Here is a 72,089-nt window from a genome sequence, read left to right on the forward strand (position 1 = left end):
CAAATCATGCAAATCAACACAATAATAGTCCTGAAAAGGTGCTCAATAATTCCCAGTGCCAATGGAAAGAATGCAAACTAACCAGAAACGCATTTGAAATACGCATGTGTGTAAGAAATCCTGGAGATTCCCCTCTCTCCAGGATTTCTTACACACATGCATATTTCAAATGCGTTTCTGGTTAGTTTGCATTCTTTCCATTGGCACTGGGAATTATTGAGCACCTATTCAGGACTATTATTGTGTTGATTTGCATGATTTGATCATTTTACAGCGCTGCATTTTTATATATATATGTTTTACTGAGGATTTTTACATGCGTTTATCCTGGATGTTCAGCTGCTGTTTTCTTTGAGAGCGCTCACTGTGTGTCCTTTACCTATAAAGTAAAGGTTTGTTTTGTTATATGGAACACCTAGGAGCAGGGGCGGACTGACAACTCATGGGGCCCCCGGGCACTAGGGGATCATGGGGCCCCTGTGTCCTTGCCCGCACTCAAAACACACCCAAAAAAGCCTATAAAAAGGTACCAGGGTCATTTTATGGGGCCCCCTACTGACCCCGGGCCCTCGAGTGCTCGAATGGTCAGCCCGCCACTGCCTAGGAGTGTTAGTAGAGTGTAAGCAGTGCTCTAAAAAATTGGCTTTAGCTGTATATCTAGAGTGTGAGAAGCAGAGGCTAGTCTCACCAGATTTTAAGTGAGATTTTCAGTGAGATTGTAGTCACTGTTGTGCTGCTCACTGTTTTCGGTACTGGAGAGGAAGCTGCACCTGAGGACTTACAGCTCAAGGATATTCGGGTTCTGCTCTATCTATTCTGTGGATCTGTGCTTCCTCTACCTCCCCTGCTATTTCCAGTCAAAGGGGACAGCTCTAACATGATGAAGCGAATCCCTGACTTTATAAAGATGGCGCCTCCACACAGAGACAAAGTGAAGTACAAGATATGGTAAGTCATTGATGGGAAGACCACGGGCAATACTGGTGTCCATCCTGTTGTCCTCTGTTCTTTTTTTGCGCACAGCTTACACAATTCAATCTCTCTTTAACAGTAACCCTAAGCACAAAGTAGCAGTCTTGGGAGCTCTCAATATCTTATTACACATCTACATCTCTATCTACACTAACAGGAGTCTGCAGTTTCAGTCTGATTCATGACAGATGACTGATTATTTTAGGCACCTGTCAATAACCACTTACAATAAAACCATCTCAAACCTCTGGGGCAATTAGGTAACAGAGATCCAGCATGTTCTGAAGGGAGGGGAGACACTAGAGGTGAAGACCTCATTTGTTACATGTACTGATGTCTACTTCACTGTAGGTCAGTCATCACAATTCAGGAAAGTAAGACTGTTGACTTTCAAAACTAAGTAGAATTATTGTAAGTTATTGTTTTATGCAAAAATAAAAGGGAAAAACAACTACTTGTAGCACTACCCCCAGAGGAGCCACTGAATTGTTTTGTGATTTCTCTGCACACCTGAAGATGACCCACCTTGCTTACCCAGCACTTACCAACATGCCTTGAGGTAAATCAAAGATTTTATTAGGCCAAGCATAACCTAAAAGAAGAAAGGATTAGCAAGTAGACTTATACAAACAATCAATAAGACAATAACTTTAAACATCTTCAGTATTCCGACTAACAGTAATTACCAGAACTGATATGCATTTGCCCAGCAACAGTTTATTATTATTATTATTATTATTATTATACAGTATTTATAAAGCGCCAATAGTTCGCTCAGCGCTGTACATTACAAAGGGGGACAGAACATGTGACAGAACAATAACAATACAATGCAAAACATGAGGGGATTGAGGGCCCTGCTCCTTGGAGCTTACAATCTAGGAGGAAGGGGATGGTGGTACAGGAGGAGATAGCTGTGGGGGATGGAGTGGTAGGAAGAGTGGAGGAGGTTGGCAAGTTAGCAGGGGTTGGGGTAGGCTTCCCTGAAGAGGTGGGTTTTCAGGGTGCGCCTAAAGGAGAGGAGAGTAGGTGATAATCTGATGGGTTGGGGCAGGGAGTTCCAGAGGATGGGTGACACCCTGGAGAAGTCCTGGAGGTGGGCATGGGAGGAGGAGACCAGGGAACTAGAGAGAAGGAGGTCTTGTGAGGAGCGGAGTGTGCGTGTTGGGTGGTACTTTGATATTAGGTCAGTGATGTAGTACGGGGCAGTATGGTGGACAGCTTTGTACGTCAGTGTTAGGATTTTGAATTTGATCCGTTGCGCAATCAGAAGCCAGTGGAGGGATTGGCAGAGGGGGGTGGTGAAGATGGAACAGTTGGAAAGGTGAATGAGTCTAGCAGCCGTATTCAGGATGGACTGAAGCGGGGATAGCCAGCGGCGAGGCAGGCCAGTGAGGAGGGAGTTGCAGTAGTTGAGTCGTGATATGATGAGGGAGTGGATGAGCTGTTTAGTGGTTTCTGGGGTTAGGAACGTATAACATAGTATATAAAAGATAGTCCTAGCTAGCCCACCATTGATTTAAAAAAAACTGTTGTCCGGAAAAATTGGGCCCCTTGAAGACAACACCCCAGTTGCCCACAGACAACAGATGAACTTGTACAATGTTAGTCTTTTACCACAACCAGGGTGCCCTCTTCTGGGTCTCCAGAAACATGCTCTGGTTTCAAGGCCTCAGACAGGAAGAACGTTGCTGTGATCTTCTTCCAATCCTGCTGAGACACTCCCTCTTTTCCTTTCTTATAAGTGGTAGGAGTGCTCTCTCTAGTACAGTCTGATCGCTCACCCTCCCATGGAGGAGGTTCACAGACTCTGAGGCAAGGTCCTGCATAATGAGCAGTCTCTTTGTTTCTCTCAGGTCCCACTCAGTTATGGTCAGCTATGGCAGATTTCTAATCAGCTCAGCTATGGGTAGTACTGAAGCGTCAGAGGACTGATGCACAGTGGGGATCATCTCTTCTGAACTGTTGCCCTGTGAGTCACATGTAAACCTTCATGAAGGTCGTACCATTCTCTTGACCCTGCTATTTCTCGGGTTCAGATGGCTCTGGGCTAGAATTTACTTGTTCAGGCTTGGGTGACTCTAAGAAGGGGATTTCCCTTTCGTGCCCATGGCACACAGGAGAAGATACTGAAGAAGATGCTGAAGATTGGTTCTGGTATCTGTCCAAGGAATTCTTTTGGAGTCTCTTCTTCTGAGTCCCTCAGTTCTTCTTCGTCTTCTGTGGCAGAAATCCCAGGGCTTCAAGGCTAAGTACACTTGAACTAAACCTAGCAGCAGAGGAGGATGCAGTGGCATCCACAGAATAAAAAGGCCACATCCAATCTATATCTAAGTCATCATCACTGTCACCTGCTTCATGTTCTGCTTCAGCAGGTGGAAATGCTTGAGACTTAGTGAACTTGCCTAAAAAAGGTCTTGGTGATGGCATCTCATTTCTTGCAAGTACCCTGTCCTCCTATCAAGATGGATTTGGTACACAGGAAGGTCAGACAGTTGATTAAAAATGATATAATACTGAGAGCTCCACCAGTCAGTAAACGTTTGCTTTCTAGGAGGTCCAAGATTTCTAAGCAACACCCTGTTTGTTGGCTGTAAGTCATGTACTTGAACTCTCAGATCATACCTCCTCTTGTTTTGCAGACCTCTGGCATCAGAAGCTTCTGGAGCATTCTTATAGGCCATCTTTGGGTTCTTCCAGAGCCTGTCCCTATATCCTTTGTGAGTTATTACTGACATTCTGTCTATAGAGATGACAAAGGCAAATTCCACTGGTAGACAAGCTTCTCTCCTGGACAGGGAGGGGAAAATCCAGTCCCATTGTTCTCAGTGTTGTTGTAAGCATGCACCACAGTGAAGATGTGTCTGCTCCAAGCTGTTTTCTTTCTGAAGAAAGGGTCACTAACATATCAAGGAAGGTGTAATTAAACCTCCCTGGTTGTGGATTCCATTGAGGTGTCATTCTTAACTTCTTAAAGCCCAACAAATCAAACAGGTGTTTAATTAGCCTGCTCTTGAAATCTCCTCCTTGATTATAGTGGATTATCTGGCCAATGTGTTAGAAGTCTCTGGTCATCCTACCATCAGGGGATTGAATTCAAGCTTAACTGGGAGGTACCCATGATTGCAGAGCTTTTTAGTCCCTATAACCCTGATTTCTAGATCTACCTTCCGTAGGGGCAAGTGCTTCAGGTGTTTGTCATAGAAGTTGCGGTATATCAGAGTCACTTAGGCCCCAGTGTACAGAAGGGCTTTCACGTATACACCGTTCACCTAAACAGTCACTATAGGAAAAGAGCTCACTAGCTTGTCAGTGAACTTGCTTGGAGCTGGTGACTTGTTCTAATAATTGAGCTTGAAACCCTCTTTTAGTCTGATGGCAGTTCTGTTGCTGCCTAGACTGACGGTTTTGGGGTCCACTGATCTCCAATGATCTGAGACCTGTAACAGATATTTATGTTCTGTGAGCACATGTGAGCACATGGGCTCCCAGGAAGTGGATTGTACCAGCCAGGCTGGAGGCAGGCTCACCTCACCTGGCACTTGCCAGGTGGGTGACCCGAGGGCCCGGAGTTAGAAAGAATGACCCTGGTTGTACAGTAGGCTGACCGAGGGGAGCTGTCTGCCAAAGCTCTGTCTGGTATCACTGGAGAGAGAGATGCTTGGAAGATTGGAAGGAGGCAACCATTCTGCCCTTGGGCCTTGTGAGTACAAACACTGAGAGATCTTGGGGACTCTGTGTACTTTGCTACCTCTCTGGTGCTTCATAGTCAGAGTGGGTCTGCGAAAAGGGAATACTGGCTGGTGTTCTGAAGAGCTTGTCCAAGCATTGCGATTTTTCTCAATGCTAAACTACTTGTTGTTACAATCTAAGTCTGCTATCTGCTTTCAGCTGGGATTTCAGCAGTGCTCAACTAAGAGATCAGTTAGATGTCCTCAGCAGGGGCGTATTTACCACAAGGCAAACAAGGCATTTGCCTAGGGCGGCATTTTTCAGGAGGGCAGCACCCCTCCAGGAAGAAGGGACATATGCGCATTGGGGACCAGGTGGGATCTGAAGGAGGCTGCGGGGTGCTTGATGGTGTAAGCAGAGCCCGATTCTCGTTCCCGGGGATGTCCGGAGCTGTGAAGGCGAGTGTCTTTCTCCCTGTTGCCGGGAAAGGGGGTTTTGGTGGAAGACTCTGTCAGGAATGGACTTGCCAATAGTGGTGGGACTCACCTGCCTTGTGGGCTGCAGTACCAGGGCTGGCCAGCGGGTGCTCTCAACAACCAGAGGTTCACTTTGGCAATTAGCCATCACCTGGGGCTGATTGCAGGTGTATTTAAGGGATGGCCAGACCTGCAGTCTGTGCCTTGGTGTGTGTTTTTCCATGGGCCCCTGTACCTTGTAACCTGCATTCCTGTTCCTGTTTCTGCCTGACTTGTTGCCGACCCTGCCTGATCCTGACCTCTGCTGACTTCTCCTGTTTGATCCCTGGCTTGTGACCCTGACCATTCTCTCCGCCTGCTCCTCCTGTACCTACCTGCCCAATAGTTATCGACCCGGCCTGCCTGACTACGTTGTGCTCTATATGTGTATGTACCTGTGTATCTATATCAGTTTAGGTTTGGGTTTGTTTCACCTTGTTGTATGTATTTGTGTTAACTTGGGGTTTGGTGCACTGCGTTTATATTTGTATTGTTAGTCTCAAAAAATTATATTATTTACTATATCTGAAGCCTACGTTTTCCTGTGTCAGTCCACACACTTCTGGTCACACCCGCATCCTTGACAGGCTCTCTTAGGTGGGGGGGGGGTGTTGGTGGAAGGCTCTCTTGGGTGGGTGGGGGGGGGGGGTTGTAGGGGGTGTTGGTCGGTGTCAGGCTATCTCCACTGGGGGGAGTCTGGTTTTTGTGTTGCCTAGGGCAGTAAAAAACCTAAAGACACCACTGGTCCTCAGTGTGAATAGTTCTAATCTTGGAGTATTCTACTAAAATCCCCGATCCCTGTCCCCAGTTCTACAATAAAACTCCAAAAACCTTCCCTAGACTGGTCACTGTAGACGAGTGAAAGAGAGTGTGTGCCTGGCTGTGGAAAATACTTTGTGCCTGTCTGACAGCAAGGGGAGACCTGGTCAAAAATACAAGTGGCTCCTATGGGGGTAGCGCTAAACTTAAAACCCAACTCCAAGAATTGGTAGAGGAAACTGTTCCAATATTTATCTTGCATCTTGCTCCAGCAGGCTCTGACACTCTTCTCTTCTCTGGGGTGTAGGCAGTCCCTTGTTATCCTCACATACAATGTACGGCTATTGGTTCTGCATTGTACTTGATGATGTCAACCCTGAGCATCTTATAGAAGAGGTTTAGGGATTTATTTTCTAAAGCTGGAGAGTGCAAAATCAGGCTCACATCCGCTCACATCTGCTTTCAGGTTTTATTGCCAAAGCTTAATTGAACAAGCTGAGGTTAGAAGATGATTGGTTTCTATGCAGAAGTCAGCATGATTTTGTTCTCTCTGCTTTAAATAAATAAACCCCTTAGTGTCCTAATAAACCAGTAAGCTGCAATATATTACATTTATTCAGCATACACATTAAAGTGGTATTAGACCCAAAACCAAAAAAATTAATGTATTGCAGCTTTCCAATCATTAGATGTGATGGCTGCATTTGTTTCCTTTTTTAGGCCTCTTTTTCCTTTATTTTCACCTGGTGATCTGGCCAGTAACATACTTTCTCTCCTAGAATGTCTCTACTCTGGATGGAGGAGCAACAGACATACCTGTGGAGAGCAGTATTGTCAGTCTTGGGGCAAGGTTTTGGTAGATACACTCGCAAATGTTTTAGATGGATTTGACCTAACAAATTAAAGCTGAGCTCCAGCTAACAGTTACAACAACAGTTTTTCTTTCCTTTTGGGATAAAGGTTTTATATAAATAGATATATTGTAAGCACCCCTCTCAGTGATAGATGTTTTGTGTCAACCCTCTAAATCAATGGTCTCCAAACTGTGGCCTGGTACCACATTTGGAGGCCTAGATTTGCCCTTTGCTTGCCTTTTTTCTGGTCCTTAAGACACTATTCAATCAACTGACACCAATGATGGGGCACTACTCTTCCCATTGACACCAATGATGGGGCACCATTCCTCCCACTAACACCATTGATGGGGCACCATTCCTCCCACTGATACCAATGATGGGGCACCATTCCTCCCACTGACACCATTGATGGAGCACTATCCCTCCCACTGATACCAATGATGGGGCACCATTCCTCCTACTGACACCATTGATGGGGCACCATTCCTCCCACTGATACCAATGATGGGGCACCATTCCTCCCACTAACAACATTGATGGAGCACTATCCCTCCCACTGATACCAATCATGGGGCACCATTCCTTCCACTGACACCATTGATGGGGCACTATTCCTCCCATTGATACCAACCAATAATGGGTAATTGCCTGCTGACGCTGGGGCATTTTCTACTCCCACTGGGCAAAGGTTGGCCCTTAAGGTCTGAAGGACAGCAAACTGACCCTTTACTTACACATTTGGGTACCCCCTGCTCTTACTGCTACTTCTGCAGTTCAGCTTGGTCTTTTGAAAAACAACGGATTTACTGGCAGGATCACCAAGTGAAAATAAAGGAAAACAGTTTAGAAAGGAAAGATAATACAGCCACAACATCTACTGATTGAATGAAGCTGCAGTATATTAGGTTTTGTTTTTTTCTTTTTTTTTGGGGGGGGGAGGGAATACCACTTTAAGTTTACTAGACGTGTTTGTTCCTGAACATAATTTCCACAGGCATTCTCATTAAAATCATTTTGGGATGGATGTTTCCTTAGTCATTCTTAATGTTGTGCCAAATGGCTAACAAATGAATATATTAGGTTAATGCAGGCCTCTGGCAATCACCTGACCTTTTCCTTTCATGGGTGTAATGGATTAGCACAAAGATCATTGAACTTCCTACTTTAAATACAGAGGGCATCTCTCCGGTGATGTGACCTGGCTGAGCAAGAAGCGCTGTGTCATTATTCTTTATCTGGAGGAGAAAATGTCATTATCGTGGAGCTCTACAACACCCTGCAGCTCAGGAATGGGGAGAGATGTCGGAGCTGACAGCCGTCTGTTGTGCCGCATGCTGCTATTACTGGGAGGAAAATACAAATATAGAACAGAGGTAAGCAAGAATGTGATCAGTAATTAGTCTCATGATTCCTCCTAGGCACAGCCGGTGAGCATGGGGGCTGTTTGCTTGAGATTGGAGAATGGTGATCTGAAATTACAACTCAACTCCAGCTAAATACACTGATGAAATGCATATATAATGTATACAGGGGCGGACTGACCAATCGTGCACTCTGGCACTGCCCAAGGGCCCAGGGTCAGTAGGGGGTCCCATGAGATGCCCCTGGTACCTTTCATAGGCTTGTTTGGGTGTGGTTTGACAAGGACACTGGTGCCCCGTGATCCCCTATTGCCCGGGGGCCCCCTGACTGTATAGATGCTGCTTACTCAAGGAATTTACATTTCTGTCCTTTCTCGAGATTTACACATCTCTGCAAAACAGTGCAGGAAGGTCAGTGGCTAGTCTTTTCTCCACTGATAAGACACACCCCTCTGTACCTAGACTATGACTGAACAGTGAAGGAGAACTAATGTAAGGGCAGCGGATTGGCTGAGTGGTTATCAATAGGGATGAGTCAAACATACCTGTATTTAGTTCAGAGCCAATTTTCCAAATCTTAACCCAACTGAAGTCAATGGGAAATGAATCTTAGAAATTAGTAATGGACATTTTTTGGGTCAGTGGTCTCCAAACTGTGGCCCATTGGCTGGATGCAGTCCTTTTCTTGCCTTTATCTGGCTGTTGGGGCACTATTCCTTCCATTGACATCAATCATGGGTACTATTCCTCCCACTAATACCAATGATGGAGCACTATTCCTCCCACTAATACCAATGATGGGGCACTATTCCTCCCACTGATACCAATGATGGGGAATTATTCCCCCCACTGATATCAATGATGGGGCACTACTCCCCCCACTGATACCAATGATGGGGCACTACTCCCCCCACTGATACCAATGATGGGGCACTACTCCCCCCACTGATACCAATGATGAGGCACTATTCCTCCAACTGACACCAATGATGGGGCACTATTCCTGCCACTGATACCAATGATGGGACACTATTCCTCATACTGATACCAATGATGGGGCACTATTCCTCCCACTGATGCCAATGATGGGGCACTATTCCTCCCACTGTTACCAATGATGGGCACTATTCCTCCCACTAATACCAATGATGGAGCACTATTCCTCCCACTCATACCAATCATGAGGCACTATTCCTCCCACTGATACCAATGATAGGGCATTATTCCCTCCCCCCCCCGATACGAATGATGGGGCACTATTCCTCCCACTAATACCAATGATGGGGCACTATTCTCCCCTCTCATACCAATGATGGGGCACTATTCTCCCCTCTCATACCAATGATGGGGCACTAATCCTCCCACTAATACCAATGATAAGGCACTCTTCCCCCCACTGATATCTATGATGAGGCATTACTCCCCATACTGATACCAATGATAAGCCACTATTCCTCCCACTGATATAAACCTTTGGGCACTAATCCTCCCACTAACACCCACAAGGCAGCACTATTCCTCCAACTGATACCAACAAAGGGTCACTATGCCTCTCACAATTACCAATGATGGGGAATGTGCCCTCCTCCTACTGACCAGAGGCATTATGTAATTTTTTTCACTCCCATTGACCACCAAGCCTGAGTGATCTTTTATTCCCACTGACACTGGAATTTTCTACCCCCACTGGCCACTGCATGGATCTCTAAAGTTTGAAGGATAATAAACTAACCCTTTGTTTAGAAAGTTTGGAGACTTCTGTTCTAGGATAACAAGCAAGGGATTGTCAAACAAACGATAAGGATGGATGGTCACTGCCCTGGGACCATAAAAAAAAAATTCAAATCCTGTTTGATTCTAAAAATGCTTAAAGTGAAACATAAAAAATATAAATTTCCTTTAAATAACATGCCTGGGGGATGCCCTGACCATGCCTGTGAAGTGGGGCATCTCTACACTGTATGCAATAGAGGGGATTTACTAAAACTGGTGCACTCAGAATCTGGTGCAGCTCTGCATGACAGCCAATCAGCTTCCTACTTGTTCAATTAAACTTTGGCAATAAAACCTGGAAGCTGATTGGTTTCTATGCACAGCTGCACCAGATTTTGCACTCTCAAGTCTTAGTAACTAAAACCCCAAAGCAGACAACCTACTACAGCAAAATATAATATTTATGTAGCACTACCCCCTTAGAAGCTGCTGAAGATTTGGATCCCCCTATAGTCCTGCACAGCCAGGCAACACACCTCTTCCACAGACTTGAACTCCAAAGACAGTACACAGTCCTTGAGCTTGTTTTTTAAGTTTTATTAGGGGAATTTAACTTGCATGGGGTTGAGGGGTTTATGGGATGCCCAGGAAACAGTAAACTGAGGACAACTTCCTGGCGACTATGTACAAGTCTTTTTACAACAAAAGTTGTGTACCACCCCAGACCCCAGATACATCCTCTTCTTTACCCAACTATCTGGAGAAATCCCTGGACAAGGGGATCCAGTGCCTGCCACTTTAAGATGAACATTCCTGGGTAAGGAGGTAGTCAGGTTTCCCATCAGAAGGCTCTTTTCCCCTTAGCTGGCCCGGGGGGGTGTAGGATTACTCACTCATTCTCTTTCCTGCAAGCTGCTTTAAGTAGGTGGCTGCCTTCAGGCCTTCTGCTGGGCTGGTGCCTTTCCTGGCTCCACAGGTAGTCCTCCCTCTGGGGACTGGTGAGGCTGAGTGATCCTCCTGTTCAGGTCCTAGCCTGTAGGTTGGCTGCTTCCCATTGTTCCCCCTCCCAGGTTCCTGCATCTCTTCATCTTCCAACCAAACTCTCCTGATGCTGAACAGGCTCAGTCATACTTAAGGACTGTCCGGACTCCATGCCAAGCCTGGGGATTGGTCAGGATCCCCTAAGTATGCAGATCAGCCCCTTCCCACTCCTTCTTACTGCTTCTAGAATCTTCTCCAAAATTCTAGAGCAGAGGGAGATATCAAGGAACTGATCTGCAGAGTCTCTCAGCCCTGGACCAAATTTGACCCTGCTGACTTTTCCCAGTCTATTGCTCAGCCTTTCTAACTAAACTTTGATAACTAGCTCCACCTGGCTATCTAAAGGGATGCTACATTTCAAATAAAATTTCATACCTAACCTGACACCTTGTCCCCCTGTCGATGAGCAGAAGTGCCTCCTCCCCAGTACCTTGCCCTGGTGGTTTTGGGGGTCTGTGGGTAGGAATCTTATTGAAATCTGACAGCTCCCTTTAAAAATAAGGATACCTACTGATACAACCCCCCCCCTTACATAGTATCCCTACTTGTTAAATAAAGATACAATCTTTTTAACAAAAAAATAAGAGCCTCATGTTGTAAGTCCATTCCAGTCCATCATCTTGTCTATTTGTGAAGATCCATATCCATCATGATAAACGACACCCATTGACCCTACAAAAGAAAAGAAACTGTTGCCACATTCGCTGTGAATACCCCTGGTCCCCAGACGGTAAATGTAAATAAAGGAGTAGGGTCTTCTATGTAATGTTATTGACCACATATGGACCTTTTTCTTTACATCCTTAGTTTGCAATCCTGCTTAGGAACACTGTGATTCCTAGTTCGAATCCCAGTCAGAGCACTGTCTGCATGAAGCTTGAATGTTCTCCCTGTGCTTGCATGGATTTCCTCCCACACTCCAAAGACATGATCGTAGGTTAGCTGGCTCTTTTCCAGATAAGCCCTAGTATGCATGTGGACAGGATTGTTAGACTCCCCACCCCACAGCTGCATGTATACAAAGGGGCAGGGATGCTCATGCATACCCTGGCAGAATTGGTGAAATTTTGGCATTGATAGTAAATATATAACTCAGCGGCTAGACTCATCCACCTCACCAACTGCTCCACATCTGCCTCCCCCCTCTGCCAATCCCTTCATTGGCTCCCGATTGCCCAACGCATCAAATTCAAACTGCTAACTCTGTCCTACAAAGCCATTCACAATGCCGCCCCGAACTACATAACTGACCTGATACCCAAATACTACCCTACCCGTGCTCTCCGCTCCTCACAGGACCTCCTACTCTCTAGCTCCCTGGTCTCCTCCTCCCACGCCCGATTGCAGGACTTCTCTAGGACTTCCCCCATCCTCTGGAACTCCCTACCCCAATCCATCAGACTGTCACCTACCCTCCTCACCTTTAGGCGCACCCTGAAAACCCTCCTCTTCAGGGAAGCCTACCCCGACCTCACCTAACACCTGACTTCACCTAACAACTAACCTCCTCCACTCCTCCCACCACCCCATCCCCCACAGCCATTTCCTCCTGTACCACCTTCCCTTCCCTCCTAGATTGTAAGCTCGAAAGAGCAGGGCCCTCCAACCCCTCATGTATTGTATTGTTACTGTCTTGTCTCATGTTCTGTCCCCCTTGCTACTGTACAGCGCTGAGCATACCCTTTGGCGCTATATAAATACTGTATAATAATAATAATGTCAAAAAACTGTCTTCTATTTAAGGATAGTAATCATATGAAGCCATTTATTATCACATAGTTGTTTGGCTCCTTTTTACAATGTAATGGAAGACAGTACGGTTACAATACAAGAAGGTTAAATGTGCCCCCATAGAGCTTACAATCTAATTTATTATAAGTACTTACCATATTTTTCGCTCCATAAGACGCACCTGACCATAAGACGCACCTAGGTTTTAGAGGCGAAAAACAAGAAAAAAAAATATTCTGAACCAATGGACTGCAGACACAGTACAGGAGATGACCAGAGACTGCGGACACAGTACAGGAGATGACCAGAGACTGCGGACACAGTACAGGAGATGACCAGAGACTGCCGACATAGTACAGGAGACGACCAGAAACTGCAGACAGTACAGGAGATGACCAGAGACTGCGGACACAGTACAGGAGATGACCAGAGACTGCGGACACAGTACAGGGGATGGCCAGAGACTGCGGACACAGTACAGGAGATGACCAGAGACTGCGGACACAGTACAGGGGATGGCCAGAGACTGCGGACACAGTACAGGAGATGACCAGAGACTGCGGACACAGTACAGGAGATGACCAGAGACTGCAGACACAGTACAGGAGATGACCAGAGACTGCGGACACAGTGCAGGAGATGACCAGAGACTGCGGACACAGTGCAGGAGATGACCAGAGACTGCGGACACAGTGCAGGAGATGACCAGAGACTGCAGACACAGTGCAGGAGATGACCAGAGACTGCAGACATACTACAGGAGATGACCAGAGACTGCAGACATACTACAGGAGATGACCAGAGACTGCAGACATAGTACAGGAGATGACCAGAGACTGCGGACACAGTGCAGGGAATGACCAGAGACTGCGGACACAGTGCAGGGAATGACCAGAGACTGCAGACAGTGCAGGGAATGACCAGAGACTGCAGACAGTGCAGGGAATGACCAGAGACTGCGGACACAGTGCAGGGAATGACCAGAGACTGCAGACAGTGCAGGGAATGACCAGAGACTGCAGACAGTGCAGGGAATGACCAGAGACTGCAGACAGTGCAGGGGATGACCAGAGACTGCAGACAGTGCAGGGGATGACCAGAGACTGCATACAGTAAAGGAGATGATCAGAGACTGCTGACCTTTGGCGAGGGAGGGGGAGCAGGTACCTGAATTTGACAGGTACCCGCTCCCACTTCCGCGGAGTTGTCCTTCCCTCTTCTTCCCGGGCCGGCTTCTGTGACAGCCGGGTGCCCACTGCGCATGCGCGAGAAGCGCGGTGCTTTGTGAATGGCCCGGAGCCTTCTGGGACCTGTCATGTGTCCCAGAAGACACCGGATCATTCACAAAGCACAGCACATGCGCAGTGGGCACCCGGCTGTCACAGAAGCCGGCGCGGGAAGACTGTGCAGCGGTGGAGCGAGGAACAGTAAGGCCCTGCAGGAGAGAACAGCTGAGCGGCCGGCCCGGTGTTCTGACATGGTGGCGGCAGAAATACCGGACCGGCCGCTTTATATTCGCTCCATAAGACGCACTGACATTTTCCCCCCTTTTTTGGGGCGAAAAAAGTGCGTCTTATGGAGCGAAAAATACGGTATATAGCACCATCAATTTCTGCAGTGATTTACATATATATTGTACATTCACATCAGTCCCTAACCCTCAAGGGGCGTACAATCTAAGGTCTCTAACTTAGATTCATACATACACATACTAGGGACAATTTAGACAGGAGCCAATTTACCTACCAGCATGTCTTTGGAGTGTGGGAGGAAACCCATACAAGCACAGGGAGAACATGCAAACTCCAGGCAGGTGATGCCATGGTTGGGATTTCAACCAACAACCCTAGTACTACCAGGTGGAAGTACTAACCATTTAGCCACTGTGCTGCCCAATAGACTGTCCTGAATATTTCATGTTTACCTGGGTAAAAAAAAAAAATGACAAAATAAATGTTAATTGTATATAAGAGCAAAAAGATTTATAAATATTGAGTACAATGTTCAGTACATCTTCGCAAAGTGTAATTTCTTTTTTTCAGATGTTGCGAATGAAGAAAAAAAAAAAGACTTGCAACACTGGATTACCATCCTCCTGATATATGACTTTTGTATTTGAGCCAGATGGAGCGCCTTCCAGTTATATATGATTATGTGTATGTATTTTGTACATATAGAAGGAATAGATGTGTAATAATATTCCTTTTTATGCAATTATAGAAATTAATTTTGACTTGAACCAGGATAGCTTTTGACAACCGGACTGTTTTTTTTTCTTTTTCATCTCAGGGAAAAATGATATTAAGCTGCCTTGTACTGAATACATACAGTATAGCATGCTTACCTCCTTTCATAAATACATGCAATGATCAATATATTTCTCTAGAAAAAGAAACTCTCATAGCACCAGCTTATTTTGCCATCAAACTTTTATTCAATCAAATTTATGCAATTTTACTGGTTTTCTTTGCTGGTATTAAAAAAAAAAAGATGATTTAGATATTCTTTTATGCTTTTGGAAACTACTTTGGAAAAAAGTCTTGACTCGGATAACTATTATCAATGGGCAGCAGCCCTCCAGGTTGGGACCTTGTTCTCTTGTACAAGAAGAAGACTTCTCAAGACCGCAGACTATTTATGTGCTCTGCAGCCACCTACTGGGCATGCCTACCCAGGGATTGACCGAGACCCCAGAAATATTCAGACTACTCATTTGACTGGCTCCACTCCTATAATCTGGAGCCTTCCAGAAGGCAGAGAGAAGCAATCCAGCCTGCAGCCTGTGAGACCCTGATCAGTCGAAAACAATCAGCAGCGGACAGAAGGGGGCGCCAATCTGAGTGTAGAGGGTTAAGAATTTATTAGTAACATAAGGAATGAAAACGACTCACAAACGTAAGAAGTACTTCTTATGTTTGGGAAGTGTTTTCATACCTTATGTTACTAATAAATTATTAATCCTCTACACCACGGGTGTCAAACTGGTGGCCCTCTAGCTGTTGCCAAACCACAAGTCCCATAAGGCATTGCAAGATTGACAGTTACAAGCAGGACTCCCAAAGGCAGAGGCATGATAGGACTTTTTTTGCAACAGCTGGAGGACGGCCAGTTTGACACCCCTGCTCTACACTCAGATTGGTGCCCCCTTCTGTCTGGTTTTATCTCCTGCAGCGTACTGCTTCACTCTACGGGGAGCTGCCTTCACCTATTGTTCTTTCTCTCCAATCTAAGCATTGAAAGTGTGATCTCTGTAACTTACAGTTGTGATGAGATAGCGATAACTCCAATCTTAGTTAAATATCACAGGCAGTGACTCAATCAGATGACACCTTGTAGATCTTATGAAGTTTATTCCATAAACTGGGAGAATCTTACAACGATGAACATTCGATAGGTCAAAAGATCATAATGTGATCTGCTTCCATAAGACATGAGGCATGAAGCTGAAATGCATTTCTGGGGAAAGGGGTGGGGCTATCTATACAGCAAGAACTAAACCAGAGGAAAGGGAGGAGCAGAGACAAAATACAAAGAACACTTAAAGGTATATGATAGTTATGTGAAACATGGCACCTACCATACTTTACCTAGGATCCCTGGATTATGGACTTTTATGTCTTGTTTGCCATTTTTCATCATATTACCGCTACTATTGGTTTTACTATTATTGTTATTTTTATATATTTTTTATTTCTTCTTTTCTTTATTCACATTGATCATCAACTATATTTAGATATGTATATGGTCCCCTCCCAGCACCGATTTGTTCCTTGTTTTCTAAAAACAATCAGCAACTGCTCCGCTGGTTACAGAAGAACCCAGAAAGAACTAAATTTACCTTTTAGCCTAACACCTAACTAGGAGGATACTACAAGAACAGCAAAAAAAGCAGCCTTTAGTAGCATTTTAAGAAGAATACATGTTATTTATTCACTAACAGTAAACCACGTAAAACATTTTCCCCCAAGATGTACAGACCTTTCACCTTTACTTCAAATTTATAAATGCAAGATTCCATTAAATTGGACCCTTCATATAGTTTGTCATTTTTCTTCATATTACCATTACTATTGGTTTTACTAATATTGTTATTTTATATATTTTTTTTATTTCTTCCTTTTTTTATTCACATTGATCATCAACTATATTTAGATATGTATACGTATGGTCCCCTCCCAGCACCGATTTGTTCCTTGTTTTCTAAAAACAATCAGCAACTGCTCCACTGGTTACAGAAGAACCCAGAAAGAACTAAATTTACCTTTTAGCCTAACACCTAACTAGGAGGATACTACAACAAGAACGGCTAAAAAAGCAGCCTTTAGTAACAGTTTAAGCAGAATACATTTATTTATTTTAGGTACTTATATAGCGCCGTCAATTTTACGCAGCGCTTTACATATATATTGTACATTCACATCAGTCCCTAAGCCTCAAGGGGTGTACAATCTAAGGTCCATAACTCACATTCATATAGTAGGGCCAATTTAGACAGGATCCAATTAACCTACCAGCATGTCTTTAGAGTGTGGGAGGAAACCAGAGTACCCAGAGGAAACCCACGCAGGAACAGGGAGAACATGCAAGCTTCAGGCAGGTGGTGCTGTAGTTGGGATTCGAGCCAACGATCCTAGTATTGCAAGATGGGAGCGCTAACCATTTAGCCACTTGGCCACCCGACATGTTATTTATTCACTTGCAGTAAACCATGTAAAACATTTCCCCCCAAGATGTACAGACTTTTCACCTTTACTTCAAATTTATAAATACAAGATTCAATTAAATTGAACCCTTCATATAGTTTGTCATTTTTCGCCATCTTACCATTACTATTGGTTTTACTATTATTGTTATTTTTTTATATTTTTTATTTCTTCCTTTTTTTATTCACATTGATCATCAACCATATTTAGATATTTATACGTGTGGTCCCCTCCCAGCACCGATTTGTTCCTTGTTTTCTGAAAACAATCAGCAACTGCTCCACTGGTTACAGAAGAATCCAGAAAGAACTAAATTTACCTTTTAGCCTAACCCCTAACTAGGAGGATACTACAACAAGAACGGCAAAAAAAGCAGCCTTTAGTAACATTTTCAGAAGAATACATGTTATTTATTCACTAGCAGTAAACCTGGTAAACCATTTTCCCCCAAGATGTACAGACCTTTCACCTTTACTTCAAATTTACAAATGCAAGATTCCATTAAATTGGACCCTTCCATGGGCGGACTGACCATTTGGAAACTCGGGTACTGCCAGAGGGCCCGGGGTCAGTAAGGGGCCCCATGAGATGCCCTTGGTACCTTTTTCATAGGCTTTTTTGAGTTTGGGCAAGGACACAGGGGCCCCATGATCCCCTATTGCCCGGGGGCCCCATGAGTTGTCAGTCCGTTCCTGGACCCTTCATATAGTTTGTCATTTTTCATTATATTACCATTACTATTGGTTTTACTATTATTGTTATATATTTTTACTTCTTCCTTTTTTTATTCACATTGATCATCAACCATATTTAGATATTTATACATGTGGTCCCCTCCCAGCACCGATTTGTTCCTTGTTTTCTAAACACAATCAGCAACTGCTCCACTGGTTACCCTTCATATAGTTTGTCATTTTTCTTCATGTTACCATTACTATTGGTTTTACTATTATTGTTATTTTTATTTCTTCCTTTTTTTATTCACATTGATCATCAACCATATTTAGATATTTATACATGTGGTCCCCTCCCAGCGCCAATTTCTTCCTTGTTTTCTAAACACAATCAGCAACTGTTCCACTGGTAACAGGAGAATCCAGATTTACCTTTTAGCCTATCACCTAACTAGGAGGATACTACAACAAGAATGGCAAAAAAGCAGCCTTTAGTCGCATTTTAAGAAGAATACATGTTATTTATTCACTAACAGTAAACCTGGTAAAACATTTTCCCCCAAGATGTACAGACCTTTCACCTTTACTTCAAATTTATAAATGCAAGATTCCATTAACCACTTGCCTACCAAGCACTTATACCCCCTTCCTTACCAGGCCAATTTTCAGCTTTCAGCGCTGCCGCACTTTGATTGACAATTGCGCGGTCATGAAACATTGTACCCATATGAAATTTTGATCATTTTTTTCTCACAAATAGAGCTTTCTTTTAGTGGTATTTAATCGCCACTGGGCACTTTACTTTTTGCACTATAAATTAAAAAATTGCAAAAAATTTGAAAAAAAAAAAGTTTCTTTGTTTCTATTATAAAATTTTTCAAACAGGTATTTTTTCTCCTTCACTGATGTGCGTTGATGAGGCAGCACTGATGGGCACTGATAAGCGGCACTGATGGGCACTGATAGGCAGCACTAAAGGGCACTGATAGGCAGTACTAATGAGGTGGCACGGATAGGCGGCACTGATAGGCAGCACTAATGAGGTGTCACGGATAGGCGGCACTAATATGCAGCACTGATAGGCGGCACTGATAGGTGACACTGATGATGGGTACTGATAGATGGCACTGACTGGCATCACCGCTGGGCACTGACTGGTGGCACTGACTGGCAGCACTGCTGGGTGGCACTGGTGGGCAGAACTGGTGGGTGGGCACAGGTGGGTGGCACTGGTGGGCACAGGTGGGTGGCACTGGTGGGCACAGGTGGGTGGGCACAGGTGGGTGGGACTGCTGGGCACAGGTAGGTGGCACTTCTGGGCACAGGTGTGTGACACTGCAGAGTTGCACAGGTGGGTGCACTGCTGGGCACAGGTGGGTGCACTGCTGGGCACAGGTGGGCGGAGCTAGTGGGCGCACTGCTGGGCACAGGTGGGCAGAACTTGTGTGTGGCTCTGCTGGGCACCGATCATCAGGGCACTGATCATCAGTGGCCCTGATGATCGGTGCCGATCCTCGCTCTGACAACTGCCGGTTCTCGGCAGTACTTTTCTCACGATCTGACAGCGTGAGGAAAGTGCAGCCGAGAACCGGCACTTGCATTTCCCTGTGATCAGCGTGTCATTGGACACCGCTGATCACGTGGTAAAAGGCCGGTATGATCGGCCTTTTACCACATCTCGTGATCAGCTGTGTCCATAGGACACAGCGATCACGGAGATCGCCAGGTGCGCGCCCCCTGGGGCGCGCAGGAGAGCGCGTTCTGGGGGGACGTCATATGACGTCCACCCAGAACTGGCCGGCCGCAGTGCAGCCGTCATTCGGCTATCTGCGGTCGGCAACTAGTTAAATTGGACCCTTCATATAGTTTGTCATTTTTCGTCATATTACCATTACTATTGGTTTACTATTATTTTTATATATTTTTTATTTCTTCTTTTCTTTATTCACATTGATCATCAACTATATTTAGATATGTATATGGTCCCTTCCCAGCACCGATTTGTTCCTTGTTTTCTAAACACAATCAGCAACTGCTCCACTGGTTACAGAAGAATCCAGAAAGAACTAAATTTACCTTTTAGACTAACAACTAACTAGGAGGATGCTACAACAAGAACGGCAAAAAAGCAGCCTTTAGTAGCATTTTAAGAAGAATACATGATATTTATTCACTAACAGTAAACCTGGTAAACCATTTTCCCTCAAGATGTACAGACCTTTCACCTCTGCCTCAAATTTATAAATGCAAGATTCCATTAAATTGGACCCTTCATATAGTTTGAATGTGTAGCTGCCTCAGCGATATTGCTTTTAAGTCCAGGGATGCCAATTCATTATTCGGGGTAAAGTTTAATTTATACACTCATGGCTTTATAGTAAAGCATCTGCTTCCAATGCGAGGCTGGAGTGTCATATAATCCCAAGGTAGCTACCCATTTATAGAATATGAAGGGTCCAATTTAATGGAATAATGCATGTATAAATATGAAGGAAGGGGGAAAGGTCTGTATGGCTTTGGGAAAATGTGGATATGTTTTGGAAAATGTTATTATATGTAATATAAGGATGTTCTTATCTTGCATGAACCCATGTTGTGATGCAGGCATTGTTAACCCCTTGGCACCGGCACCTCTCGGCCTTTTAAGGGTTTCAGAAGCCGGGAGGCGGGGCAGGGATTAGGGTCAAGTGACCACCGTGACATGCTGTCACATGATTGGGAAAGGTCCCGATCGAAAAAGGAGATCGGGACCTTTCCGTCAGTACCAGACATGTGTGCTGGGAGCGCACAGGGCGCGTGCTCTCAGCACATATGTATTTTCTTAATTGCGTGCAAATATGTGGCCGCTCGGCGTCAAGGCCCAGACGCCGGGAGGCTGCACATCTGCGTGCGGCCGGTGTCAAGAGGTTAACCACTTGCAGACTGCCCGTCTGCATTTTACTGGCGCGATCACAAAACTGCCTGTTGGCAGTGGCTTCCATGTTCAGGGCTTAACTGCAAGCTGTCAGGGTCCTGTCCACAGCAGGAGTTCTGGCGTTTATTCCAATACTCTACATGGCCGCAGAAGGACACATCAGCCTCAGTCTGGTGCCAGATGGCCTTTATAAGGAGACTCATCACTTCCTCTGGTTTCTGGATGATCTCTAGCTCCCCGTGGTTTGTTCCTGGTTCCTGTGACTTCCTAATTCCGACCCGGCTTGTACTTAGACCTGTCTGCTCTACTGAACCCTTGATCTGACCTCGGCTTGGCTTACAGATACTCTCTCTCTCGCTCCTCCGTGTATGACCTCAGCTATCCCACCTGACCACGTCTGTTCTGTTCCCCACCCGGTACCTGGCCTTGGCTCGAACTGACTAACCAGCAAACATCCAAATCCTGGAAGGCTTGCATACCACGCACAGGCGCCTCCAGTCTGCAGACCTATCTCCATGCACCAGCTGTGCTTCTGAGTGGACCACCAACCAGCACTCCTACAGGAGACCTGTGCAACTTTGTGCCTGACTCCCGCTGTCCCATTCTCAGGGGAGTCCAGAACTTAGCCACAAGCAGGGGCGGACTGACAACTCATGGGGCCCCCGGGCAATAGGGGATTATGGGTCCCTGTGTCCTTGCCCAAACTCAAAAAAGCCTATGAAAAAGGTACCAGGGGCATCTCATGGGGCCCCCTACTGACCCCGGGCCCTCGGGCAGTGCCCGAGTTTCCAAATGGTCAGTCCGCCCCTGGCCACAAGGGAAGCCCTCTCTCCATTGACCTCCATCACCAGGTACGTGATACAAGCCCTGGCTGACTCCCGCTGTGATTGGATTTTGTCAGTAGGTTTCAGCCACTCATTCATGGCCAAGACCCTCTAATCGGTTGTGTCCAATCACAGCCCAGAGCTCTGTGTTGACGAACAACATAGAGCTCTGTACAAAAGGAACAATCTGTTGTTTTTTTCTCCCTGCTTTGAGTAAACAGATATATAGTAAAAAGCAGCACACATTACACATCGTTAGGCTCATAGTTAACACTTTGATCGCCCCTAGATGTTAGCACCTTTGCACCCAGTGTCATTAGAATCCAAAGAACAAAGGTATACCGCTCAGGCAAACAATCCAGATCAATCCACACCAGGTGCTGGCTCTGGCTCACCACCACACACAATGCATTAGGAAGAAGGGTCAGCTGCTCACCGGAGGATAGATGAATATAGTGTGTATTTATTGATCTATAGGACACACAAAACACCAGGACATGAATACAGGACTTGTTAACGCGTTTCACACGATCTTGTGCATAATCATATGGATCAACAAATATACACTATATTCATATTCGCAGTGTATGTTGCTTTGTTCCCCTTCTCTCATCAGCATTCCTGGCAGCAATCTTCCTTCCTCTGAACAGGATCAGGGTCTTGGACACGATCAGCTTCACTTAGCTGCAGCTCTGGTTACTGAGGGATGTTCTCACACCTGGATGCCATTAGATTCTCTGCTCACACGGCTCCTGCATTCAACATCCTCCAAAACATGGCTGCTGTCTCTCCCCTTCCTGTTCTCTAAACCCTGTGTGAAAAACCCCACCTCTTCATGAATATAGAAATATCTATGCAGTCTGAGGCTGTGTTAGGAAAACAGTGGCATCTTGTGGCTAAACCGCAGAATGTCACTCCAGAACATTTAATTTACTCCATACAATAATTTACTGCACACAAACAGTGTTCAAACAATGAGAGCTGTTTCCCCATCTCACAACTGATGTGCGCTCGATTCCATGCATGCACACAGATGGGCTGAATGGCTCTGGCTGGCCTTCAGAGACCTTTGGGACATCTGCACACACGCAGGTTTTCCCCTCATACATGCATGAAGATGGCACGAATAAGGTCCCAGATCTTTGTTTTAATCACTTCCTTACTGGACTAATCCTGACACTTCTCTTATATATGTAAAAATCAATGTATTTTTTGCTAGAAAATTACTTAGAACTCCCAAACATTATATATTTTTTTGTAGCAGACCCTAGAGAATAAAATAGCGGTTGTTCAAATTTTTTACGTCACATGGTATTTGCGCAGCGATTTTTCAAACACAAATATTTTGGGAAAAAATATGCTTCAACCACTTCATGTCCGGACACTTTCACCCCCTTCCTGTCTAGACCAATTTTCAGCTTTCAGCGCTGTTGCACTTTGAATGACAATTGCACGGTCATGCAACACTGTACCCATATGAATTTTTTAGCATTTTTTTTGAGACAGATAAAACTTTATTTTGGTGGTATTTATTCACCAGTGGGATTTTTTTTTTTTGCTATATAAATGAAAAAGTCCAAAAATTTTGAAAAAAAAGTGTTTTTCTTATAAAATGTTGCAAATAAATAATCTTTCTTCATAAATCTTGGCCAAAATGTATTCGGTTATTTTTTTAGTAAAAAAATAATCCAAATTAGTTTATAACCAAAAAGTATAATTTAAAAAAAATTTACATTTTTATTTTATTTTTTTTTCTATTATTATTAGTTTGTTTTTTTTTACACTGATTGCTTTTACACCCATCAAGGCTGTAAAAGCAATCATTTCTCCTTTTCTCTGGCTGCATTCTTGCAGCCATTGAGAAATATTGTGTGAGCTGTGATTGGTCACAGCTCGTCACATGGTACAAGGCTGTTGTGAATAGCCTTGTACCATGTAATCTCTGTGATCATTCACAGATTTCACATGTAGTAAGCAATGATGTCAGCAGGCATCAGATCGCGGTGCCGTGCGCTCCCAGGGAGCACGCACAATCCAAAATGGTGGGCGTCTTTTACGAACGGCAACCCGACCCTGGACTGCCACCGACCGTTTATATACAGTGGCCGGACGGGAAGTGGTTAATGAGTTTAAAATAAAACAAAAACACAATACATAACTCAATTGTTTTTGTAAAATATGAAAGATGATGTTAAGCCGAGTAAATAGATACCAAACATGTCACGCTTTAAAATTGTGCATGCTCGTGGAATTGTGCCAAACTATGCTACTTAAAAATCTTCACAGGTGACACTTTAAATATTTCTACAGGTTACCAGTTTAGGGTTACAGAAGAGATCTAGTGCTAAAATTATTGCTCTTGCTTTGATGTTCGCAGCGATACCTCACATGTGTGGTTTGAACATTGTTTACATGTGTGGGTGTGACCTATGTATGCATCCACCACTGCGCATGAACACAGGGGGATGGGGGTGCTTTAAATGTTTTTATCATAATTTATTTTATAATTTTTTTTATTTTTACAATGTCCCTGTAAAAAAAAATGTGCTCACTTTTATTCCTATGACAAGGAAATAAGCAGTGACAGGTCATCTTTATGCAGAGATCTGGGGTCAATAAGATATATAATAGAATAGAATATATAATGTAAATCATTATATATTCAAAAAAAAAGCATTGATCTAATGACTTGCCCTCCAGGGGATTGACCCCCCTTTCCTGACCAGGCCATTTTTTGCGATACGGCACTGCGTTACTGACAATTGCACGGTCATGCAATGCTGCACCCAAATTAAAAGTATGTCCTTTTTTCCCACAAATGGATAAATACAAGAGATGGTCAAAGACTGCAGACATGATACAAGAGATGATCAGAGACAGCAGGCATGATACAAGAGATGATCAGAGACAGCAGGCATGATACAAGAGATGATCAGAGACTGCAGACATGATACAGGAAATGGTCAGAGACTGCAGACATTATACAGGAGATGGTCACAGACTGTAGATATATTAAAATAGATGCTCAGAGACTGCAGACATGATACAGGAAATGATCGGAGACTGTAGACAGGATAAAGGAAATGATCGGAGACTGCAAACATGATACAAGAGATGGTCAGAGACTAGGCATGATACAAAAGATGGTCAGAGACTATAGACATGATACAAGAGAAGGACAGAGACTGCAGTCATGATACGAGAGAAGGACAGAGACTGCAGTCATGATACGAGAGAAGGACAGAGACTGCAGTCATGATACGAGAGATGCTCAGAGACTGCAGGCATGCTACAAGAGATGATCAGAGACTGCAGGCATGCTACAAGAGATGATCAGAGACTGCAGGCATGATACAAGAGATGATCAGAGACTGCAGGCATGATACAAGAGATGATCAGAGACTGCAGGCATGATACAAGAGATGATCAGAGACTGCAGGCATGATACAAGAGATGATCAGAGACTGCAGGCATGATACAAGAGATGATCAGAGACTGCAGGCATGATACAAGAGATGATCAGAGACTGCAGGCATGATACAAGAGATGATCAGAGACTGCAGACATGATACAAGAGATGATCAGAGACTGCAGGCATGATACAAGAGATGATCAGAGACTGTAGGCATGATACAAGAGATGATCAGAGACTGTAGACACGATACAAGAGATGATCAGAGACTGTAGACACGATACAAGAGATGATCAGAGACTGCAGACATGATACAGAAAATGATCAGAGACTGCAGACATGATACAGAAAATGATCAGAGACTGCAGACATGATACAAGAGATGATCAGAGACTGCAGACATGATACAAGAGATGGACAGAGACTGCACACATATGATTGGAGATGGCCAGAGACTGTGGATTTGATACAAGAGATGGTCATAGACTGAAGACATATGATGATAAGATGATCAGAGACTACAGACATGCAACAGAAACCGAGTGATTGGAGATATATTACATGAGACTTCCAGAAATCACTGCTATAATAGACCAATAGGGAAACATAAATTATTCCCTGCAGGGGGCCCGAGGGCCGCACAAAAAGTGCCAAAGGGCTGCAGGTTGGGCACAAGACCTATAGGAGGCCATGCTAACATTTACTGGCATGTTTCAGTGTTGCCACCACCAGGAAGCAGGGCATCATGGGCCCCTCGGCAAAATAATGCACTGGGGCCCCTAACAGCCTGCCACAATTTACACACCTAGTCTCAGGAATTAAAGCATAAATGGTTAATAGAATTAAACATTCATTTATTAATACTGTTAATAAAATCAAATTTAAACAATAAGAAAAAATGTCATAAATCAAAGACTAGTCAAAGCAAAAGGGCATAGTATGGGGGTAGGGGAGGGCAGAAGGGTGCAGTATGGGGGGGGGGGAGGGCACAATACTGGGATCAGGAGGGCACAATACTGGAATCAGGAGGGCACAATACTGGGATCAGGAGGGCACAATACTGGGATCAGGAGGGCACGATACTGGGATCAGGAGGGCACAATACTGGGATCAGGAGGGCACAATACTGGAATCAGGAGGGCACAATACTGGGATCAGGAGGGCACAGTACTGGGATCAGGAGGACACAATACTGGGATCAGGAGGGCACAATACTGGGATCAGGAGGACACAATACTGGGATCAGGAGGGCACAATACTGGGATCAGGAGGGCACAATACTGGGATCAGGAGGACACGATACTGGGATCAGGAGGGCACGATACTGGGAATTAAAGCATAAATGGTTAATAGAATTAAACATTCATTTATTAATACTGTTAATAAAATCAAATTTAAACAATAAGAAAAAATGTCATAAATCAAAGACTAGTCAAAACAAAAGGGCTTAGTATGGGGGTAGGGGAGGGCAGAAGGGTGCAGTATGGGGGGGGGGGGGGGAGGGCACAATACTGGGATCAGGAGGGCACAATACTGGAATCAGGAGGGCACAATACTGGGATCAGGAGGGCACAATACTGGGATCAGGAGGACACAATACTGGGATCAGGAGGGTACAATACTGGGATCAGGAGGGCACAATACTGGGATCAGGAGGACACAATACTGGGATCAGGAGGGTACAATACTGGGATCAGGAAGGCACAATACTGGGATCAGGAGGACACGATACTGGGATCAGGAGGGCACGATACTGGGATCAGAAGGGCACAATATTGGGATCAGGAGGGCACAATACTGGGATCAGGAGGGCACAATACTGGGATCAGAAGGGCACAGTTCAGGCTCTGGCATGCTGCCCGGGACACAGCCATCCTGGGACAGCTTAGTAAAAAGTGTGACTGTCCCAACAAATCCGGGACAGTTGGCAAGTATGATAGTAGGATGTAATGCAAAAATATCATGGGGCCCCCATGCACCTGGGGCCCCTGAGCAGTGCCCATGCATTAACACAGCCCAGCCAGAAATCCCATCCTGAGCAATACCATGCAGCCATCGCCGGAATGCATGTAGACTGGAAGTGACTATAAAGATTTTGCCAGAGATCAGCAGCCCTCACATTCGCAGAATGATGCAAAAAAGATAAAAAAAACTCCAGTATTTTCTAACAGGAAAACAAACCATGGCAATTGTTTGTGATATGCAGCTTTTTATTAAACTAAACTTCATCCACGTAGTTTTTATTTCTGCTCTACTTTATAGAGCATAACCTTTCCTAACTCTGCTACATCCAGCAGCTCCCGCTTATTAACAGGCTCTTCTTCTTACTGTTCTATTTTCATTCCACTTTTGTCTCTCTTTTGATGAGAGCGTGTATAAAATACACATGTGGCCAATTGCACAGCGCCGTATTGAGCTGAACAGTGTTTTTGATCACTTTTCATTTTCCCCCCGAGATCAAGGGTGAAGCAAATTATGACTTTAATTTTGTCAGCACCCCACGGGGCTAAGACCACTACTGTGCGTTGTACCAAGAGGCAGTAAACAGTAAAATAAAAAAAAATATTAATAATTGTACTGCTTTCTGTCACTGTCAAAAAGATCATTCTGCAGTGATTAAAAATGAACAGAAAGAATAGAAACCCGATTGCACCAGTTCAAGCATTATGTTTGATGATAGAGAGAGTCCTATACTTTTAATGTGGTGGCGGGCCAGCTTCCCCCTGGCAAGAATTCCTCCCAATGTGGTCTGGTGGGGGGGGGGGGGGTCATACACCCACTTTTTTTTTCCTTATTCACTTACTGTCTGGGGTAAATTTTAACATTTTGCACACCCATAATAAAATCAGCATTTGTTGCTAACAAAAATAGTTAGAGCCCCCAAACATCAGGGGCGTATTTACCGCAAGGCAAACAAGGCAGTTGCCTAGGGCGGCATTTTTCAGGGGGGCAGCACTGCCCCCTTGAAGCAGGAACACTTGCCGCATGGGGACCGGGTGGGAGCTGAGAGAGGCTGCGGACTGCTTGATGGTGTATGCAGAGTCCATCTCTCGTTCCCGGGGAAGTCTGGAGTTGAAAAAGGTTTCCGGCGGACATCCGGCGGACATCCGGCGGACACCCGGCAGATGTCCGGCGGACCGGACGTGTGGCGACGAGCTCCTGCGCCCCTGGCCCCAATCCGCTGCCATCTGGGTGGCAGCGGACCCTAGCGGGGCCCCCACGACTCTCCGATCCCTGCTCGTCGGCCAGGGAAGGCCACTGGACCTTTTCCCGGAGCCCCGGGACTTGTGGCCTACCCCGCACCCGAAGCCGCGGCCTCGATTTTAGCCGCGGCCGAACCGGATCACTGGGCATCGGTCCGGGCCGCCGCCGCTCCATAAAAAGGTGAGTGAATTTCTCTATGGGTGGGGTGGGGGTGCAGGGGTGTTGTTGGTCAATGTCATGCTCTTACCACGCACGGGGGGGGGGGGGGGGTCCAATTTTTGTGTTGCCTATGGCAGCACAAAACCTAAATACACCACTGCCAAACATTATATATTTTCTGAAAGCAGGAGACTGGAGAATTAAATGGTGGCTGTTGCAATTTCTTATGTCCAATGAGATTTGTGCAGCTATTTATCAGATGTACATTTTCAGGAAACAAACACACAAAAAAGACTAAAATGAATTTTAGTGAACACAAACACAATACAATACTACTTTTTTGGGTAAAATATAAAAGATGATGTTTCATTGAGTAAATAGATACCAAACATGACTGAAAACTGCACTCTCCTATGAAATGATGACAAACTACGGTACCAAGAATTTTTCATAGGTGGCAATTTCAAAGCCTTTACAGGTTGTTATTATAGAGTTAAAGTGTAATTCCAATCTAAAGCTAAACTAAAACCTACTCCCAGCCCCACTGTAATCATGTTATATCTACCCTGTAAAAGAAAGGTTGTGTATGTCACGGTCGCCATCGCCATCCTCAACATGCGACAATCGCACGACCGCGACCAACAATACGTCACGGCCACGGCGTCAGACCCCAGACCTTCTCACCCAATTAGTGACCGAAGGACTGGATGATCTAAAACCACGGTGTGACGCGCGTAACAATGCTACACTCAGCTGCGCCCTGCACAACGATTGTCCAGCTAATGGAACACAATCGACGCACCGGCAGCCTGAATGCGCTTGTTACTGGGTCGGGTAAATCACGCAACTGACCCTTCACTGCCACCACTCCTTTTTGTACAGAGAAAGGGGAAACTCTCTTTATCCAATGTACACTGTAATGGTTGAAAAGTCTCCTGTCCAATACGGTCACCGTAGGCCGTTTGGGCAGAGGATTAAACAAACACAGTAGCATCTCTTCAAAAGGCAGGAATTCGTGAATTGCAAGTAAGCGCTTAGAAACAGTTTAACACTTTCAGAAAGAAAGATTTATTACTAAAAGTGTCAAACAGGTGCAATAAAATATTTACAAAGAAAATGTAACTAAGGTTTATATTTATATATACATAGAAAACAGCACAGCACAGCAAAGAGATAACAGGGAGAAGTTAAAAGGTTAAGTTACTTGCCATGTTCAGCCTTAAGGTAAGCGGATCCAAGTTGCAGAGCGGAAAGGGTCTTTGATCTCCTGCTGTTACGATGTTAAATTTAGGAGATGTCTTTTGCTTAACTCTTTAGGCCTGTTACCTCAGTTTTTAAAAGTCCCCCAGCAGGGGGAATGGCTCTGAGTAACTGACCAATACGCTGTTTAGGGAGGGGTCAGTCGGGCGAACACTCTGAATTAGAACCAACATCTGTCATAATCCCTGACATGAAACATAGGGGAAAACCTGACTTGAGGAATGTTCATTTCATTCTGTGACCTTTAACTGTTAGGTTTTATGAGGTTACAATCTCTTTCAATTCCTGGGAGAAGCTGCCTTATCTGTTTTATGATGTGTGAGCCTACACAGGTTCTTGGGTCAGTGCTTCCCAATTCTCTGAGGAACACTGGCCTTATCATGACTTAGGTGAGGAAGGCTACACTTTCGCAGACTGCTCGGCACCGAACTAAGGATGCCTTAACCTGCGGTTGACCCATAACCAGCACACACCACATCTGTCACTGTGCCTCTCAGGAAGGGAGGGGGAAGGAGAATAAAGGATTGAGGAATACTTCTAATAGAAAAAAGGGGAACTCCGCATCCAACTCTGATGAGCAAGTTTGCTACAGTGCATTCTTACCTATTCTGAAGTTGCTCTGGGCCGGTCACACGATCAGGTCCCAGTGGAAGCTTCAGTGTAGAGGAAGGACAGTCAACAGCAAATGCTCAATAGTAAGCATAAGGCCGATGTCACCAACCAGACATTGCAGCTGTTGTCACTGCCTCTCCCCTACATTAAAATACAAAAAAAATAAATGCCCCCTGTAGTAGATCCAACATAAATAACAATGAAAGCTGACCGCAAAAAAAAAAGAAGAGCTCCTCACCTGACGAAGGCTTCCGCCAACTGACAGTTCTTAAATAACTAAGGGATGGGGCCATCTGATGACATCACTGGGTGACCCTGCCCCCCTTGTGGCATCATCAACCCAGTATGCCTGGTATTCATTGGGAAAGGGGGGGGACATGTTTATTTATTTCAGGTATATATATAGTGCTGTCAATTTACACAGTGCTTTATATATATATTGTACATTCACATCAGTCCCTAATCCTCAAGGGGTGTACAATCTAAAGTCCCTAATTTCTGTTCATACATACACATATTAGGGCCAATTTAGACAGGAGCCAATTAACCTACCAAGAGTAAACCAGAGTACCCGGTGGAAACCCACGCAAGCACAGGGAGAACATGCAAGCTCCATGCAGGAGGTGCCATGGTTGGGAATTGAACCCATGACCCACTTACTGCAAGGCAGATGTGCTAACCACTAAGCCACTGTGCCGCCCTGTTGCTTGCTTCTCAATTTTTTTTACATTCAGCGGGGAACCCCGGTGAAAGCTGATTACTCATCCGTTAGTAAGGACGTGGTGGCTGGCTTGCCGACCTGCTCCTTGACAGCCAGCTATTCTCTGGTTATTAAGGATGCTGGGAGCGCCCTGCTATAAACACTAGCGCTCCTAAATGTCAAACTCTCCTCTGCATACGTTCCTAAATGCTGGAAAAACACCAGCAAAAAAATGCAAATGATTAGCATTTTTGTCCACTGTTTTTTCTAGTGGTTTTTGAGTGGCTAGTGTGCATGGAGCCTAAAACTGAATTTCTGAACTGATGACATTGTCTACTGTTGTGTTAAATTTGTTACATTCCTGTCAGGGCATGGCAGCGAGTGATCAGGACTGCAGAGCTGTGAACAGTGCATTTTTCCATGAAGATACGTGGTGAAGCTGTTCCAGGCTTATCGGATTTCACCAGTGCAGTGCATAGAAACAATATTTTCAATTACATTTTTTACTGGAATGCACCTTTAATGTTGCCGTACATTTGTACTTTCAAATAACAAAATTTGACTGTGATGCATTGCTTTACTGGACCACACTTTTTTTTTTTTTTTGTCATTTGGAAATTCATCTTCCAAGATACGAACGGTGAGAGGTGAGAATAACATACTACCATCTGTTATTCTGTATCTTCTCCGGGTTGGAAAATCAATAGGATGGAGGTCCCTGCGGATTTCTTACCTCCAGATCAGATGCAGTAATGACCCTGTGAACTCTATCAGAAAGGCGCTGTTGTGTTAAATCTGTTACATTCCTGTCAGGGCGTGGCAGCGAGTGATCAGGACTGCAGAGCAGTGAACAGTGCATGTTTCCATGAAGATACGTGGTGAAGCTGTTCCAGGCTTATCGGATTTCACCAGTGCAGTGCATAGAAACAATATTTTCAATTACATTTTTTACTGGAATGCACCTTTAATGTTGCCGTACATTTGCACTTTCGAATAACAAAATTTGACTGTGATGCATTGCTTTATTGGACCACACATTTTTTTTTTTTCATTTCGAAATTCATCTCCCAATATACGAACGGTGAGAGGTGAGAATAACATACTACCATCTGTTATTCTGTATCTTCTCCGGGTTGGAAATTCAATAGGATGGAGGTCCCTGCGGATTTCTTACCTCCAGATCAGATGAAGTAATGACCCTGTGACCTCTATCAGAAAGGCGCTGTTGTGTTAAATCTGTTACATTCCTGTCAGGGCGTGGCAGCGAGTGATCAGGACTGCAGAGCTGTGAACAGTGCATGTTTCCATGAAGATACGTGGTGAAGCTGTTCCAGGCTTATCGGATTTCACCAGTGCAGTGCATAGAAACAATATTTTCAATTACATTTTTTACTGGAATGCACCTTTAATGTTGCCGTACATTTGCACTTTCAAACAACAAAATTTGACTGTGATGCATTGCTTTATTGGACTACACATTTTTATTTTTTTTTCATTTGGAAATTCATCTTCCAAGATACGAACGGTGAGAGGTGAGAATAACATACTACAATCTGTTATTCTGTATCTTCTCCGGGTTGGAAAATCAATAGGATGGAGGTCCCTGCGGATTTCTTACCTCCAGATCAGATGCAGTAATGACCCTGTGAACTCTATCAGAAAGGCGCTCCGGCGGAATTTTGTTACAAATTCTGACAGACAAACATCAAAGGAAAATGTATGTATCGCCTGCGTTCCGCTTATTAATCAGTTTCCTCTGTTAGCCCATTATACAGCGTTTCTGCAGCTTTTACGGTGAGAAATGAAGCAGAAAAGGCGAGATGTATGCTTAGGTAGCAGAGCCGCTGCTATACTCCCCTGTATACGCATTAATAACGGTGGGACAAGTCCATTAATATCAGAGTTACATTGCGTGAAGACGTGTAGGGCTGGAGACATTAGGCCACACAGTACAATGCATAGGGAGTGATGGCATAATATGTTTTAGGAGCGTGTCAATGGAACCGTATATTATATGTCATAAATGATGGACATAAAAATGGTGACAAATGAAGGGAAGATGTCATTGTCAGGTGTGCTTCAATTTGATGAATAAAAAAAAAAAAGAAATAGTTACTAGACACACACAATAAAGCTACTTTCATTTCATTCTTCTAATATCTTTTTCCCGAGCCAGTGGTGTGGTGCGCAAAAAAACCCACCAAAGCGAGTCAAAAAAGTGCATGTGAACACAACACAAAAATACACTAGACCAGGGGTTCTCAACCGGGGCTCCACGAAACCCTAGGGTTCCTCCAGAGGTTGCTAGGGTTCCTTGAGCGGTGAGCAATTTCTGCCTCTCAGTTCCCACTGACACCATTGATCTTTTTAGCTATCTGTAAGGGGATAATTCTTTGCAATGACCACAAGTGGAAGGAGCATTTTTCCCACTGGCCATCTCACTAATGTATCATAAGTTGTAAACAGGGGTGGACTGACAACTCATGGGGCCCCCGGGCAATAGGGGATCATGGGACCCCTGTGTCTTTGTCTGCTCCTCCCTGCTTAATGCTGTACTTCCCTCTTCTGACCAGGGGCGGACTGACAACTCATGGGGCCCCCGGGCAATAGGGGATCATGGGACCCCTGTGTCCTTGTCTGGTCCTCCCTGCCCCGCTTCATGCTGTACTTCCCTCTTCTGACCAGGGGCGGACTGACAACTCATGGGGCCCCCGGGCAATAGGGGATCATGGGACCCTGTGTCTTTGTCTGCTCCTCCCTGCCTCTGCTTCATGCTGTACTTCCCTCTTCTGACCAGGGGCGGACTGACAACTCATAGGGCCCCCGGGCAATAGGGGATCATGGGACCCCTGTGTCTTTGTCTGCTCCTCCCTGCTTCATGCTGTACTTCCCTCTTCTGACCAGGGGCGGACTGACAACTCATGGGGCCCCCGGGCAATAGGGGATCATGGGACCCCTGTGTCTTTGTCTGCTCCTCCCTGCCCCGCTTCATGCTGTACTTCCCTCTTCTGACCAGGGGCGGACTGACAACTCATGGGGCTCCCGGGCAATAGGGGATCATGGGACCCTGTGTCCTTGTCTGCTCCTCCCTGCCCCTGCTTCATGCTGTACTTCCCTCTTCTGACCAGGGGCGGACTGGCAACTCATGGGGCCCCCGGGCAATAGGGGATCATGGGACCCCTGTGTCTTTGTCTGCTCCTCCCTGCCCCGCTTCATGCTGTACTTCCCTCTTCTGACCAGGGGTGGACTGACAACTCATGGGGCCCCCGGGAAATAGGGGATCATGGGGCCCCTGTGTCCTTGCCCAAACTGTGCTGTGCACCCAACCTGTGCAGACCCTGGACAGTCTGCTTTTTATACCCACTATCTGGTTCTTTTTTTGCTGTGCAGTGTCCAGTTTCAGCGCTCTGCCTCACAAACTTGACCTCCTGCTGTTGGTGCGCCAGCTCTGCAAGATATAATGGTAGCACTCAATAATTCAGAAGTCAACCGTGGCTCTTGTGTGAAAGAAGCTTGTAAATGTACTTCATTCATGAATATATTACAATTGTTACAGTGTATTTTGTTTAGTGCTTATGCCAAAGACTTTGATCAGCCCATAATGTGTTCCAGCAAACCTTAGGCCTCGCATACACTGCTTTTGGCGTTTTTTTGCCAAAGTCCCTGAACTCAACTGTCCGTGTACACATGGGCTTCTACCAGAGTTTAAGAGCAACAGAGTTTAGGGAAAAAACGCTTGTAAATGCACCTAAGCACGTCTCAACGCTAGCAGCGTTTACCGCTTGTGCGTTTATTCATGTCGATTGAAATTACTCTGGCCAATCAAATGAGTAAACGTCTAAGTGCTGAATGCGGCTAAACTCGGTACCGCGTTTGCACACATTTTTGCTAGGTTTAGAGTTTTTCCGCTGCCAGGAGAGCTAAATGTCTAGGGGAGTGCATGTGTACATGAGGCCTTAGGTGCAATTTTATATAGCACATCCACCAAACATTTTACTTGCGGGTGAATATTTTTCTTGTGGATGCGTTTTAAACTATACAATAGTGATTGAAAGTGATTCAGTGTACAGTCTGATCACTCAGGGAGGGGAGACTGAGGAAATGCCTTCTCCTGCCTGATGACATAATCTACCTAGGCAAGTGAAAGGATCAATTTTCTTTATCCCCTCAGAGACCCCCGATCTGTGGAGAGATTCCTGTATATCAGCAGAATTCTGGGAACACCCTATGAACACGGAATAACAGCAGACAGCTTATGTTCAAAGATGTTCAAAGTTTATTAGACACTGCTTAGACTATATAGGGTACAGAACAAAGAAAAAAAGGGAGGGGGGGAGCGAGTTTCAAAACTGTAACTTGTAAGTTTCCATCATGAGCTGACTACATGAAACATGACATATACATTTCTTGGTATAAACTGTTTCTGCTAGCTTTCTGAGAATCAGCTGAACACAGAAAGTTCTGCAAAAACCTAACTTAACCCCCCTGGCGGTATTCCTGAGTGTAGCTCGGGGTAAAGTTTCAGTACCACAAGCGGTAACCCCCCCGAGCTACACTCGGGAATACACTGCAGCATTGCTCCGGGATCCCTCGATCACTTACCTTGTCCTGCGCTCCCGCGATGTCCCCCCTGCAGTGTCCCCTGCAATGTCCTCCGGCGGATGCCAGCATCTGTCATCTGGGTTCTGTCCCCTGCGAGCGTCGGGACGTACGGGGGATGGACCGACGGGAAATTTGAAAATGACAATAAATGACATTCACTAAATACACTAAAATCTCATAGTATAACATTCCTGTATCAAACCATTTCACGTACATTTTGTCCCGCGTGCTTTGTCCGGCGCCCTGCCTGCATTTTTACTGTTCTTTCTGCCTGGAAACTGAGAAAAGTCCATGGCGTCCAAAAAGCGTCCCTTTAGGTCAAAAGCGGTTTTAGACCGGCTAGAGAACAGCGATAGTAAATCAGAACCACTTGCAGAATTGAGGGATAATGATTCGTGGGGGAAATTCATCATCAGACACTGAAAACGATTCTGCGACTTTGCTCAGCGATGTGCGAACTTGGCGCTCTATTTCACATTTCAGTGTTTTTGGTTTGATTATATCATTCAATTAAATTTATTATTATTATATTATTATTTTTATGATCATTTATTATATTATAATTTATGATTTTGTGTTTCAAATTTTATCATACCCGGGATGTTTACTAGACTCTTGTTCGGACAGATTTCAGTGAGTTATTCCTAAAAATTACAGCCTTCAAAACAAAAAAATACATATTTCCATGCAAAAAAATGGTACCGCTTTCAGCACCAAAAATCGGAAATAATCATACCGCCAGGGAGGTTAATACTTAAAATGGCGCACATCAACAAAATGGAGGTTATCTAGGTCCTTTCAACAACATCACTCGACCAAAACTCAAGGATGGCTTTTTATTGATAAAATGTGGTGTTTTTAGGGGAAAAAAATTAAACTGTTGCTGTGTATTGTGACATGTCAGGAATTTATGACGTGTAAAGATCCTGAAAGGTCCATTTTTACTTAGATAAGTAGATGGTGACCCTGATGATGCCTATGGCGCCGCCCTTCTGGAGCGAAAAGCAGATGAATGCATTTTCAAGGGGGTACTGTGATCTCTGTGAGAGGTGATATTCCAGAAGTGTATAAGTGTTAGACTTATAGCATGCTAAGCAATAGGGATGATTTACTAAATCTGGAGAGTGCAAATCTGGTGCAGCTGTACATGGCAGCCAATCAGCTTCTAGCTTCAGCTTGATCAATTAAGCTTTGGCAATAAAACCTGGAAGCTGATTGGTTTCTCTGCAGAGCCGTACCAGATTTTGCAATCTTCAGTTTTAGTAAATCAACCCCAATAAATCTGGGGCTAGGTCCACTTTAAGTATGCGTGTGTACCTATAATACTGAATAATGTATGTATTGTGCACCATCAGCCAGCCGTCTGCCTGCCAGGATAACTATACAGGAGAGACGGAAAATGAGATCACCCGCTCTCCGATATTTTTTCCGTTATGGCAGCCAGCCAGAATGTATCTATTATGAGTAAATCCCACCATTATGTGAATATATTATTCGTTTTTCTCTCTTTATGACACATTTCAGGTGTATTTTCAATGTAATTTAATGAAACAGCTACCCCAGGAATTCTCTGTGTTCTATAGAAAATGAATTGCGATAACAAGCTGCTTTTACAGTGCAGGTCATTAGATTTAATTTTTCAATAGCTTGGAATAGGAGAAGGTGAGCGGTTACAGCTTCCATCACTACAATGTATTATGGCTGCTGGCTTGCCTTTTTCACAGAGCTGATGTTGGAAAACACGGGGCCCCATACAGCCAAGCTGACACGGCTCCCATTCCCACCCCAAAAAACACATTTTACTATGCTTCAGTTATGAATAGTCACAGCAAGTGATCGGTACCAATCACTCATTGTGTTCACTCAGGAAAGAAAGGGGCTGGCAAATGTGACATATTTACAGGACCCTTTCTCCACTCTCCATCCAGAAGCATTCTATTGTGTGCTGGAGAGGGGAAAGCCAGCAACACTGTGGCAGCACACGGGGGGCCTGGGCAGCAGGGGGAAACATATGGTGCACAGGGAGGGTGATGAGTGCAGAGGGGGAGCAATTACTGGAACTGATCTCCTGTATGGCTCTCTCTGAAGCACCTAAAAGCCAGCAGGAGGGAAAGGAGAAGTCATATTTCAGCTGCTGCAGAGAGAGCCATACAGGGGATTGGTTCCAGTAATTGCCCCCAAATGTCATTGCAGCAACTCAGAATGGTCCTCAGTAGTTTGTATGGCCCCCACGTGCTTGTATGCATGCCTTACAACGTTGGGGCATGCTCCTAATGAGACAACGGATGGTGTCCTGGGGGATTTCCTCCCAGATCTGGACCACGGCATCATTGAGCACCTGGACAGTCTGAGGTGCAACCTGGCGGCGTTGGATGGACCGAAACATGATATCCCAGAGGTGTTCTATTGGATTTAGGTCAGGCGAGCGTGGGGGCCATTCAATGGTATCAATTCTTCATCCTCCAGGAACTGCCTGCATACTCTCACCATATGAGACCGGGCATTGTCGTGCAGCAGGAGGAACCCAGGACCCACTGCACCAGCATAGGGTCTGACAATGGGTCCAAGGATTTCATCCCGATACCTAATGGCAGTCAGGTTGCCATTGTCTAGCCTGTAGAGGTCTCTGTCCCTCCATGGATATCCCTCCCCAGACCTTCACTGACCCACCACCAAAACAGTCATGCTGAACAATATTACAGACAGTAGAACGTTCTCCACGGCTTCTCCAGACCCTTTCACGTCTGTCTCATGTGCTCAGGGTGAACCTGCTCTCATCTGTGAAAAGCACAAGGCGCCAATGGCAGACCTGCCATTTATGGTGTTGAATGGCAAATGCCAATTGAGCTCTATGGTGCTGGGCAGTGAGCATGTGAGGATGTCGGGCCCTCAGGCCACCCTCATGAGGTCTGGTTCTGATTTTTTGGTCAGAGACATTCACACCAGTGGCCTGCTGGAGGTCATTTTGTAGGGCTCTGGCAGTGCTCATCCTGTTCCTCCTTGCACAAAGCAGAAGATACCGGTCCTGCTGATGGGCTAAGGACCTTCTACAGCCCTGTCCAGCTCTCCTAGAGTAACTGCCTGTCTCCTGGAATCTCCTCCATGCTCTTGAGACTGTGCTGGGAGACACAGCAAACCTTCTGGCAATGGCACGTATTGATGTGCCATCCTGGAGGAGTTGGACTGCCTGTGCAACCTCTGTAGGGTCCAGGTATGGCCTCATGGTACCAGTAGTGACACTGACCCTAGCCAAATGCAAAACTAGTGAAAAACAGTCAGAAAAGATGAATAGGGAAAAAATGTCAGTGTCCTCCACCTGTAAAACCATTCCTGTTTTGAGGGTCATCTCATTGTTTCCCATCTAGTGCACCTGTTGTTAATGTCATTAACACCAAAGCAGCTGAAACTGATTACCAACCCCCTCTGCTACTTACCTGACCAGATCAATATCCCAGGAGTTTAACTGACTTGATGCTATACTCTGATTAAAAAGTGTTCCTTTAATTTTTTTGCGCAGTGTATATTGCATCTTAACCAGGGGTGGACTGACAACTCATGGGGCCCCCGGGCAATAGGGGATCATGGGGCCCCTGTGTCCTTGCCCAAACTCAAAAAAGCCTATGAAAAAGGTACCAGGGCATCTCATGGGGCCCCTTATTGACCCCGGGCCCTCGGGCAGTGACCAAGTTTCCAAATGGTCAGTCCGCCCCTGATCTTAACATTCCTTAAATGTAGTAGCTGCATTAGTTAACTTTTTTAAGGATTTTTTTCTGTTTATTTTCTCCTGGTGACACACTTCCGGTCCGACATATGTACTGTATTTGTGGAAGAGCAGCGTTGTCACCCTAGGACAGGAATTGTGTGAGGATTACACCTCTCCAGCGTTTCCCCCTGGCCTGGGAAGCTGCATACAGCCTCCCATAGACATGAATAGCTGTGAGTTGCTATACCCCGGGTATAGTGTGAGGTGTTGTAAACCCCAGTATAGAGTACGAATGAACATTTTCCATTTTTTGCGTAGGCCGTACCCTATACGTGGGTTTATGTGAGTACTGTTTTATATCTGGAGTAGAGTTGTGCATGGCCATTCAGGACTGTAGAAGGCTGTACATAGCACCTGGGCTTTCTGGGCAAGGGCGGCTAACATGGAGGGAGGTGTTCTGTAGTTCACATAACAGAACTGAACATGGCTGATAACACCACGAGGTGCACAGGACACAAGAGGTCACTGGATTTTTGATAGATACTTTTTTTGCATTTATCAAGTCTGTATAACAAAATGCTTTTGAACAGTATATTCAACATACCAAAAGGAAGAAAGGAAGGGGTAGGGTTTACTTACACTTTAAAGCAGGCATGTGCTCAAGAATTGAAAATATGCTATGTGTTAGATAACATCTGATAAAAATAAAAAGTAAAAAATCCCAGAAAAATCTACCTCTTGTCCTGAATTCCTCCTGAAATGTGCTCTTCCTGTACCTAGCCACTTTTATCCTGTAGCCTTGTAGCTGTGCACTGATCAGCCATAACATTATAACCATCTACCATAACCTGTCAAGGCATGCAGGGCCAAGACAAGGGGTGGGCAGGAGGGACAGCTGCCCTAAGCACTGTGGAATCATGTGAGGTGGGGTCACCATGAGGATATTGGGGGGAGGAGATTTGTGTTCAGAGGAGGAGTTTGGGGGGCGGCAGTGGGTAAGAATTTTTTAGGAGGGAAAATTTGGGGAGGTATGCTAGGAGTGGTGATTTGAGGGGATTTGTGCTGGTAGCGGGGATGGGGGAAGAGGATATGTGCTAGGAGGGGGGATATGGGGGAGGAGGGTTGTGCTAGAAAATGTGATATGGTAGGAGAGGGTGGATTTGTACTAGGAGGGGAATTTTATTTGGGGGGGGGGTACTAGTAGGGATGACTGGGGGGGGGGTATTTGTGCAAGGAGGGGAAATAAAAAGGGAGATATGTGTTAGGATGGGGAATTGGGGGAAGAGAGATTGTGCTGGGAGGGGGATATGAAGTGGGGGGAATTTGTGCTTGGAGGGGAAATTTGTAGGGGGAGAGGGGTTGTGCTTGGAGGGGAAATTTGTAGGGGGAGAGGGGTTGTGCTTGGAGGGGAAATTTGTAGGGGGAGAGGGGTTGTGCTTGGAGGGGAAATTTGTAGGGGGAGAGGGTTGTGCTTGGAGAGGAAATTTGTAGGGGGAGAGGGGTTGTGCTTGGAGGGGAAATTTTGAGGGGGAGAGGGGTTGTGCTTTGAGGGGAAATTTGTAGGGGGAGAGGGTTGTGCTTGGCGAGGAAATTTGTAGGGGGAGAGGGGTTGTGCTTGGAGGGGAAATTTGGAGGGGAAGAGGGTTTGTGATTGGAGGGGAAATTTGTAGGGGGAGAGGGTTGTGCTTGGAGAGGAAATTTGTAGGGGGAGAGGGGTTGTGCTTGGAGGGGAAATTTTGAGGGGGAGAGGGGTTGTGCTTTGAGGGGAAATTTGTAGGGGGAGAGGGTTGTGCTTGGCGAGGAAATTTGTAGGGGGAGAGGGGTTGTGCTTGGAGGGGAAATTTGGAGGGGAAGAGGGTTTGTGATTGGAGGGGAAATTTGGAGGGGGAGAGGGGTTGTGCTTGGAGGGGAAATTTGGAGGGGGAGAGGGTTGTGCTTGGAGGGGAAATTTTGAGGAGGAGAGGGGTTGTGCTTTGAGGGGAAATGTAGAGGGGGAGAGGGTTGTGCTTGGAGGGGAAATTTGGAGGGGGAGAGGGTTTGTGATTGGAGGGTAAATTTGAGGGTTATGAGGGTTAGAGAATTTTTGCTAGGAGGGGGAAATTTTTTGAGGGGATTAGTGCTGGGGACATATGGGGAGAGAGTGGATTTGGGCTGCAGGGATGGGGGGGGGGGCAAAAAATTGGTGTGGAAGGGGGGATATAAGCAGGGGGGCGGATTTGTACTGGGAGGAGGGAGGATTTATGCATGAAAATATTATGTAAGTATGCAAATTAGTGTTTGATTTTTTTGGGGGGCAGGGGAATTTTTGCTGACATATAATGCTCCAATTTCTTGGGTGAGTGGGACCCAATTTGGCATGTTTGCACTGGGCTCTAGATGACCTTGTTCCAGCCCTGAAGGCATGGATTCCACTAGTCCTCTGAAGGTATGCTGTGGTATCTGGCACCAAGCCATCAGTAGCATGTAGACATGTTGCCTACATTAGGAAGCTAGTTAGCTAGGTGGTCTAGGCAGTGGAAGGGGTTAATTGTTTTATGCTTTTTGAACCCAGCCTACCTGTGCTATGTATATATACAGTATATTAGGGGGGAAGGCTGAGTATGGGGGACTGAGTTTGCCAAAAATGCTGTGATTATGGAGCTACAGAGGGGAACTGCTGCGCCCTGTAGTCTGTCTGAAGATACCGAATTCCGGAGTCCACCACTTATGGACTGTGCCAGTTATTGACTTTCACCTATTGGAGTATGAGTGGGCCAATAGTTATAGAGTTAGGGGATGATGTGCAAGTGTACAACAGCCAGTTGTTAGTGTGGTACCGGGCATGGGTGAAGGGTCCTCGGGTAGCGAAGGAGTTGGTGCGCTGATTCCCTCCCCTATGATCAGTTCCCCAAGTCCAGGACTGAACTCACATTACAGAGAGCCTTGACCTGGCCGCATGATACAGGAAACAGCAAAGATTTAGTGAAGAGCACGCATGAGGTCTGCGCAAGTGGTCAGTGGGACCCCATTCTGTCACTGGGAATGAGGTGGCAGAGGTATGCTGGACTGATGAAGAGGGCATGGGCTCCACAATGTTCCTCCTAAATGTGACTCAATGGCAAGGTGTGTAAGGACAGGGGGCAATACATCCACAGGGGGGCTGTGCATTACACAGTGTTTCATCTCTAAGCTGGAGTGCTGCCATAAGGTTGATTTCCCCTGAAAGTGGCCCTACCTGGTTCCAGGCATTTATGAGCATGATCACACATCTAAATGGTACCCCATGTGCATGGACGAGTGACCCCACCCACAACCTGGTGAGTCCACCTCCTCAGAACATGGCATAGTCGGAGCGGCTCAGCAAGGCCCACAAGCAGATCCTGTAAGTTCTGTAAGTTGCAAAGTGGAACCTCCATGGATTAGACTTTTTTTTCCATACATTCCACTGTTCCTTTATTGAACTGAGATCTGGAGAATTTGGAGACCAAGTCTACACCTCAAACTCGTTTCCCTCAAGTCTCTTTTGAATTTTTCAGATCAGGCCACCTTCTTTGATTTCTCTGTAGTCCAGTTCTGATGTTCTCATTGTAGGCACTTTTGGCTGTGGATACAGGTCAGCATGGGCAACCTGACCAGTATGCAGCTACGCAACCCAATACACAGCTGCTCTGCACTGTGTTCTGGTGCCTTTCTATCGGAACCAGCATGAACTTTTTAAGCAGTTTGATCTACAGTAGTTCTTCTATTGTCAGGAGCCAATAAGCTGTGCTGCGGTGCTCGTGTGCTGATAAGGGATGTGCTGATTGGAGCAGAGGGATGAGCTCATTGGATTTCTGGAAGGATTTCAGGTGGTCAGTACTGATGGACTGTATATTTGAGTTGAACGTAAGTTTGACTAGAATATCAGCCCTTTGTGTGTTCAGCGAACACACAAATGACAAGGGCATTCGTCCGGCTGTTCACCCGTTTCGCCCCACAATGCACTGCACCCTGTCCGGTCAGATGCAATACTTTGGCCAATTACAGTGCATGATGACGTCACAAGAGGCTGGGATGACCACGCCCCCTTGTGACGTCATTACACTATTTAAGAACTGTCATCTCGACGCTGCCGTCAAGAGCAGAGCATTGTTTCTTTCTAGGTCTGTGGTGGAGACGGACATCATGATTGACGTTGGATCTACTTTGGGGGCAATTTTTAAATTTTTGTTTTTAATAAAAGACTTGTCAAAGACTGTCTTCTGTCGTTTTTTCCACTACACTTTTTTTTGTGAATGGGTAGCGGTACCATGTACCCCATACTCATTCACATGGGGGGGTAGGATTTGGGGGCCCCCTTGTTAAAGATCTAGATTCCGATAAGCCCCCTGCCGCAGACCCCCACAACCACCAGCCATGGTTGTAGGGAAGAGACCGTTGTCCCCATCAACATGGAGACAAGGTGCTTTGGGGGGGAACTTCCTGCCCCAAAGCACCCCCCATGCTGAGAGCATGTGGCCTGGCATGGTTCAGGAGGGGGGGAGCGCTAGCTAGCCCCCCTTTCTTGACCTGCCGGGCAGCATGCTCGGATAAGAGTCTGGTATGGATTTTGGGGGAGGCCTTCCAATCCTTTTTTTTTTAATTTTGGCGTGGGGGTTCCCCTCAAAACCCATCGCACACCCGAAGGGCTTGGTATGGATGGGGGGGGGTGGCACACGCTTTTTTTAAAAAAAATATTTAGTTGCTGGGCAATGCAATTCATTTTACATTCAGCTATCAGCAGGTAACCCCACTGACAGCTGAAACAATAAAGAATGTTTTTTAGTATCCGTACGTTATCTTACTGCATACTCAGATGTGGTAAGATACCGCTTAGTGAATTGTCCCCTCTGTTCGAAGTTCACTGTCGAACTTTCATTATGATCGAATGTTCGACCGCAAACTGAACGGGGGGGGGGGGGGTGTTCGGCCCATCACTAGTTGTCAGGACATGGATCACCTCCTGGTGGACACTGGAAATACAATCCCCTGCCCAGAGAACTGCAGTGCCATCTGCAGGTGATCCAACTCCTGACACCGATATTTTTTTTTTTTAATTGCATCATTGTTAAAGAGATTAAACATGGTGAAAAGTACATATATTGAAGATATGTGCTAAAAAATCTTTTTTTTTTTTTTTTTTTAGCAGACATGCACTTTAAGGACCGTTTACATATGTATGTGTATTGGGGTTAGTTCTGAGAAAAATTACATAATAAACAGCGCAAAACAATACCCAACAAATTTTGCATAATAAAGGAATAAAGTGAAAAACTCAGATTTTGATTTAAAGTGTCCAAAATCAATGTGTCCAAAATATATATATATATAAAGAATATAATATATATATATGGTATATATATATATATATATATATTAAAAAATATATAAAAAGCTTTTCTCCAAGTTCAGGGTGCTTCACCAAACACGAATAAATATGTATTGTGGTTATCCTTCTGTGATAAGTGCTTCCACCATCCACCAGTGAAAGAAACAACATTAATCGCACTCACCAGATAATGGCGAATAGTACGCCAACGGTGGAGCGGTTTTGGAGAAAGGAGGTGGAAGAATCATCCTAGTCTGGTGTGGTGGAATGGAGGTCTGGAGGCTATAAGAGGGGGTGTAGGATCCCTAAAAGTCCTAAAAGGCGTACTATTCGCCATTATCTGGTGAGTGCGATTAATGTTGTTTTTTTCACTGGTGGATGGTGGAAGCACTTATCACAGAAAGATAACCACAATACATATTTATTTCTGTTTGGTAAAGCACTCTGAAGTTGGAGAAAAGCTTTTTATATATATTTTTTTATATATATATATTTATTATATTTTTTATATATATATTTTTTGGACACATTAATTTTGGACACTTTAAATCAAAATCTGAGTTTTTCACTTTATTCCTTTATTATGTGAAATTTGTTGGGTATTGTTTTGCGCTGTTTATTATATAATTTTTATGATTTGGTGTTTACACTAGTGCACAGCAGCATTTCAAATTTTAGGGGTGGGGATTGTTCTGTGGCGCAGGAGTATATATTTATATATTAGTTCTGAGAAAGCCTCACTGCCAGTCAACCCGGGTAGCTCATAACAGATGTTGTGAGTGTAGCTCGGGGTAAATTTCAGCACCACAAGCGGTAACCCCGAGCTACACTCGGGAATACTCTGCAGCGTTGCTCCGGGATCCCTCCAGCACTTACCTTGTCCTGCGCTCCCGCGATGTCCCCCCTACAGCGTCCCCAGCCATCTCCTCCGGCCGATGCCGGCATCTGTCTTCTGGGTTCCGTTCCCTGTGAGCGCCGGGATGTACGGGGGATGGAACTGGCGGGAAATTAAAAAATGTAAAAAAGTGACATTCACTAAATACACTAAAATCACATAGTATAACATTCCTGTATCAAACCATTTCACATACATTTTGTCCCTACTGCTTTGTCCGGCGCCCTGCCTGCATTTTTACTGTTCTTTCTGCCTGGAAACTGAGAAACGTCCAGGGGCGGACTGACCATTTGGAAACTTGGGCACTGCCCGAGGGCCCGGGGTCAGTAGGGGGCCCCATGAGATGCCCCTGGTACCTTTTTCATAGGCTTTTTTGAGTTTGGGCAAGGACACAGGGGCCCCATGATCCCCTATTGCCTGGGGGCCCCATGAGTTGTCAGTCCGCCCCTGGAAACGTCCATAGGGTCCAAAAAGCGTCCCTTTATGTCAAAAGCGGTTTTAGACCGGCTAGACAACAGCGATAGTAAATTAGAACCACTTGCAGAATCGAGTGATAATGATTCGTGGGGGAAATTCCTCATCAGACACTGAAAACGATTCTGCGACTTTGCTCAGCGATGTGCGAACTTGGCGCTATATTTCACATTTCAGTGTTTTTGGTTTGATTATATTATTGAATTAAATTTATTATTATATTATTATTTTTTTATGATTATTTATTGTATTCTAATTTATGATTTCGTGTTTCAAATTTCATCCTACCTGGGATGTTTACTAGACTCTTGTTCGGACAGATTTCAGTTATTCCTAAGAATTACAGGCCTACAATAAAAAAACAACATATTTCCATGCAAAAAAATGTACCGCTTTGAGCACAGAAATAGTGACATAATCAGACCGCTAGGGAGGTTAAGGTCCTGTTTGGGATGAAATGTGTAAATACAGCATACATGGAAATGTTATCCTGTGTTTAATAAAGTCTTTTAAGCAATCCTAGGTTTGCATGCCGGTCTATACCTTGCCATGTGCACAGGGATGCATTAAGCATTGGCCTCTACTATACAGTGCACTGGTCCACCACTGACAACGAACAGCATCGCAACGCACCACTTATAGCGTGTAATTGTGTATTACCTTGTTTTAGTGTGTAAATAACTAAAAACACATTTTTTTTAATGCTCTGCATTCAAAGTATCTTGGTAGGCTCAGCATGCTCCCCTCCATGAACGTGATACATGTTCAGCAGAAAATCCCACATGTCAGCCAAAGTTCAGCAATTCTCATCCACATGTATTAAAAACTCATGAATATTTTACATTAAAGTACACATATTCCTTGATGAAAATCCATAAAACCAGCCATTGTACAGGGAAATAATGAGCACAGGTTTTCACAAAACAGCTCTTCTGCTCCAAAGACAATTGCCAGCGTTAGTTAAACTCATTGGAATTATCTACAGCCTAAGATATTGTGTTTAACATTGTCCCGTGTCATAGGTCATCCTATTATGTAGTTACAGCAGGGCTTTCCTCCGGAACCGTCTTCTTCTACTCCCAATTATATTAAACAAATACAATTTGATCGGGATCCTGATTTTTTCCTCTAGATTGAAGTCAGTGTTGTAACTACCAGGGGCGGACTGACAAGTCATGGGGTTCCTGGGTAATAGGGGATCATGGGGCCCCTGTGTTCTTGCCCAAACTCAAAAAAGCCTATGAAAAAGTTACCAGGGGCATCTCATGGGGCCCCCTACTGACCCTGAGCCCTCGGGCAGTGCCCGCGTTTCCAAATGGTCAGTCCGCCCCTGCCTGTGACATTGTGTAACTAAAAGGCAGGCTTGTTCCAACAACTGGCTTTTATACAAGTTTTGGCCAGTTCTTAGACATTTTGCCAAGGCACCCCTGAAGCAAACCTCAAGGCACCCCAGGGTGTCTGGGCACCCTGGTTGAGAAAGGCTGCTTTAACACCATATTTATCACTTGTTAGATGAGGAAAATTGTACTCTGCCTAATTGTACTGCCATCCACAGTTTATTGTTTATGGTCTGTAAGTTGAAAGCACAAAAGTGGATGTCTCCACCCAACCTACTCATGATATTTGGAGAAACTGGATTAGTGCCCTTCTGCAATGAGAGAAATTGGTGTACCAACATAAAGGATTTCCAAGTGAATTTTTAAAGTTATGGGACTTCTGGTTGGGGCTCACGGGCCTAACGCCAACCCATGGTCAGTCCGCCCCTGGTAACTACGAATAATGGCAAAACTTTGATCAGACTCCCCTGGCTTACTCTCATTGTAGTACCTAGTAATGTTAGTGTCAGGACCTGGATCACCTGTTGGCGACACTGTGGTTGCCAGAGCAGTAGAGTTGTAGTTCCGTTGTCCACCAGCGGGTGTCTCCCAGCAGCCAGCAGATCCCAGTAATCAGTCTCCACCTAATGCTGGCCGCTGGGAAAGTATTTAGTCCCTTCTATACCATTACCTCTTAGGCTCCATGTACACTTCAGCTGATAAACTCACATTTAGGAGCTTTTCTGTGTTTTTGTCAGCAGCCTCTGAACTCTCCCTAATGTTTTCCTATGTGTCCATGTACACATCATCGTTTACAGGCAGTTGAGTTTACAGTCTTTTTTTTGAACGCACCAAACTTGCATTCAGGATTAGATTTTATCAGTGTTTCAAACGCCAAACGCTTGTAAACGTGGCTAACCGCGTTTATAAGTGTTTGCATTTGGAATTTTTTTTTAACTCTTCCATTTCCAGATGCTGTCCAGAGCCTTTTTTCATCATGAAAAATGCATGCAAAGCGTTTTCCCGGTACTCAAATGGACCCGGTACACCATACTTTGAGGTTTCACATGAAAGAAAATATGTTAGACACTACTGCAATAATTTCTGTATAGAAATGAGCCGGAACACTTCCAAGCACCACAAAAAAAGACAGTTAATCTCAACACATACTGTTGTCTCTGCTTCTGCTCTATTTCTCTCAAAATGTCTGAAATAGTTAATTTTTTTTACTGTTTTTCAGAGCATTCTGGGCATTTTGGAAGGTCTCCTGAGGTTATCTTTGAAAAATGCATAAACGTGGTATGCAAACACGGCTAAACAGACGTTTTTTAACCAGTAGTCAGTTTCCATCGTTCAGAAGTGTTTTCCAAACGTCCCGTGTACATGCTTGCTGACCTATCCTTAGCCTAGATCCTGACCTTGCTCCTGCCCTGCATTCTGTACCCTGCTGCTTTTTACCAATCCCGGCTCCCCTTTCCATCTGATCTTTGCATCCCTCTTGTACCTCTTTTTGTATATATGGGATATAGTTAGTTTGCTAGTTAGGTTTTCTGTCAGTTAGGTAGCTGGTTGATTTTTTTTTTTGGGCAGCACAGTGGGTAAATGGTTAGCACTTCCACCTGGCAGTACTCGGGTCACTGGTTCAAATCCCAACCACGGCACCACCTGCCTGGAGTTTGCATGGTCTCCCTATTCCTGTGTGGGTTTCTCCTGGTACTCCAGTTTCCTCCCACTCTCCAAAGACATGCTGGCAGGTTAATTGGCTCCTGTCTAAATTGGCCCTAATATGTATAGGTGTGAGTTAGGGGCCTTAGATTGTATGCTCTTTGAGGGTTAGAGACTGATGGGAATGTACAATATATATGTAATGTGCTGTGTACATTGACAGCGCTATATAAGTACATGAGATAAATAAATATTGGGTTATAGTTCACTTATATCTTTATGTTTGCTGGTGTTTGGATTTCTTTTATTTTACTATTAATAAATTTACTTTACGACATATATACTGGTATCAGTTTCCTAGTGTAGCTACACAGATTTGACCATCCTTGCTGCTGATCCCTGACAGTTATGCCAATAAATGTTATTGATCTGAACATAAAGTATGCCTAAATTAACCACATATAAATGTCCCATCAGCAAGGGGTTATTTAAACATCATGAATGCAAATGTTTTGTAAAAAGTGATCACTTACAGTCAGGGGCGGACTGACCATTTGGAAACTCAGGCACTGCCCGAGGGCCCGGGGTCAGTAGGGGGCCCCATGAGATGCCCCTGGTACCTTTTTCATAGGCTTTTTTTAGTTTGGGCAAGGACTCAGGGGCCCCATGATCCCCTATTGCCCGGGGGCCCCATGAGTTGTCAGTCCGCCCCTGCTTACAGTGCTGTGAAGGACATCCATTCCCCCATCTCCTCTGGGATGAATGAACCCGAAAGCAACAAATGTTTAATCACTTCTGATTTCAGAGCTATCATTCCCTGGCTGTCACAGCCAGGCCAGGGATTCAGCTAACCAAGCACAATCTGTACTTGGTTAGCTGCTTTGGAGGGCAGCAGAGACATCAGGGGTCTCCTAGATTGTAAGCTCCACGGAGCAGGGCCCTCCTATCCCTCTTGTATTGAACTGTATTGTTGCTGTATTGTTTCCCGTTATATTGTAAAGCGCTGAGCAAACTGTTGGCGCCATAAATCCTGTATAATAATAATAATAATTATAGTACCCTGATGTCTCCATAAAAGGGACCTGTCACCTGCCCAAAGCAGAAGGGGGGCTTCTTTGACTCCTTGTGAAAGCTATAATGCTAAATGAAAAAAAAAAAAAAGTATTAAAAAAATTGAAATAAAATAGATACAAATAATAGTTTTTTTCAAAGCACCCCTATGCCAACACCGCCACCCACTGCGCATACGCATGTCTGGTGTGGATATGTAAACAATAATTGCACAACACACGTGAGGTGTTGCTCCAAATATTGGAGTGAGAACAATTCTAGGGCCATATTTCATAATTACCTCTAAACCAATGAGCTTGAAAGGCTTTTAAAGTGTCACTGATGGACAATTTTAGGTGCCATAGTCTGTCGCCAGGGGCTTGTGCAATTTTAAATCTTGGCATGTTTGGTGTCTATTTACTCAATGCAACATCATATCTTATATTTTGTAAAAAAAAAATGGGTATTATTATGTATTCATATGCAGTAAAAATCATTTTAGTGTATTTTTTCCTACGAAATTTTCCTTTTATAAATGGCTGCACAAATACCCTGTGACATAAAAAATTGCAACAGCCACCCTTTTATTTTCCAGGGCCTCTGCTTTCAGAAATTATATAATGTTTGGGGGTCCTAAGTAATTTTCTAGCAAAAAAAATGTTTATTTTAACATGTGTGTGAAAAATTAAAAAACAGCAAGTGGTTAAGGACAGGGGGAAGGACACTCAGTGACTATGATGAGCTCTCGGCTCCATCTCAGCTTTGCTTTATTTGGGTGTTCATCCGCACCCTGGACTTTTTAAAGGCTGGTTCACACCAAAACGTGGTGAGGGGAAGGCGCATTGCGTTCTCATTTCTCGCACTGTAGGTGAAAGCGCTGCCCTTGCGATCTGAATGGGGGTGGAAATTCATTTTTAATGACACCCCAAATGCATCTCACAAATTTGTGGCCACCAAAATAAATGGTCTTGCACAGGGGCGGACTGACCATTTCGAGCACTCAGGCACTGCCCAAGGGCCTGGGGTCAGTAGGGGGCCCCATGAAATGCCCCTGGTACCATTTTATAGGCTTTTTTGTGTGTGCTTTGAGTGTGGGCAAGGACACAGGGGCCCCATGATCCCCTATTGCCCGGGGGCCCCATGAGTTGTCAGTGCGCCCCTGGTCTTGCAGTACCATGCAGTCTGGTGCTCTGCTTTTTGAAAAAGTAGTGTTTGCATTACTTTTTCTACATTTCAGTGCATTTCACAGCTAGGCTGGAAAAACTGGTACTCGCACACATTCTGTGGTTATGCGGGCATTTTGGTGTAAACTGGCCCCTGAATCCAATCGCGGGACAATGGATTTACATTTTTTTTACATTTAATTTTTGGGTCAACCTTATTTTTTTTAAAAACTCCTTTCTACTCTTCTCCCCTTAGCTATTATTTTTTGCTGATTTTTTTTTTTTTTCGTCTCTATTTTTTGTCAATAATATTTACTCTTCTACTCCGCTATTTTTTTAATTTTTTTTAATTGTATCATTAATATTAATTTTTTTCCCCAAAAAACTATTTTATTGAGAAAAGAGGTACAATGATGACATATACAGGTTACATTTGGATCATGTAAAAAACTCAGTAAATGCCCGTATCCCCTGATGGGATATACATCTGAAGCACACATAGTTTCATCATATAACATTGCTGAAATTAAGAATACACAAAAAAAGCATGCTCCAAACAAAAACCAACATGGAGAATGAAGTGAACATAACAATTGGGTACATAAATCAGCCAATCCTCATATATGCGCTCTAAATACAGAATGAAATGCAATATATGGTGGCAGGATGGTGATAGCAGTGGATAGTTGGATGTCCACCCCTGGAGGTGGAGGCTGAAGAGCTGTAGTTGTACCTGTGGGTCTGCTTGTAATCGATGAGTTTTTTTAAATTTTAATTTAATTTGTTTAGTTTTTTCAGTGTTGCATTAATAAAATGGCAACATTTAAAAAAAAACAGTTTTTTGCAAACAACTTGCCTTTTGGCTGGTTTACACCAAAATGCAGTACATGGAAGTTCAGCATTTCCCACACCACATTCAAACGCACTGCCTTTGCGATTTGCATGTGGGTGTCAATGCAATGTTAACAGCACCCCAAATACAGCTCAGAAACGCAGTCTGTTTGTGGGCACCAAATCGCACAGTACCGTAGTACTATGCATTTTGCTTTGGTGCATTTTTAAAATCAGTGCATGCACTACTATGTCAGCGTTCTGATGGGCTGAAAAATGGCACCGCACTTGAATGAGTGGGATGATCCTGGTGCAAACCAGCCCTTATAGCAGAAACATCATTTAAGTGTCATTTTAAATTAGAAAAAAAAATGAATGAAATTAATTAAATTATAGATTACATTAATTAAATGAAATTATAAAATACATATAAAATAAATTATAAAATAAAATGTAAACCACTTTTTGTTTTTGTTTTTTAAATAACACTGGTGAAAATATTGAAATTTTTGATATTTTTTATTTATTTATTTGTGTATATAATGTATCTAAAACATTTTTCTTGCATATATGCAAGACAATATTTACTGTAGATAAGAGAGCTTGGCTTGTCTCAGAAAAATGTATATATATGTTTTACTTTGTTATTTTAAGTAATAGCAACGTTATCCGTAACAAGGCCATAGCGGAATAGTGGAAACATAAAAAAAATTGGCTTAGTCAATGAAGTATTTAAAGGTAAGAAATCTGAAGTTGGTAAGGATCCTTTCTTTGGCTCATAATGGCAGGGAATGGAATATATTAACCCTTTTCCTTCATTTTGCAGATTTTACTGAACAAAAAAGTATTGAAGATCCCCTACAATCCGGCTTCCGCCCCCAACATTCCACCGAAACCGCCCTACTCAAAATCACTAACGACCTGCTATCCGCCAAAGCTAATGGACACTACTCTGTCCACTTACTCCTTGACCTTTCCACGGCCTTTGACACAGTTGACCACCCCCTCCTCCTTAACAAATTACACTCCCTTGGCATCAGAGACTCCGCTCTCCCCTGGCTCTCCTCCTATCTATCCCAACGCTCCTTCAGCATTACCTATAATGCTGCCACCTCCCCCTCTCTCCCCCTCTCTGTTGGGGTCCCCCAAGGTTCTGTCCTTGGGCCCCTTCTCTTCTCCATCTACACCTCCTCCCTCGGCAAACTGATACACTGCCATGGCTTCAACTATCACCTCTACGCCGATGACACGCAAATTTACCTCCTCACCCCTTCAGTCTCCGCCCGTATCACCCACCTACTGAACGACATATCGGACTGGATGTCACTCCACTTCCTCAAACTGAACCTTTCCAAAACCGAGCCCCCACACCCTTTCCATCATGACCAACTACGCTACCATCAGTCCCATCACGCAAACCAAGGTCCTAGGTGTCATCCTAGACTCTAACCTGTCCTTCCAACCCCATGCCCAAACGCTGACTACCGCAAGCAGGTTCCACCTCCGCAACATCTCCAAAATACACTCGTTCCTAACCCCAGACACTACTAAACAACTCGTTCACTCCCTTATTATCTCACGTCTGGACTACTGCAACTCCCTTCTCACTGGCCTACCCCAAAACAAGCTATCCCCGCTCCAGTCTATCCTGAACTCAGCGGCCAGACTCATCCACCTTACCAACCGCTCCACTTCTGCCTCCCCCCTCTGCCAATCCCTTTACTGGCTCCCGATTGCCCAACGCATCAAATTCAAACTACTAACACTGACATACAAAGCCATTCATAACGCTGCCCCAAACTACCTCACCGACCTGATACCCAAATACCACCCTACCCGTAATCTTCGCTCAGTGCAAGACCTACTCTCTAGCTCTCTGGTCTCCACCTCCCACTCCCGACTGCAGGACTTCTCTAGAGCTTCCCCCATCCTCTGGAACTCACTTCCCCAATCCATCAGCTTGTCCCCTACCCTCCTCACCTTTAGGCGCACCCTGAAAACCCATCTCTTCAGGAAAGCCTACCCCACCCCCACCTAACAGCCGATCCCCTCCACTCCTCACTTCATTCCATCCCCCACAGCCATTTCCTTATGTATCACCATCCCCTCCCTCCTAGACTGTAAGCTCGAAAGGGCAGGGCCCTCTAACCCTCGTGTATCGTGTATTGTTTTGCTACTGTATTATCTCATGTCTTGTCCCCCATTCTAATGTACAGCGCTGAGCAAACCCTTTGGCGCTGTATAAATACTCTATAATAATAATAATGTTGATCAGCTCCAGGCACATTCATCATTGCATTGGTTTACAAAACAATTCATGGGAACAAGACCTTTACATCTACATACAGTACCCATTAGTCAGGCCATCACACCTACATGAGCTTGTTGGAGATGCCATTCCAAAACCATGACTGACTATTAGTTCTGATTTACCCCTACCCCTTCCTTTGCAGCGTTACCAACCTCCATTCTTCTAGCAATGCTTCTACAAAATTTTGAAGTGTGAAAGTTTTTTGCCCATTCAGCCAAAACAACACGTGTAAGGTCAAACATTGATGTTGGATGAGAAGACCTGCAATTGGCATTCCAGTTCATTCCAAAGGTATTCCGTAGGGTTGAGTGCAGCCCACTTGGGTGTTCTTTTAAGAAACAGAGATCAGCGGCGATCCTGAGGATCGTTGCTGATCTCTGATCATTAGTGGTTTAGGAAACAGAGATGATCAGCGGAGAACATGTTCTCCGCCGATCATCTCAGCACACAGATGGCCAGTGTATGAAGGAGCGATGTCAGCCCTTCACTGGCGATCTGTGTTCGCCCTCCGGATTCTCCAGCCCAGAGCTGGAGAATCGAGGGAACCGCAAACGAAGCAGCGGTAATTTACCTCTGCTTAGTAAACGGTATTTGACTGATCTCTTACTGTAATCTCACGAGATTATAGTAAAAGCAGCCATTTTCCAGCGTTCAACGTGTTTGTAGATCGCTGCTCCCTTCATTCGGAGAAGTGATCTACACCGCTTCATAAAAAGGCATTCAGAGGAGAACTCTCTCATCTGAGAATGCTGGAGAACTGAGCAGCGGTCATTTACCACTGCTTGATAAAAGGACACCTTGAGACCTTCCGCATCTTACTGGACAAACCATGTCGGGAAGAGCACAATTGTCTAAAATATCTTTGTTATTGGTAACTGTTTTGATGCAAAGTTGGACCTGAAAACTCCCAATTTTTGTAGTTCCTTCTACTGTATCATTAAAATTACCCTTCTTTGGAAACCCCGGAACTCAATCATTTTGGCCATGTAGGTAGGTATAATATCCACAAACTTTTGGCTGCTCTTTACTCTTAACTTTTTACTTTTAACTGAATCTTTCTCTGATTTGAATTTCCACTGCATAGTTTTAAGATGATACAGTTTCCATTGTGAAATTTATTACCAGCATGATATATTAAGGCTTGTAAGAACATTGCCCTTTCAGCAGGCTGATCTTTGACTCTTTCCACTATTGCGCTAAAATGGAAAAAGACGTTGCTTCTTGAATTGTATTTTTTATCTACGTTATCAAAAGTTAAGCTAAAACTTTCTAGCCTCAAAATGCAACTTATTGCTCAGCGATGTGTACGCGGAATTTCAATTTTGCCTGGCTACAGTGGAAGTGTAACTACGGCTTTTGTTCACTCTTTTGTAGCAGGATATATGGAAGGAGAATTAATAGAATGTGTCAGAAGGTTGGATTATTGCCATGGTTCCAGCTTTCACAATCCACATCAATTCTGACTAGGGCATTTCTATTTGAAGCCAGCTGGACATAATATCAGATGGACTAGAATACTAATTTTCACAGTAAAATGGAGTGAGATGGGTAGAAGGAATATTTTTTTCAGATGTGTTTTTATTGAAAGATTTTTCCAGTACAAAAAAGTACAGACTTTCTCTACCTCCAACCTCTCATTCCCAACTGTGCCTGAAACTTGTACAAAAGAACAATAAGTAACAGTAGGTATATTTTCATCCGTACTCCAAACATACATTTGGCATTATGATTCTGATAAATAGTACCATAATCATAGATCTGTACATTTGTATAGAGGAGCCTTTCTCAACCAGGGTTCTGAGGAACCTTAGGGTTCCTCCAGCTTTGGTTGATTGACCTACCATTTATTAGTGCCTCCATAGTATCAGGGTCACCACCACTTGGCAGAGCCAGCTACATGACACCATTGATCTTTTTCACTGTCCTTCTGACTGCCAATGTAACGGGAACAGTCTTCACACTGACCACCAATAAATTGGTTTTAGCAAAGGTTCCCCAAGACCTGAAAATTGTTTCAAGTGTAGTACCCTCCTGGATAGGTGCTAGGATAAATACAAAAGATTATAGCTGGTTCCTCAGCTTAACAGGAGAACTGCTAGGAAAATCTACTTAGGGTTTCTGCTTAACAGAGAGCTGCAATTGTTAGTAGTGCTTGATCAATGTGTTCAAGTGCTGGTAGTTCTGCCCCTGACTTTCTCTATATCCAATTAACCTAGGAAGGTTCTGCATGTATAGTTGGAACTCATGCAGAATGAATACTAATACCACTCCAGCCAATCCCAGAGAGGGCAACCCTGAGGAATGCTGGGATTAGTAATTTTTTTTGGCATACTGAGCCCTGGGTCTTTCCTGGAGAGGATTGTACTAGCCTGGGGGTAAGGTATGCTGCCTCTCCAGGCACCAACTGCCATGTGGCCTCAGGTGGGCAACCTGAGGACCTGAAATAAAAGAGAGTGACCTTGGTTCTTCAGTAAGCTGACTGAGGGGTCTGGTAAAGATCTGTCCGGTATCACTGGAGGGTATCATTTGGAAGATTGGAAGGAGGCTACCATTTTGTCCTTGGGCCTTTTGAGAACAGACACTGTGGGATTTTGGGGACTCTCTGTACTTTGCTACCCCTCTGGTGCTTTATAGTCAGCATGGGTCTGAAACAAGGGAACGCTGGCTGGTGTACTGAAGAGCATTGTTTGTTTGACTCCCTTCCTAACATCAGGACTTTGCTCAAGGCTATTAGTTAAGAAACCTCTGCCCTCAACTGTAATTAGTTCTGTTCCTGGAGTATCTTACTAAATTCCCCATCCTTATCCAAGTTCTCCAATAATAAAACAACAAAAACAGCAACCCTTAGACTGATCACTGGAAAAAAACGAGCGAAAGTGTGTGTGCAACTGGCTGTAAAAAAACCTTTGTGCCTGGCTGCGTGAAATTAGGGAAGACCTGGACATTACTGCAGAGGCTCCTATGGGGGTAAGCGCTACACAAGTGTTCCTCTGGGGTAGAGGTATAATGGGTTTTTTTTTATGTTCCATGACTAGAGATGAGCGAATTATTCAAAAATTCGATTCGGCTGATTCGCCGAATTTGAGGAAGAAATTCGATTCGATGTGAATTTATTCGCTACGAATTTAACTTATAAAAAGGGTTTCTAGGCTTCAGAGAGCCTTTATATTAGTGCAGAACACTGTACCTTTAATTTAAATGCCCTTGGAGATGAGGAAGGAGAAGGAGAAGGAGAAGGATGAGAAGAAGGAGAAGGAGAAGGATGAGAAGAAGGAGAAGGATGAGAAGAAGGAGAAGGATGAGAAGAAGGAGAAGGATGAGAAGAAGGAGAAGGAGAAGGAGAAGGATGAGAAGAAGGAGAAGGATGAGAAGAAGAAGGATGAGAAGAAGAAGAAGAAGAAGAAGAAGAAGGATGAGAAGAAGGAGAAGGATGAGAAGAAGAAGAAGGATGAGAAGAAGAAGAAGGATGAGAAGAAGGAGAAGGATGAGAAGAAGGAGAAGGATGAGAAGAAGAAGAAGGATGAGAAGAAGAAGTAGGATGAGAAGAAGGAGAAGGATGAGAAGAAGAAGAAGGATGAGAAGAAGAAGAAGGATGAGAAGAAGAAGAAGGATGAGAAGAAGGAGAAGGATGAGAAGAAGAAGAAGGATGAGAAGAAGAAGAAGAAGGATGAGAAGAAGGAGAAGGATGAGAAGAAGAAGAAGGATGAGAAGAAGAAGAAGGATGAGAAGAAGGAGAATTCCAAACCGGCAAAAAGTGTATCTGCAGAGCTCCGCTATTTCTTAGCGGAGCTCTGCAGATACACTTAGCGGAGCTCTGCAGATACACTTTTTGCCGGCTTGGAATTCTTCTTATTTTCATCCTACTTCTTCATCCTCATCCTCTTCTTCTTCTTCTGAGGATGAGGATGAAGAAGAAGAAGAAGAAGTAGGATGAAAATAAGAAGAATTCCAAGCCGGCAAAAAGTGTATCTGCAGAGCTCCGCTAAGTGTATCTGCAGAGCTCCGCTATTTCTGTCAGTTCTCTGACATTCACTCCATACAGCGGTTGAAACATTGTATCTATTTGTTTCCATTTATGGAAACAAATAGATACAATGTTTCAACCGCTGTATGGAGTGAATGTCAGACAACTGTCAGAAATAGCGGAGCTCTGCAGATACACTTAGCGGAGCTCTGCAGATACACTTTTTGCCGGCTTGGAATTCTTCTTATTTTCATCCTACTTCTTCTTCTTCTTCTTTTCATTCTTCTTTTCATTCTTCTTCTTCTTTTCATTCTTCTCATTCTTCTTTTCATTCTTCTCATTCTTCTTTTCATTCTTCTTCTTCTTTTCATTCTTCTTTTCATTCTTCTCATTCTTCTTTTCATTCTTCTTTTCATTCTTCTTCTCATTCTTCTTTTCATTCTTCTTCTTTTCATTCTTCTTTTCATTCTTCTTCTTCTTCTTTTCATTCTTCTTCTTCTCCTTTTCATTCTTCTTTTCATTCTTCTTTTCATTCTTCTTTTCATTCTTCTCATTCTTCTTCTCATTCTTCTTCTCATTCTTCTTTTCATTCTTCTTCTTCTTTTCATTCTTCTTTTCATTCTTCTCATTCTTCTTTTCATTCTTCTTTTCATTCTTCTTCTCATTCTTCTTTTCATGAAGAAGAAAAGAAGAATGAGAAGAATGAAAAGAAGAAGAATGAAAAGAAGAATGAGAAGAAGAATGAAAAGAAGAATGAGAAGAATGAAAAGAAGAATGAGAAGAATGAAAAGAAGAAGAAGAAGAATGAAAAGAAGAAGAAGAATGAAAAGAAGAATGAAAAGAAGAAGAAGAATGAAAAGAAGAAGAAGAATGAAAAGAAAAAGAAGAAGAATGAAAAGAAGAATGAAAAGAAGAAGGAGAATGAAAAGAAGAAGAAGAAGAATGAAAAGAAGAAGAATGAAAAGAAGAATGAGAAGAATGAAAAGAAGAAGAAGAAGAAGAATGAAAAGAAGAATGAAAAGAAGAAGAATGAAAAGAAGAATGAAAAGAAGAAGAAGAATGAAAAGAAGAAGAAGAAGAATGAAAAGAAGAATGAAAAGAAGAATGAGAAGAATGAAAAGATTCTTCTTCTTCTTCTTTTCATTCTTCTTTTCATTCTTCTTCTTCTTTTCATTCTTCTTCTTCTTCTTTTCATTCTTCTTTTCATTCTTCTCATTCTTCTTTTCATTCTTCTTCTCATTCTTCTTCTTCTTTTCATTCTTATTTTCATTCTTCTCATTCTTCTTTTCATTCTTCTTTTCATTCTTCTTCTCATTCTTCTTTTCATTCTTCTTCTTTTCATTCTTCTTTTCATTCTTCTTCTTCTTCTTTTCATTCTTCTTTTCATTCTTCTCATTCTTCTTTTCATTCTTCTCATTCTTCTTCTCATTCTTCTTTTCATTCTTCTTCTCATTCTTCTTTTCATTCTTCTTCTTCTTTTCATTCTTCTTTTCATTCTTCTCATTCTTCTTTTCATTCTTCTTTTCATTCTTCTTTTCATTCTTCTTCTCATTCTTCTTTTCATGAACAAGAAAAGAAGAATGAGAAGAATGAAAAGAAGAATGAAAAGAAGAAGAAGAAGAAGAATGAAAAGAAGAATGAAAAGAAGAAGGAAAAGAAGAATGAAAAGAAGAAGAAGAAGAATGAAAAGAAGAAGAAGAATGAAAAGAAGAATGAAAAGAAGAAGAAGAATGAAAAGAAGAAGAAGAAGAAGAATGAAAAGAAGAATGAAAAGAAGAAGAATGAAAAGAAGAAGAAGAAGAATGAAAAGAAAAAGAAGAAGAATGAAAAGAATAATGAAAAGAAGAAGAAGAATGAAAAGAAGAAGAAGAATGAAAAGAAGAATGAGAAGAATGAAAAGAAGAAGAAGAAGAATGAAAAGAAGAAGAATGAAAAGAAGAAGAAGAAGAATGAAAAGAAGAATGAAAAGAAGAAGAAGAATGAAAAGAAGAATGAGAAGAATGAAAAGAAGAATGAAAAGAAGAAGAAGAAGAATGAAAAGAAGAATGAGAAGAAGAATGAAAAGAAGAATGAGAAGAATGAAAAGAAGAAGGAAAAGAAGAATGAAAAGAAGAAGAATGAAAAGAAGAAGAAGAATGAAAAGAAGAATGAAAAGAAGAAGAAGAATGAAAAGAAGAAGAAGAAGAATGAAAAGAAGAATGAAAAGAAGAAGAATGAAAAGAAGAAGAAGAAGAATGAAAAGAAAAAGAAGAAGAATGAAAAGAATAATGAAAAGAAGAAGAAGAATGAAAAGAAAAAGAAGAAGAATGAAAAGAATAATGAAAAGAAGAAGAAGAAGAATGAAAAGAAGAAGAAGAAGAATGAAAAGAAGAATGAGACGAATGAAAAGAAGAAGAAGAAGAATGAAAAGAAGAATGAAAAGAAGAAGAATGAAAAGAAGAAGAAGAAGAATGAAAAGAAGAATGAAAAGAAGAAGAAGAATGAAAAGAAGAATGAAAAGAAGAATGAGAAGAATGAAAAGATTCTTCTTCTTCTTCTTTTCATTCTTCTTTTCAATTCTTCTTCTTCTTTTCATTCTTATTTTCATTCTTCTCATTCTTCTTTTCATTCTTCTCATTCTTTTCATTCTTCTTTTCATTCTTCTCATTCTTCTTTTCATTCTTCTTTTCATTCTTCTTCTCATTCTTCTTTTCATGAAGAAGAAAAGAAGAATGAGAAGAATGAAAAGAAGAATGAAAAGAAGAAGAAGAAGAATGAAAAGAAGAATGAAAAGAAGAATGAGAAGAATGAAAAGATTCTTCTTCTTCTTCTTTTCATTCTTCTTTTCATTCTTCTTCTTCTTTTCATTCTTCTTCTTCTTTTCATTCTTCTTTTCATTCTTCTCATTCTTCTTTTCATTCTTCTCATTCTTCTTCTCATTCTTCTTTTCATTCTTCTTCTCATTCTTCTTTTCATTCTTCTTCTTCTTTTCATTCTTCTTTTCATTCTTCTCATTCTTCTTTTCATTCTTCTTTTCATTCTTCTTCTCATTCTTCTTTTCATTCTTCTTCTTCTTTTCATTCTTCTTTTCATTCTTCTTTTCATTCTTCTTCTTCTTCTTTTCATTCTTCTTCTTCTTCTTTTCATTCTTCTTTTCATTCTTCTCATTCTTCTTTTCATTCTTCTCATTCTTCTTCTCATTCTTCTTTTCATTCTTCTTCTTCTTTTCATTCTTCTTTTCATTCTTCTTCTCATTCTTCTTTTCATGAAGAAGAAAAGAAGAATGAGAAGAATGAAAAGAAGAAGAAGAATGAAAAGAAGAATGAGAAGAAGAATGAAAAGAAGAATGAAAAGAAGAATGAAAAGAAGAAGTATTCCAGTACAGCAAAAAGTGTATCTGCAGAGAGCTCCGCTATTTCTGACAGTTCTCTCACAGTTCCTTCACATTTACAGCGGTTGAAACATTGTATCTGTTTCCGAATAAAAACATCTGTATCCTAAATGGAAACAAATAGATACAATGTTTCAACCGCTGTACATGTGAAGGAACTGTCAAGAGAACTGTCAGAAATAGCGGAGCTCTCTGCAGGGACACTTTTGCCGGCTGATCGGGAAAAATCCGATTCGCGCACCCGAAGTAGGCTAATATTCGGATTCGCCGCGAATCGAATTTTTCCTGAAATTCGAAACGAATTCCACTTCGCCTGGTTCGATTCGCTCATCTCTATCCATGACGATTCCAACATGTTTACTAGTGGTTTGTGTCATATCATACAACAATGACTATATCCGTATGTTGTGTATGTAATTTGAAAAACTTTCAATAAAAAAAGCTAACGTTAAAAAAAAAAAGAATATGTTATGTAATCTGGATCAAGCATGCAACATCCATAGGCAAGGTGAAGTCAGAACTCCTGATCTGTACACTTATTATGACCAATGAGTTAAAGGTTAGAAAATAGTGGCCTCCATATTTCCACAATACAGGTTTCATTTAGAGGATAATTGTCCTTTATACAGTTATCCTTTAACCCCTTCATGCTGACCTACGCAAATATGTGGCACCACTGGACTGGGCTTTTTTTATGTGGGGTCGCTAATTTGTGCACCTGCCTTTGTGCTGGGAGTGCACCGTACTGAGGTCTCACAGAGAGCCCAGGGTCCCGTGGACCCAGAACTCCCGATCCCGAGTCACCTTATCGCTGTGATAGCCTCTGATTGGCTATCACAGTGATCAGTCACTGTGAGGCACGCCCCTGTGTTTCTCTCTGAATTGAGGAGAGAGATACATTGTATCTCTCTCTGTCCTTTCAGAAAGAAAAAAGTATGTAAAATAAATAAATAATAAAATGTTTTAATATATATATATATATATATATATATATATATACACTGTATATAGTTACATAATTAGAAAAAAGACAAAAGTCCATCCAGTTCAACCTTTAAAAAAAAAAAGTTATAATCCTATACCCACAGTTGATCCAGAGGAAGGCAAAAACACCCCAGCAAAGCATGATCCAATTTGCTCCTGCAGGGGAAAAAAAATACATTTCATACATATAAATAATAATAGAAAAATAACATTTAAAAATTAGTTAGTGTTTGGGTCAAAGTCAGGGTCAAAAGACAGGGTCAAGGGTCAGGGACAGGATTTTTTTGTTTTGGAGAAAGGATTTATTTTTTTCAATTATTATTAATGTCAGTGTACATTAGGCAGGTTAAAAAAAAGAGCAAAATTTATTTATTTCAGGTACTCATATAGCGCTCTCAATTTACACAGCACTTTACATATATATTGTACATTCACATCAGTCCCTAACCCTCAAGGGGTGTACAATCTAAGGTCCCTAACTCACATTCATACACATATTAGGGACAATTTAGACAGGAGCCAATTAACCTACCAGCATGTCTTTGGAGTGTGGGAGGAAACCCACACAAGCACAGGGAGAACAAGTAAAATCCATGCAGGAGGCACGCCATGGTCAGGAATTGAACCCATGACCCATTTACTACAAGGCAGATGTGCTAACCACTGAGCCACCCATAATGTGCACTGTTGTTTCTGGGCTGTACTATGGGTAATAAAAAACAACTAACATACACATATGTGGTATTTCTGCAACTGTCAGGCACAGGATAATATATTTTGTGTTTTTCTTTGGTGGCAGGTTGTTTTAGTAGCAAGAAATACACAGCTAAATTAAAAAAAAAAATTTTTTTTTTATTGTTTTGGGCCAGTTTCCTTTGATAATAAAAAAAAAAAAACAGGAGATATCCATTATCATTCACCACCAAATGAAAGCCCAATTTGTTCCGAAAAAAACAAGGAATCCTCCACGATGCACAAAGCAGTTGTGATAATATGTACGGTCATACTAACACATATCACAGTTGCTAAATTGTGCTTAGGCATTTAGATTTGTTTTACCTTTAGGCGCGAAGGGGCTAACTTACCCCCCTCCTCAAAGTCTTATGTCTATCTCCCCTCTCTCTTGCCAGATCTTCATAGTTTGGCTGACGGTGAGCTTCTTCTTTACATATCTTGGATGATCCCATTTTTTCCTATGGAAAGGCCTTCTATCATTTGTTCCAGCAGTGTAAGACCAATCACCTGGAAGCTTCTAGTCACTTCTTCCTAAGACGGTGTTGTGGAAATTCAGATGGTATCAGATCTAGGTAAGGTAAAGAGAGCTTCAGAAGCTTCTTTTTTTAACCACTTCCTGTCCGGACACTTTTACCCCCTTCCTGTCCAGGGCAATTTTCAGCTTTCAGCGCTATCACACTTTGAATGACAATTGCGCGGTCATGCAATACTGTACCCATATGAATATTTTACCATTTTTTTGAGACAGATAAAGCTTTATTTTGGTGGTATTTATTCACTGCTGGGATTTTTATTTTTTTTACTATGTAAATGAAAAAGTCCAAACATTTTTGAAAAAAGTGTTTTTTTTTTATAAAATTTTGCAAATAAATAATATTTCATCCTAAATCTTGGCCAAAATTTATTCCATTATTTTTTTAGTAAAAAAAAAAAATCCAAATTAGTTTATAACCAAAAATTATAATTTTTTTACATTTTTTTTTACATTTTTATTTTTTTTTTAATATTATTATTTTTTATTTATTTATTTTTTTTTTACATACTGTCACCCTAGCAGTACAGTGTCATCATGGTGACACTGTACTACTTGTGGGGGGTGATGAAGATTTTTTTTTTACACTGATTGCTTTTACACCCATGTAGGATGTAAAAGCAATAATTTCTCTTTCTCTCTGTCTGCATTCTTGCAGTCATTGAGAAATACTGAGTGAGCTGTGATTGGTCACAGCTTGTCACATGGTACAAGGCTGTTGTGAATAGCCTTGTACCATGTGACCTCTGTGATCATTCACAGATTTCACACGTAGTAAGCAATGATGTCAGAAGTGACATCTTGCTTACTACTTTGCATGTGATCACCGATTCGCTAATCAGTGATCACATGATCGGGACCTCGTACAGAGGTCCCGTCCGACGATCGGTGTTTCACTGTGTCTGGAGGACACAGCGGGCAGGGAGCGCGCACAGCTAGAAAAGGCGGGTGCCGTTTAGGAACGGCAACCCTTCCCCTGGAGTGCCACCGCCCTGCCGTTTATAAACAGCAGGCGGACGGCAAGAGGTTAATGGCATATGAATGGATAGGTTGTGAGGAGCATTGGATTTTTTTTTCATCTATACATTGGACATGCGGGCATTGGGCATAGGTTTAAAATTTTGTGTTTTAGGAATGTGTGCAAAATTGCCGACATGCAAGCTTTTTTTTAGCAGATGTCACCCCCAGGCATCTACAAATGGCTCGGTGCAGTGGGTTTTTGAAATAGAATCCGGGACTTATTTTCCACGTTTTTTAGAACAGCCTATTGAAAAGAGTGGGCTGCCCTGCACGCGATGCGCAGAAATGCTCCAAAAAAGCATGGAAATGCTTTAGTCTTTGATCGCACCTATATGAGTGAACTAAGCCTGAACATTGTTCTGACTTGAGATAGAGCGATACAAAGTAACATTTACTGTTTTATTCATTTGCAGATCAAAAGGAAGACTAGGAAAAAAAAAGTTTTTTTTGTTTCGTCTTAATAAATTTTGTTCTTATTTAACCCCTTACTGATCCCTAGTTTACCCTGATCAGCCCTAATTGACTCCTTCTTCCTCTTCTCCCCTCAACTATTATTGTCCTGCTGGTTTTTTAGTTTAGTTTTGTTTTTTTGTAATTCTATTTTCCTCTCCATTCACTTTTAAACTTTTTTTATTGTAATTTATTTTGTTCATTTGTTTTTTTTAGTGCCGTATTAAAAAATGAAAGTACAAAGATGAAAAAGAAAAACTTTATTTCATTTTTAGAAACCTTTGCAATACTTTGAGTCAGAATCATAAATTTAGTTTAATTTAAAAAATTATAGAATAACTTTTTTTTACTTTTGTTACATTTTTTTCTATGGATTGCATTTTATCTGTGTGACATTTTCATTTATGGATCGCATAAAAAATAAAACAATTTTTTTCCATGACAATATAATCAAGAGAAAGCCTTCAGAATTCACCCTCAATATTTGTCTTGGTGGCCATTGTTAAGAAAGACAGTGAGGGAAAATCCAGACTTTACCAGTTATCACCGGACAACAATAAAACCTGACAAATGTTCTAATGTCAGCATGTAGGCAGGCACATCCTGTATTCTACACTGCAGGTGGTGCTCAACTGTAGTGGCAATGTAGGTGGGGGAGTGAGTTGAGAGGAACTGGGTTCCTCTATGATTTCCTCAGTCACAGGGGAGCAGCTATCCAATTGGATGCTGGCGCCCTATGTAACTTTTGCAGCCATCTTGAGCCATGCAGAGTCTGTTTAAGACTCAGGCTCCTGGGCTTGGGGTGCTTTATGTGATTGGCTAGCGTAAGTACAGGTTCCTCATCTGTCAGGGACAGTACTTAGGGATAGCGAAAGGTTCGGGAGGAGTATGGACAGTGCAAGGACTACCTCTACCTCTTCTAGGAAGCCTCCCCTTTGGGTGTGGACCAGTGTAATGAAATGCTGGGGTGCAATAGCTAAAAGCAAATTATACACACACACACACACACACAATCAACAGGTAATCAGCATTTACACCATTACATATTCTACACATGTGAAAGACCCTCTACCAAATGAATACCTGCTCTGGCGCATTGTAGCATTTACCCAGCACTCCAAGAAATAACAGAATCCAACTGCAATATTCTTGTACTGTCAAAATTTCCACTTTTATCATCACACGACACACCGGAGGATATATCTTATAGTCGTCATAATCTGCATAATAACACACATCAATAATAATGTTAGCATTACAGCAGGAAATAGACACATCATTTGACAGCATCACAGTATAGAATTAATACACTACCAAAGCTATGATAAGGCGGGAAGGAACAGATCCCATCAGAACCATACTGCACAGGGGCCACGGGGAAGCCGTAAACACGACCAATCGATGCGCCCATATAGCCTTGGCAAGAGTCCCAACATCAGAGCATCTCCTGACACTAGGAGGCTTCCAATTGATCCCATTTAAACTCCCAGTTTTTAAACCATTTTGCTGGCAGCTTTCCCAAAGTGAGATGGCAGCACACCCACTATAGGAGGAACTAGCAGAAAGGTTCTGTGAGGATAACAGATTGATGCCCAGCCACCATATTGAGTGTACATCGTTATCTAAAAAGTCACACTTTTGCTTCAAATCAGCTTCTTATCTACCCTAAACTTAAAGATTTCTAACTTCTCAGGCAAGTAGACATTTTTAAACAGGTTCTTATCGTCTAATGTGACATTACTAGATGTCCTAAACACGTTCAATGTCATAAACAAGTTCTTATCTTGCTCTAAGCAGAATATTTTGTGACTCTGTTCCTTTAGCTTATAGAAATTACATCAGTCATTTCTCATGCCCCTGGCATTTGGGCAACACTGCTTTATTGTAAAAATTACAAAAGAAACAAAGGGTCCAAGGCCAACATATTTCATAGGCATTACAACTGGCCAGGCCTTATTCTGATACTCATGGCAGATGCTTCTTGTCTTCCACCACTGTTACAGTTGTAACTGGCTGGTGTTTTTCCCTGCTGGGCCTGTTTCTACTTGCTGAACTTTTTTTTAGAATATATTGTATATTGTTATTGCCAAACTTGGACTGTGTGCTCACAGCCCGCCACACAAAGCTGCACCTAGCTCACAAGCAGAACCTACAAGCTGAGGATAAGTGGTGGGTCTGTCTTATAATGACTCTTGGCAGTTCATGGCATATCGGCACTGAGGGCTATAGATATTGAGCACAGGTCATACACTGCAGTAGTTCAACTGTGTGGGAAAAGACATACTTGGCTTTTCATCGCAAGGCCCACCACATCTGCCTAGCGTTAGACACTGCTGAACAAATATAATACATTGCTGACTTGTATTGTTCTAGGGCAGTGTATTCCAAAAAAAAACATTCTCTGACAGATGTCAGCTTGGAAGATGGCTTTTCTTCTTTGCTCACTAAAACAGGTGAATTTATTGCGGAGCAGATGGACACCCTGTGGACTTATGGCAAACTCTTCAGAAACCTGCTGATGTCCTGTTTTAATATTGAAACAAAATGATTGCAGAAATACCAGGAAATAGTAACCTCTCCATAAGTGTTAAATAAAGTATCTCTTCAGCTGTGAGACGTTATTTTGTCAAAAGTAATTTCCTTGACAGAAAGAGAACTACATCTAGGGCAGATATCTGTTTTGGATGGACAAGGTGTAACCTTATTTCTGATCTTCTCTGCCAGCTGGGATCCTTGCATGGCACACCATCCCTTATCTCAAGCAAGGCCGAGATTACTGGAAAAGAACGTAAAATGTAACTTATAGTGAAAATTCATGCCTTATATAAATCAACATGGGCCATGTCAGCATAACCGAATCACATGGGACCTAAATCATAGGTAAACTAATGAGATCTATGGTTACCAGGAACATTGTAGCTATGGAGGAGGTGCAGTAATATTAGGTAATTTCTATTCACCTTTAATTTAAAAAAAAAAAAAAAAGATAACCCTTGTAGAAAACTGTAAAGAGAACATAATAAATGTGTTTGAGTCCTTAACAGGTCTAAGGTTTTGACATTTTGCCGCTGTGACTGTTGAATACAAGATTCCATTACTTGTTTAATTGTATATAATATGATGATCCACAGCAGGATTTGGTGACCCTGACTGTTGATAATGTGCTGAAGCCTAAAATAACCATAACTCAAATAATACCTCAAAATCAAGGTAGGGTTTGAAATAAAAGCCCAGGCATGCTGCTTGCAGAAATATAATAAAAACCATTCAGACACCAGGAAAACATAGAGCACCCAATAACACTTTGCATCACTGTTCATATTTAATGCATTTGGGCCCCTACTGGTGGCCTGAGATCAAGACTCAGCTGGCTTTGGGAAGAGCCAAATAGACTGTGGAGCCACCTAACCCACCCATGTTCAACCTAACTGGCTAGCAACTCCAGCCAAAACTTTTTCTTTCGTTTTAAAAAGTTCTTTTTGGTTTCCACGACCTGGATAGAGAGTTTAACTTGATTCCATTGGGGAGACTTATTACTCTTCTCACTTTTTTTGCATTTCACTGCTGCTGATCTCTTCAGCCTCTTCTAGCCTCTTCCTGACTACATGCACTCACTCCATAACATTGCTCTAAACTTGTTCAATGATATTGATAAATTTGGCTCATGCTTGCAGAAGGCCTGGCAGCATGACCGCTTGTAGTCTTCTACTTCCCTAAACCCGAGTCACATACCTGATTAAGGAGTCCTGCGTGGCTACAAACCAATGAATATTTATGGCTGTTGTGTAAAGACTTTAATAAACATTTGGACTTCATTTTCAAAGCCAATGGTTTTCTGGAGATATATGCTCTGAATAAGGTGACACCCCATAACAGGAAATTAAAGAACATGGACCTTCATGGCAGGATAAAAAAGCAATATTTTAATAAAACATTATTATTTTGAAAGATTTAAAGAAATTTTAGAAACAGAAGATCAAAATTATAATCAATAAAAATTGAGAAGTAAAGTGGAGGGCTAGGTTAAACCTATACAGCAACCTCATATCAGAGGAGTCCATGTAAATGTAGTTTTTGGCTCCATCTGTAATCAAGGGATCAGTGATTGTTTTTCTTGGTCTGTTCAGGGTTTCACAGGCTGGGAGTTTTATTGCTTCTCCTTGCCACTGGAAGACACTTTCAGAGCTTAGGGAGGGAAATTCAGATAACCAGCCTGAATATTTATCATGCTCCAGTCAATCCCTGAAGAGGAGTGTTCGGAAGGAAGCTAGAATGGAGATAGTGTGAAACACTGGAGAGAAGGGTTATCTCACCCCAGGAAGGTTCCAGAGCCTGAGGGGCTGCAACCCTTAGGAAGCCCATGGACTGTTTAGCTGTTCTTGAGGCCTCAGCAGAATCGGGGTTGAAGGCCTGGATGGATCTTCTGAGGAGCTACTTGAAGGACCTCACCACAAGGGATCTAGATTGGAGAAGGAGTGTCTCACTCACTGGACTGTGCTAGAAGGTGGCAACTGTCCTGGGGACTTGTGAATAAAGACCATAACTTGATCCCTGTGACTGTGCATTCTGGAAATCACATTGGCTACCAGTACTTGTGCATAGCTGCAAGATAACCAGATGCCAAAGAAACTTGCCTAATGGTCTTCGGCTGTGAGGCCTTAGATTGCTCAATACTCACAATTACTTAAAGGATATATTCACCTTTGGGAACATGTTAAATGTTCCACTTGTTTGTAGGGTGCAACATGTAGCAAGTTCCCAATGCTGCAACCTCTACCTGATCCTCCCTGTGACAGCAGTACAGGGAGAAGCCCACATGTCTGTGTCATTCATTCACAGAGTTCTTTGAATATACAAACTACAAATCCTGACAGCCTTAGCAGCTATCAGCTTGCAGTTCTTAATGAACTACCATGACGCTGTGGAACGTTGTGGTAGTTCATTGATTCTTCCTGTCAGTATATCTGCTTTCCCGTACATCCCATATGGGCAAGCAGATATGCTGACAGGTCTGCAGGAGACCTGCATGGCACCAGCAATCTGCTGATCGCTGGTGCAATGCTTTCCAGGCTCCTGCAATGAAAAAATAATAAATGCACATTTTTTTTACCTGAAAACAAAAGATTGTCCTCTAATTGGTATGCATTAATCATTTTGGAATATTCCATTCCCCAAAGTTTCTTCAAGCAATAAATCTTAAAAAGACATCCCCTAGACTGTGGTAATGGAGCCAGTGTGAATGGACTGGTACTTGTGGTGGTGGGCAGCCTCTGTACTTTTAGGAAAGAACCAGTTAATACCAGCGACCTCTATATGGGAAATGATAAACCTATCTAATCTTAAACCTGCTCCCACCCTCATTCTAAATCCTATACTAAATATCCTGTAGAGGAAAGATGTTTATACTTACTTGTTCCCTGGGCATTCTGGTCCAACCACATGGCCGGCTTCAGGGGAGAAGGGACAGTAGATGAAATGGCTCCACTGTCCCTCCTCAGGCTCTCCCCTACAGCTGGTGCTGGGGGCTGATCATGTGAGTGGACCAGAACACCATGAGAATAGATAAGTAATTTTCTTTCCTCTACAGGCTAGATAGTATTGGACTTAGAATGGGGGTGGGAGCAGATTTGAGATTAGATAGATTTAACCCAGTCCTCCACTTTGAACCTTGCAATGCATACAGAAGATAGAGCCTATCTACCCAGTACTTCTATTCACCTCCTGATGATGCTGGAACACCCTTACTACTGAAACTTAAGGATTATGTCTAAGGTTAAATGCAACTTGCTTTTGACGTCCGTTTGGGATGCTTCAGAAATCATGCAAAGCTTACTGATATTTGACCTGCAGTTGACTTTCCTGATTTGCAATGGACCTGCTTCACAAAAGCATATTTAAACAGGCCCCTAGGGCTCATGTACTAATGCGGTTCCACCCGTACATCATCTTAGACCCCTGATGTCTCACCTGCCCTTCATTGAAGGGCAGATTGTACTCCATTAGCCTCTTCCCTGGCAACATTAATTGGGGAAAGTAAGAGCAGAACCTGGAAGTGATGAAATACATATGGCTTCTAGGTTCTTACAAGGTAGGGGAGATTTGTGAATGAACGTTCACTGGGGTAAATGTTTTTGGATTGTGTTGAAGCGTTCTGGCCATTGTCCAGCCATTCAATCATTTCCTTCTAACATTGTGGTCTGTGTTTCTGCTGGGGAGATTCAGCCTCTCAAAATGTCCCAGTGATACAAATCCTTGCAACATTATCTGATTGCATCTGACTGATGTAATCTCAGCTAAGAACAGGCTCATGCAACTCAAATTCCTACACGGCACATACTACACACCTATTAGACTTTCCAGGATCAACCCATCAAAGATAGCCATTTGTCATTGGTGCGGAGTTGAAACTGGTACTTTTTCTTCATGTAGTTTGGGACTGACCTCAGATTAAGACTTATTGCAGTGAAGTAGTCCATACTGTCTATATTAGTAGGGGATCTTACGCTGGCTATGGACCCACATATTTTTTTACTAGGTGTCATGGACATTATTGAAATCTCCCAATAAAAAACAGTTTGTTTGTCTTATACTGCTTTTTACGCCAGGAGGGAAATC

The 72,089-nt window shown here is 43.1% G+C and overlaps 1 long non-coding RNA gene across 1 annotated transcript; it reads left to right on the forward strand.

The window, feature by feature from the left end:
* Positions 1–7,886: 7,886 nt before the first annotated feature.
* On the forward strand, positions 7,887–15,115 carry LOC149467199 (uncharacterized). The gene is made up of 2 exons (XR_016311997.1): positions 7,887–8,148; positions 14,664–15,115. It is a non-coding gene; the product is annotated as an uncharacterized LOC149467199 (long non-coding RNA).
* Positions 15,116–72,089: the final 56,974 nt, after the last annotated feature.

This window comes from Staurois parvus, unplaced genomic scaffold (assembly GCF_062004578.1).
Source record: "Staurois parvus isolate SC_StPar_1 unplaced genomic scaffold, SC_StPar_1.0 ptg000119l, whole genome shotgun sequence".
Taxonomy (NCBI): domain Eukaryota; kingdom Metazoa; phylum Chordata; class Amphibia; order Anura; family Ranidae; genus Staurois; species Staurois parvus.